The 71862-nt window shown below is 46.0% G+C and overlaps 1 protein-coding gene across 2 annotated transcripts; it reads left to right on the plus strand.

Moving 5' to 3' along the window:
• Positions 1-1226: 1226 nt before the first annotated feature.
• Positions 1227-15103, plus strand: LOC308631533 (testis-expressed protein 36-like). Of its 2 annotated transcripts, XM_081262843.1 has the most exons (5): positions 1371-1498; positions 2537-2601; positions 7548-7679; positions 8354-8434; positions 14299-15103. In XM_081262843.1, the coding sequence occupies exons 1-5, from the start codon at positions 1411-1413 to the stop codon at positions 14509-14511; spliced, it is 579 nt and encodes a 192-aa protein (XP_081118969.1). In that variant the 5' UTR covers positions 1371-1410; the 3' UTR covers positions 14512-15103. The 2 variants fall into 2 exon arrangements, 1 of the variants encoding a protein (XP_081118969.1); XR_014018243.1 differs by lacking the exons at positions 2537-2601; positions 7548-7679; positions 14299-15103 and adding an exon at positions 13910-14282 and having other exon boundaries at positions 1227-1503; positions 8358-8434.
• The last annotated feature ends 56759 nt before the right edge of the window (positions 15104-71862 follow it).

Below are 71862 nucleotides of genomic sequence, written 5' to 3' on the forward strand. Positions count from 1 at the left end.
GCTTCAGGAGAGAGCCCTGGAGTAGCACATAATGTCAATCAATTGGCCCTTGGTCTAGAAGAGCTCACCTTGGAGGGCAGTATGGCTGAGTGTGGGTATTTCAAAGGGCCTGTTTCAGAAAGATTAGGAAAGGGAATTAAAGGCATCCTCTGTAAAGTAACTGCCCAATAATCTAACAGGGTCAAGGAACTCTAGTGGAACAAACCTTGTTTGGTGCTGGTATTGACCTTGTCTTCAGTACACCTGGGTTCTAGTTCCAATTCACACTGGTCCTTCCTTCTGGATAAATCCAACCAAAGGGTCAAGGAATAGGTGATACAGTCTTTGTAGCTGGGCTTGGGGGTGCAGAACAGAGTGGGGATGGACAGTGAATGGGAGTGGGTGGTACATGCAAAAGAAAAGTAACCAGCTTATATCTTGGGGAAGTTATTTAAAATGGACAGTGAAGAACTTAGTAGACATTGAAGGGATTTCCACATGCACTCTTCTTGCTTTTGCAAAGTTTAAAATTGACCAACTATTTTCTGGGTGCCATGTTGCCATGGTGCTGAGAGTGGACGGCAGGCTTCCTCCTCTTCTGCTGTGCTGGCAAACTTTGCTGTGAGGAATGAAGTTAGGCTTACCTCTAGGATATAAGGAAATTCAAATTCAAGGTTAGGGAGCACCCTTTGGGCAGGGCCACTGGTTGTCATCTGACATGCATTCTCTGTCTCTCCTGTGGTGGTGACGGAACTCCTAGCCGGACAGAGACCCCACCAGAACAAAGCCTATTCCACATGAACCCTAGGGGCAGGAATGGCTGAATCCTGGTCCCCACCACTGGAGGCGATTGAAGGTGTGGTCCTGTGGCTTAGGCTGCATCACATGACAAGAAGTGTTGTGTGCAGCTGCCAGGGACTTTGGTAAACTCATGACAAGTGTGTGTCCTGGCCCAGGGGTCGGGATCGGTCTAACATGATATATTGGGACTTCCCTTCCTCCGCTGTGCTGCCTGGAATCCAGATGTCACATTTGGGGCCACAAGGTAACAGCTGCTCTCCGGGGATGGCAGAGTGGTGACAAGTAGGAGGGAGCCCCATCTCTGAGGATCATGTGGCAGATCTGCCGCACAGAGAGAATAAACATGGATTGTGTTTAAGCCCTGTTATTTTGGGCTTCCTGTCCCGGCTGAACTTGATCCTAATCCATACACCAAATCTTGGCCAGGCTGGGGATCAACAGGACTCTGGTGGTGCTGCTGGGAGGGAGGAGTTCAACTGGGGCACTGGGGAGCAGGCAGGCAGCAGCACCGCTGAAGGTGAAGAGTCCCAGGAAGGGGTCGTGACCCCCAGGTCAGCATGGCTTGCCTGGGGCGGGCGCAGCGGCTGGAGCACAGCAGAGCTGCTCTGTCCCCTCCTACCCTCTCCCAACATGCGGCTCTCAGCGTCCCAGCTGCAGCAAGCCCGCTGCACCTATGCCTTCAGAGCCAGGAGCCCACCTCTCCAACTGACTGGCAGAGGATGAGTTCCCTTCTCACTTCCACGGCAATTCCTGTTAGAACCCAGGGAGATGATTTGGGAGGGGAGCTTTGAGGACATAATTTCTTAGCAAGAGACAGAGCTGGATAGGGGCTCCCGCGGGTGTCACTCTATCCTCCCATGGAGCAACCGAGAGTCTGTCAGACAGCAAAGGAGAAAGGCAGCCGAGCATGGTAAGGAGCAGAAGCAAGGTGGTGCCTGTGTGTCCAGGCCCAGGGAGGAGGGCCAGGGTTCGGGAGCAGCCTTTGCAGCCTCGGGGAGGCCAGGTGGTCCTTGGAAAGGCTCCTGGGCTCTGGAACTGACCCATCACCTTGGTTTGACCTCCAGTGCCCCATCCATTGGCTGGGTGGCCCTCATTTCCCCATTTATAAAGGTTGAAATTTGTCATGGAAAACAAATAAAAACACAGGGAAGTGTCCCCTTTAGTGTAGCACGAGGCATATAATAATTATTCATGAATGCTACTTCCTTGGGCCTCCATGCTGTGCAGGCAGGAGAGAGCACCTGTGAGTGTGTCGGGACACAGAGAGCCATGGAAGGAGACAGTGGCAGGTGTGGAACCTGGTATAGAAGAGCTCCTGATATGGGCAAGGTCGCCCTCTGCCCAGGGCTGGTAACTAAGAGGCTGGACAAAGAGTTATCATGGGGACGTCAACTCAAATAATATTAGTTCCAGGATTTGGAGTTGCAAAGTGTTCGCCATTATCCCAGGATTACCTTACCTTGTCCTCCCCTGTTTGACCCATCCCTGGGACTTCCTCCCCTGGGACCTGGGACCTCTCTGCTTCCTACTTTGGGGAGCCTCACCTGCAAGGAACCACAGACAGGAATCCTCAGGGGCTTTAGAAGACTTGTGCACCCATTGTGATGGTGAGCCCCTCTCCATGGCAACCATGCCCCCTGCCCCTGCAGAGCTGAGGGGAGAGACCAGGAAGGGAGAGGAGGCCTGGCCCTTCGAGTGAATAGAGCTTCTGGGGCCATGGAGCAGTGAGGGTGCCAACCTCAGCCCCCCTCCCCCAGCTTCCTGGAGAGAATGCCCAAAGGGAGACGCTTCAACCCTCCTCCAGACAAAGACGGAAGATGGGTAAGAGAGACGGTGCCCTCCGGACACCTCCTCACACCATGTGGGTGTGGTCCAGGGCACAGAAGTGAGTGCAAATCCCCTTCTGCCTAAAGCAGCATGACCTTTGACAAGCCCCTTCCACTGCCTCAATTCCTTCTTCTGTGAAACGGGAACCTCTACATTTGTAGGAGAATTAAATGAAATAATGCGGGTAAAATTCTCTGCTCGCTGGACCATGTAGATGCCCGCTAGGCAGCCTGTTCTAGTCCTTCTTTTTTTCTCAACATCTATCTCCTGACAGACTCTACCCACCTTGATATGTGACGGACATTAGTCATCTCTGCTTCCTGGAACAGAAGCTTCATGGGGGCTGGGCTTTGGTCTTTTTTGCTCGCTGATATTTCCCCAAAGCTTAGAATTTGATCTAATGCACAAGACACACTTGATAAATACCTGTTGAAGGAGTTAATACTATACTAGAAACCTAAACAGATTCCCGACGGTTTGTGTCTGATTCCCTTAGCCCACCCCATGAAACTGGCAGAGTCTAGGAATGCACATCACCCCTCCCTGTCCCTGGGAAACCTTCCCTTCCCGGCTTTGGGCACAACCCCAAGCCCCTCCCCACTTTGTAAATGTTGCCCAGGTTGTTCCCAAACCCTGGGCTCAAGGCAACCTGCCAGCAGGACCCCCCTGTGGCAGCCCTGACACAGTCCAGTGGGCGGCCACTCTTCTGGCACCTCCAGGACACCTCCTGTGTGCGGCCCAGCCCTGCAGACCCTGGCTCCTCTTGTTGGCTCTTTGCTGTGAGCATTCTAAGTGTTTCCAATCGCTACAGCTCACTCACAAAAGGAAGTCCTCCAGGTGCCCTCCACAACACCCGTGGGAGAGGCAAAGCCTGAGGAAAAGCTGGCTGACTTTTTTCAGAGCAGCAATATGCAGGAAACAGTTACAATTTTTGTTTATTTATTTAAAGCAAAAAAAAATAGAAAGGCCTTGGCAAATTTAGATCTTTAAAAAACTGATTGTTGCTAGTCAGATGTAACCTTGGACTAAGACAAATTAGTCTGATCTCAGTTTCTTTACCTGTAAAATGGGAGCATAGTATACCAAGGTGGGATTAATGAGATAATTCATTCAGAAGTGCTCAGTGTAAGGCTGGGGATGGAGCTCTTGCCTAGCTTGTACGAGGCCCTAGCTTTCATCCCCAGCAGCACACACACGTGCACACACACACAAAATGCACACCCTGCTTCATTTCACTGATGTTGGAAGTAATATATGGAAAATATGCACAATAAAATAAGCAGAATTAAAATAAAAATCAATCATCAGTTTAAATGTATGTTAGAATAAGAGACTGAGATTAGGAAGAATTTGACTCTAAGTTCCAAAGTAAAATGGGAAGTAGTGTCCACTATATAACACTAATTTCCTATAAAGAGAAAAATACAAATTTTTCGAACTAAGTAGCGTCTACTTTTCTATCACTTAGCAATCATTTAGGATCATGTTTAACTGAATATTATAAAAAGCCAACTGTAGCATTTTACCAGTTAGGGTTTCGATTTCTCAAGTAACAGTAGAATCCAGAAGCAGGGCTGCAGGGTGCAGGGCTGGGACAGGGCTCCCGCGTCCTCTGAGGCCCAGGTCCTTTTGGCCTTCTGTTCTGCCATCCTTAGTGCAGGGCTATTCCAACTCCAGGCAGTGAGTCCACAGCCCAGGAAAGAAAATAGGGGAAGTTCAAAGGACAAAAAAGACAAGACGCCAGTGGGCTAAGGCTGCCCCTTTCTTATCCAGAGCTTTCCTAGGAGCTGGGCCTGCAGGCTCATGCCTCTGGCTCACTGGGTCACGTGGCCACTTTAGCTGCAAGAGTCTAGAGACAACCACATTGTCATTTCAAACAGTCCAGAGAAAGCAAGAGTCCGCATTTCAAGGGTAGAAAGTTCAATCCATGCTCCAATAAAGAGCCTGGGAATGCAGCCTGGTGCCCGAGTTTGGGGGAAGGCCACTGTCCCCCAGTGTTTGACTTGGATCTTTGGCATGGGTCCTCTCTGCTGTCAGCACCTAGGAGTATAAAAAGAATATTGCTGATCAGGAAGTTTCCCAAAGTAACTCGTAGACGAGTTGAGAAAATTAAAGAAATTGTTGGCTTGGAGTCAGCAGCAGCCCATTTGGGAGGACAGTAATTGCCACATTAGAGGTGACAGTCATTTTGCAGTTGACCTTGCTGGTTGTAATCTGGCTGTCGCTGCGTAGCAAAGGCTTTTTCCCACATACTTTCACTTTCCTATTTAATATTTCAGTCATTGAGTGATTGAATGCAGCAAAAATTTCACCGCCAACTAGTTAAAAAGCTATATTTCACGGTTACAATATCTAACAGAAGGGTTTATTTCATAGCTACCATGTTATAGCCATTAAATATATATGTTAAAAGAGGGAAATTAAAATGCTAGTGCCATTTTTTTTAAAACAGCGATTTAGTCCACAGACTGGCAGAATACAAATGAACTCAAGCCCAACGTCATTTATCGGGTGAGAGCAATCATTCCTGATGTCAGAACAGGTGTCCCCAACTGAGTGGGGCTCAGCCAGGCCCAAGGAGAGGCACAGGGAAGGTGGTGAGCCTGCAGCCCCTTGGTGTTAGTTGTATCTAGCTTCAAAAACATTTAAAATATAGGGCACAGAATGAACTAGAAACATACCTGTGTGAGTTGACTGAAAACCTCTAGGGTGTATGTTAAATGACAAAAGCAAGGTAAGGCAGCAGGTCCGATGCCATGTGGTGTTTGTAAAGTAGTGTAAAGCTCCATGTGTATACGGGTTGGTGGTCACACGAGGGCTCAGTACTGTCCTCTGGGGTGCAGTGGAGGTGACAGAGAGGACACAGAAGGCAACCTGAAGTACCAATACATAAAAAGGTATCCATAGCTTTTGGAAGTCATACAGATAAAGTAATCATCCATGATGTCATATCATATCATGTATGTATCATACCATATCATGTCAAGTGATCTGGGCCTATAGATGCACATTTGCATAGGATCATGAAGGGGTGGTTTCCAAAGGGTTAAGGGGAAAGGGCCATAGGATCTTGGGGGTGTTTTACTTCCTACGTTTTTCTTTATTATCTGAGTTTTAAAAACCAGGAATATATATGACATTTCTCAACAGAAACAAATACATTTATTTTTTGTTGAAAAAAGACCATGTAATAACACAAGTTAGTTAAGAAACACTTAAGTGCACAGTGGTAGTCAGTGGAGAGAAAGTCACCCCTTCCCTGGGACCCTTCCTCAGAGGGCCTGGTGGCCAGTTCCCTGTGTGTCCTCTGGGGAGTTTGTGCACACAGAGGCACGTAGGAGTATATTGCCCTTGACCCCCATTTCCCGTCCCCTCACCCACAGGCAGCTTTAAATGTGTTCAGGGGGAGTTCTTCTCTTTCTGTGTGTCCTTGTCAACCACACATAGGTTTGTGTGCCTGGATAGTTTACTCACATCCATGGTGATGGCTGACACGTCTCATTCTGTTTCTTTCTTCCTTCCACTCTGATCCACCCATTACTGTGTGTCCTTTGCTTCCTATGGCCTCCACACCCTCCTCTCACATAGACGACATTTATAACATGACCCCCCGGCCTTTTTACACAAATGTAACATACTGAACACACCTTTGGGCAGACATTCATCAAACCCTCCTGAATACACAATGGTATTGTGACTTGAGAGGGTGGACAGCAACGTCATACTCCCAAAGGGAAGAAGGGGGGACTGGCCCAAGGCAATGGCCTTAGGTTTGAGGACAAAGAAGAGGACAGCTATGAGCAACTATAGAACCTGCCAACCATGATGGAGCACTACCTGGTACATGCATTTTCTCTTTTAATCGAATCTACCCTGTTGAGTAGGCATTATTATCCACTCTACAGATAACAAAGCTGAGGCTTGAAAAGTTGTCACCTAGCAGGAGAGAGAGGGCTGGGCTGCACTCAGGCCCTCTGCTCCTATAGCCTGGTCCCAGCCACCATGCGATGATTCTTCTTCCCTAGGTGGATAATTTCCACCTGGAGTCGGGTCTTGACTTTTGCTGGCTTTATCTTCCATTTGTTTTCTTGTCCCAGAGAGCCCTACTTCAAAGCTCATTTTGTTGGGGCGGTTTTAAGAAGTGCCATTCACATAAACTAGGGTGGGCTTCTGGGGGCATCCAGTGCCAGTCATGCTTGCCTCAGGGATGAAGGACCATTGCTCTGGGATCCATGGCCAAAGAGCACACAAAGGCCAGAGCCCCTCACCCCAATTCAGGGCAACTTTGAAGGACCACACTGTGCCCACAACTTGCCACAGCATCTGCTGAGGGACAACCCCCCTCTGCCCAGCCCTGTTTCCTTTCTTCCCTTTGTAGGGAGATGCTGAGGACAACCCCCAATAACCTTCCTTATCCTGTCTTTCCTTCATTTTCTCTTCCCCCTTTCCCTCCTTGACTTCTCTTATCCTCTGCCTCACATCACAGTGGGGAGTCAGCATCCTCACCCCTCACCTTCCCCTTGTCTCAGACCCCCTTCGTGCCTACCTGGAGGGAGGTTGGTCCATCCCTATGATGGGATCCTAGCAGGGAGCTCCTGGAATAGTGGGGATCGCAGAGAGCCTGTTGGTGTCTTCTCCCAGTGCGCAGGTGCACACTCCAGGCCCTCACCCTCCTCACCAGGCTGTGGAAACAATTCCAGGCTCCCCCACACACAGCAGGATGGCCCTGCGACCTGAGACAACCGCAGGGATGGATCTGGACTATTACAATTTTATTTTTTTTGTCTTGGACAAAATACTTGAAAATTACCAAATTATACCATTTCCACTGCATGCCAGAAGCACCCAAAGTGCACTTTAGTCACCTTACAGAGGAGACACTAAGCCTTGGTTATAGTCGGGGGGTTCCAACTCTAATCAGGGCGTGTGCTGATTTCCAGTTCCCTCACATTGGACTAACCCAGATGACACCAGGGTCCCTCACTAGTGCTACTTTGAAAGAGCCTCATTATCCACACTCATCTGGACGAGTGGAGGGGAAGCTGCCACCCATATACAAAGTCCGGGAGAAGGTAAGTCGGCTTGCAGCTGCAAGTTCTGTGGCTCTCAAGGGCAGCCCCGTGGCCTTCTGGCCGGCAGTTCTTCCTAGCAAGGCTCTTGCACAGTGACCACTTCCTGCCGGGTCCTTGTGCCAGGCTGGATATTCTGTAAGAGCGGCTGCCTCCTAGTCCACAGTGAGCCGAGCTCCCTATAGTCGTCTCAGGTGGTGCTCTTGGGTCATTAGCATCCCTGTCCACCTCCCTGGCCAGCTCATGAGCAACTCAGGGCACTGTGGCGGCATGGAGAAGAGCTGGCGTGGGCCTAGACCTGCCAAGACCAGGGTTCTGGTCTCCTGGGATCCTTACTGGTTAGAGAAGCTGGTCCACGTGACCTCAAAATTCCTTTTCAGCTTTTATTTTGTGAACCTGAATGCTTTCCCTATCCCTGCCTCCAGAGAAGGTGTTTAGAAAGAGGAATTTTCTGATTTTCAGAAAATTGGCAGTAAGGCTGAGTTTCAGATCCCCGACACATACACGAACACCACATCCCCATGTTCCTGCTGTTGCTGGGGCGGGTTGAGTTGTCTCACTGAGCGATCGCTCTGCCCCATCGGGCCTCCTTCCTGCCACATACTGGTCTGACAGTGCCCCGGAGTTCTGGGGAGTTCTGATGTGTGCCTTCCCATCTCCTCCTTCACTCTTTCCAGCAAGCAGCGAAGGACAACTTCCCCTTCTCTGTGCATGACAATCGTCACAGTCTTGAGAACTCTGGATACTACTTTGACTCTGTGAGTATTTCTTTCCAAATGACTAATAAATCGGGGGAGTAGCTCAGGGCTCTTGATTTTCAGAGGCCTGCAGGAGACAGAGGACTGATCTCGGAAACTAAACAAGGTCCAAACAGAGTGGGGTCTTCAAGAAGACTCAGACAGGTTACAAGAAACGCCTCCTGGAGTTCACAAAATGGCCAGCAGTTTTCAAGTCTGCACCAACCTTCTGTCCTGTTAATGTGCCTCTCAAGCTTCTCCAAAGTGCCCTTCCCATACATGGTCTCTTGTGAGCTTTCTTGTGAAGATCTGTCCTAGGAAGGAGGGACATGCATGTCTCTGGATGGCAGAGCCGGACCCTCAAGGAGGGATCCAGGAGGAAAAAGCTAACATAATAGAAGGAAGGACTTCCGAGTACCTAGTTACCTTTTCTCTACAGGTGGTGAGTTCCCTGTCATTGTTGAACTTGAAGTCTGATAGCACTTGTTAGTGGTGGTTAACAGCACTGTGATAGGAATATAGAGCAAGCTGTGTATGTGATTTTAAGTTTTCTTGGAGCTTTAGTAAGTAAAAAGAAACAAGTGAAGTTAATAATGTTTTTTCTACTTATGAAGGTTTGATTTTTTTAAACTTAATGGTGGTTCAAAAGTAATAGGCTTTCAGGAGAAACCATACATAAATTTTGAACTTTGCTCTTTTCCCAGGTATCAATATATGGTACCACACTCTCTTGGGATGACTGACAGTAGCAGGCGGCCGCAGCCCCCAGGCAGGTCTGGTTGGGAAGCCTCACCATGGAAACTGCCAGGCCACAACAGTACCCTGTACTGCTGAGCTAGGTTGGCCAGGAGGTTTTACATAACATTAGAGGCTTTTTCTTCTTCTTCTTCTTCTTCTTCTTCTTCTTCTTCTTCTTCTTCTTCTTCTTCTTCTTCTTCTTCTTCTTTTTTTTTTTTTTTTTGGTACTGGGGACTGAACCCAGGAGTGCTTTACTACTGAGCCACATTCCAGCCCTTTTTATTTTGAGACCGGGTCTTGATAAGTTGCTGAGGCTGGCCTTGAATTTGTAATCCTCCTGCTTCAGCCTCCCAAATTGCTGGGATTATAGGCATGCATACATTCTGCACAGCTTATATGCATTTGTGACTTAGGATATTTTCAACGACCAACAGGTTTATCAGAATATGTCAAGGAGGAGCTGGGATTGTGGCTCAGTGGTAGAGTGCTTGCCTAGCATGTGTGAGGCACTGGGTTCCATCCTCAGCTCTACGTAAAAAATAAATAAATAAAATAAAGGTATTGTGTCCATCTACAACTAAAACAGAAATTCTTTAAAAAAAAGAAGATATGTCAAGAGAATTTGTATTTAAAAAAATTTTTTTAAGTTGTAGTTGGACACAATATGTTTATTTAATTTTATGTGGGAGTGCTGAGGATTGAGCCCAGTGCCTCACACGTGGGAGGTAGGCACTCTACCACTGAGCTACAGCCGCAGCCCTAGAATTTGTATATTTTATTCAACACAATATTTCCTCCAAATTATCAATTCAACATGTAATCTACACATGCAAGTTATTAATGATATATTAATTAGTTAATCCAAGCTGTCTTTAAACTCCAGTTTGTATTTTACACACCCCTATTTTGAGGACTCACATTCCTAGTGCCCAGTAGCACTGCGGTATGCCTATGTCCTTCCAGGTCCCTAACTGCACATTCAAGGCTGCGGGGCCTTAGGTAGAAGGTGGTCAGGGGAGCTCTGGGAATCCTCACCAAACCTGAAAGTCCAGGATGGTGGGGAGGATGCTGTTAGTCATAGCCATCATTTACTTAAATTGCCAGAGGCCAGCGTCTCATATTGTGTCATTGAATCCCCAAGGCAACTCTATGGGCTAATTACTCTTATCAATTTAGAGATGAGGAAACTGAGAACTAGTAAAGTCAAACAACTTGCCAAAGTTACCCTTTCCTCCAGTCTACAGTGTCCTAACTAAATCTAAGTGGCTCTAACCTAAAACAGCACCAACCACCCAATCTCTGGTTTTCCTCTGGCAGTGTTGAGTATACAACCCACACATGCACCCGCCTGCCTTTTCTAATGAAGAGATTAATGTTGTTACCTAAATCACCAAAGTAGCATGCCTTTAAAAGAGAACTCAAAAACCATGGAATTATAAAAAACTAGAAATGAAATTCACTCCCTTGTTTTCCTTTCTGACCATCTCACCTTGATGACTCACTGCTAGTGATGGTTTTCAGATGGAAGGGGAGCTTTGCCTGCAGTACACACACACACACACACACACACACACACACACACACACGTGAATATGTACCTTGTTAGTGTCTCAGATAGGATCCTGCCACAGGCACTTATCAGGGGCACCAGAGTCTTGCAGAAGGCATTGCCAGCTTTTCAGCCTTCTCTGTGTTCTGGAATAGTTTACATAACATTGAGACTTTAAGTTTAAAGAAGGTTGGACAGAATTTGTCCATGAAATTACTTGGGTTCAATACCTTTTTGAGTAAGTTTTTTTAAATTACTTTTTCCTTTTCTGCTTTGAGAATTAATATATTCAAACATTCTACCTCCTTTTGGGTAGATTTTGATGTTGTATTTGCCTAAAATATATATAACTCATTTTAAATTTAGTGGTATAATCTCTCTTAAAATACTATTATTTGAGGGCCAGGGTTGTGGCTCAGTGGTAGAGCACTTGACTAGTATATGTGAGGCATTGGGTTCAATCCCTGGCACTACATAAAAATAAACAAATAAAATAAAGGTATTGTGTCTATCTACAACTAAAAAAGTATTTAAAAATACTATTATTTTGCTATTCTTTTGGAAATGTTTTCAGTTGTAATTTTGGTTAATCTATGAAAACCATGAATATTCTTCAGATTATTGTTTTGGATACATTGCAAAGGTTTTCCTAATTAAGTTATCATCATTATTTGCTTCTAAATAGTCTATGATCTAATTTTTAATTTCCTTTTTAACTAAAAATAATTTATAGAGTATTTTGAATTTTCTAGATGGTTAGAATTTGGTTAGGCCATCTAACAAAGTTGATAGATGTTGCTACTATGTGGTTTTATGGGCTATGGTAAGTTTATAGTGTATGATCTGTGATTTTGAATTTTTGAATTATAGAAATTATCTTTGTAATTTTGAAGTGTTTTATCAGGGTTTAAAAAGAGCATAATTTCCCCTTTGAGTTACAAAGTTTTTTTAATTAATGCCCAACTTGTTATTGCAACCTTTCTTATTCTTATTTTTCTACTTGATGTTCCAGTTTCTGCTTCTAAGATTATTCTTGATTTTCTAAGCATTCTTGGTTTTGCCTTACCTTGTCTTTCAGCACAATAACCCCAACTGTTTTACCTCCAGGCAGCCTTTGCCCCGCCCACCAGCATGGAGTGCCCCTGAGGGGCCTCAGTGCTTTCAGCCTGGGCTCTACCTGTCCGCCAGGACACTACACCCCCTTTTTGCTAATGTCTGTTATTTAGGTTATGCTGCATTCCTTTGTCTTCATCATTTTCAGTGATACTGCTTTGGGTTTGTCTTCCATTATAAATAGTAAACAGCATTGTGTTTTTAAAACATCCAGGAATCTTCGTTTCTTTATGAAAGAATTTAACCCATTCATATTATTATGACAGCTTGTATTTTGGTTTTATTTCTGTCCTCTCTCATGCTTCTTGTTTATTGTGTGCATGTCAAAGGTGTGTATATATATATATATATATATATATATATATATAGAGAGAGAGAGAGAGAGAGAGAGAGAGAGAGAGAGAGAGAAAGGAGAGAGAGAGAGAGGTATATGTGATAAAATCAAGTGTGTGTGTGAATATACTAATATATATATTAGTTGTAAACAGACACGATATCATTTTGAATATATATGTATGTATATCCGTGGTGTTGAGGATCGAACCCAGTGCCTCACACATGTGAGGCAAGCTCTCTACCACTGAGCTACAGCCCCAGCCCTCATGTGCAGGTCATGATTCTTTATCCCCCCTCTCCTTATTTTGCTAGATTGGCTGAATTTATTTGCTCCCTTTGATTTCTGTTGCTTTTCTGCTAGTAGTTACCTTCAAGTATAAATGTTCAATACATATATGACATCATGTTATTCTGATTATATAAATGGATATCTCTAGCTCTTCCCCAAGGAGAAGGCAAGTCTTTCAAAGTGCTTATCTCTTCATGCCCCTTCCTGGGGCTGTTGGTGGCTCTAGCTAGGCTCGCTCTTTCCCAGAGGTGCCACTCCAGGGCTTCCGCCTAGACATCGGAGCTGCAGACCTGGCTTCCCCAGGTAGGGCAAATCCTGCAATTTCAGATGTAGATTCATCCCCCTCCCCCTTCTCTCTCTCTCATTCCTTCTTGCTCCCTCCCTTTCTTCCTTTCTGTGAATTCTTTTTCTTTTTTTAACACTTTTAAGTAGTTAATAGACCTTTATTTTATTCACTTACTTATATGTGGTGCTGAGAACAGAACCCAGTGCCTCACATGTGCTAGGCAAATGCTCTACCCCTGAGCCCCCGCCCCAGCCCCCCTTTCTGTGAATTCTTACTCAACATCCCAGCACATTTCTTCGTCACAAAATCACCAGTTATTTGGACATAATTGCAGTTTCACCTGATGCTCTCCTTCCTGCTCTTCCCCCTTCTCTTTGTTGTTCCTGTTGTGTCTTCTTTCTTCTTCTGTGTATCCAGCATCTTGTTTGTCTCTCCAGAGCCACTTGCCGCCTACCCCCACAGGCTGGTCTGTGTGGACTACCTTAGAGCCATTGCACAGCCCCTGCAGGTCCCCCTCATGCACAACTCGTCCCTCAATATACACAAGAACTGGGTTCTGAGACCTCCAGACATCAGCCTGCTCAAGACCTTGTATAAATGGTGTAGGATTTGCATGTAACCTATGCAATGCTCCCGTGTATTGCAAATCATCTCTACATTAATTATAATACTTCAAAAAATGTAAATGCAGGGTCAGTAATTGTTATATTGTATTGTTCAGGGTATAATGTCACACAAAAAAATCTGTATACGTCTAAAAGGTTCAATTTAAAAAAATATATTTTCCACCCACAGTCAGCTGAATTGGAGGTTGGCTGCCTGCATCCTTGGTTGTAGGACTGGAGAACACAGGGGGCCACCTGCAGTCCCTTCATAAACTCTGCTCCGATGGTCTGAGTTTAGGTGTGCTGTTCTTCTCCCTCTGCAAACCTGACTGCTGCTGGCCCTTGTGAACAGAGCCCTCACTGACTGATGCGAAGTCTGGGTGACCTAGTGGCCACCTCCTCTCGGTCCTTGTGTTAGCATAGTGTTTTCTTTCTTCGTTTTCAAAGTGTGTATCTCTGCACTTTGATAAAATCAAGTGTACAACTTTGAGTACATGGTAATGCTCGGGTTCCCGTGTCTGGTGCCACAAATTAACATGTTGAGCCCGTGGGCAGAGACAGAGGTTCTGTTTCCTTCCAGGGAACCTGGGGTTGGGAAGGAATTCAGCCTCCATCTTCTTAGAGAAAGATGCATCTGTCCTGCTGCGTTATGAGGAGGCAACCAGGGATGCAGAGAACTGCTGGGGGCCTGGGATCTGAGGCCGGTTCGCAGGCACTGATGGCTGGGTTCACTGTGTTTTGCCTTCCATGTCTCTGAAAGTCCAGCCCCCTGGTAGCACGGGAAAGCGTGAGACACTACCAGGCTGCAGTGTAGGTTTGTGGAATCCAGCAGGCTGGCCAAGGGGACCTTTTGTGATGGGTGGCGCAGGGTACATTTAAACATAACACGTCGTGTAGCTGGTTTTATTGCAAATCTCAAAACTATGTGATCTTGAATATTTCCCCTCTGATCTTGTCATGCTTCCCCAGGGCTTCGGATGTAAGAAGATTCCCCCAGATAAAAGTCAACATGTTTCTAGAAATTTCAATCTCTGGGCAAGTGACTATGTTCCATCTTGTCTCAATGGCTTTTCAAATAACCAAATATCCTATGTCTACAAGGAGGCCATGATGGTCCCAAACTTCAGATGCTTTCCAAGACGATACAACGAGCTGTGGAGCTGTTTCACGTTCGTTCCCTAGAGAAGCTACACAGAGTTTTTGAAAAAGAAGCCAAAGGAAAGTTCTCTTTTGACAAAAGTGCAGCCCTTCCACGGGAACCCCAATCTTCCCAGAAGACTCACGAGGAGTTTTGTGATGTTACCATTTAACCAGTCATTCTAAAAGCATATGCCTTCTGATCCAGTGCTACCCTTTGGTCTTTGAAATAGTTTCATGGTTTTTAATAAGGTTGGAAAATATTCAGATCCTTATAAAATAGAATGTGCAGTTATATAAATAAACTTTTAAAATTGTCCCATTTACTTTTGGGGGAACTTGAGAAATTAACAGTTTCTACATGGTTATGTTTTCATTTTGCAATTTCAAACAATGCAGAGGAAGCACAAGGTCCCTTAATTCCATCACATCTCCAGTCCTTATCCCCCAAGTTACTCAGACGTTGTTTTTATTCCATGCCTTTATGCACGTGCATGTATGTGTGACATTGCAATGTGAACTTTGTCTCACAATATCCACCGTTCTATAACTTTCTTTTGATATTTAATCATGTATCTTGGCATTCTTGTTGTGTCACTATAAATAGACTGATTATTTATTTGCCATGTGGGATTGAACACGGTCGCTCTTACCTCTAAGACAGGATCTGACTGAGTTGTCCTGGCTGGCCTCAAACTTGTGATCCTCTTGCCTCAGCCTCCTGAGTATAGTTGGAATGAAGCGTGTGGCCATCACATCCAGCTTATTTTTTAAAATTAATTTTTATTAATGGGAATTTGAATTGTGATTAACCTTTTGGGTCAGGCATGATGTCAGAAGAGCATGTTAGATTATACTTTTGGGGTGCACCCATCTTAGAAGCAGACATTGAACCTGTATCTGACTAGTGCTGAGAGAACAGGACACAGTTGGAGTTTACTGCCAAACTGCCCTTGAGAGTGGCCCATTAACTTCGAGCTTATGATTCTCTCCCCTTACAGGGTCTTTTGGATATTTAAGGACAAAAACGTCAATATTTTCTTATTTTGCATTTCTCCAATTACTGGTGAAGTTTGATATCTTTTTCCCATACAACTGCCATTTTTATTTCCCTTTCTTGACCGAGCAGTATCACTGTTATTCTATACCAAAATTTTCTTGTTAATTCTTGATATTTTTTTCCTATACATAAATTTAATAATAAGCTTGTCAAGTTAAAAAAAATCCACTGCCAGGTTGCTAGGAATTTTTTCAAATTTAGACACCAATTTATGGGAAAGCTGACAACTTTATATCATGGTATATCTCCCTATTAATGTTATTTTATATTCTTCAGTGAAGTTCATAATTTTCCCGACATAGTCCTGACATGTTTTTTCCTATCCTTATTCCTGCATACTTTGAAAATTTGTGGCTGTTTTGAATGTTGTTTTCCAATTGCCCTTTTAGATTGGTTTTGGTGAAGGTGTGAGAAAGTCATTGATTTCTGTATATGAATCTTGTATTTGTTCACTTTCTAACCTTCTAATAGTTAATAAAAATTTAAGTTCTAATAATGTTGCAGTTGACTTTTTTCTGGATTTTCCATCTAAACAATCAAATCATTTGCAAAGGTGATACTTTAGTGTAGTTTCTAACATTTATGTTACCCCCATCTTATTGCATTGAAGCGGGCCTGGGTACGGTGCTAACATCATGGATAGTGGATATCTTTATTTTCTATCTGAATTTAATGGGGGCTGCTTCTAATACATATCACTAAAACACTTGGCTTTTATTTTTCAGATAGGTAACTTTTACTTAATCATCTAGTTAAGCATGTTTGATGATGGTCTTAGGTTTTTTAGGTTTCGGTTTTTGTTTTGGCCTTAATTTTAAGGTCTATGTACATGGGAAAAGTTTGAAGAAAATAAAAATAAATAGTAAAAACAAGGGCTGGGGTTGTAGCTCAGTGGTTGAGTGCTTGCCTCGAATGTGGAAGGCACAGGGTTCAAGCCTCCACACCACATAAAAATAAAATAAAGGTATTGTGTCCCTCTACAACTAAAAAAATATTTAAAAATAGTAAAAATCCCCCCTCATATCTCTGCATCCTTCCCTGGTCAGTCCATGCATAGATTCTCTCTCTCTTACATACCCCCCCCTTAAGGAACACTAGGGTGGACCCTTTTCACTCCTGATGCCTGCCCCTCTCCCACCCCTTGCTTCTGAATGAGTCCTCCAAGATTTCCCTGTTAACACTGACAAATCCACTTTCTGAAGAAAACATGATCTTTGTGCCCAGGGATGTGCCATTGTTCCTGTAATCTGATGGCCATTTAGGCAAGTCCCAGTCTTTCCTTACTATAAACAATCTCGGACAAACATTTTAGGTAAGCATTTGTGTCCATCTATGAACATTTTACAGGTAAACCCATAAAAATAAACTTGTTAATTAAAGAGTATGTGGGTTTTCAATTTTGTTCATATTGTTAAATTTTCTAGAAGTTGTATTCCAGCTTCCAGTTTAACTAAGGAGACGTGAGATAAGAGAGCACCTATCTTCCTACACCCTTGCATGATCAAACTCTATGTTTGCCAATTCGTTAGCCTAAAAACGGTACTGAATTTTAATCCACATCTCCTTCATTATGTGTAGCTGTAGAAAAGCTATTCGTATTTCTTTTGCTGTGAACTGTTCACTAGTTTTCTTTTAGTGTATATTATTCTTCAATCCCTTGGATGATTTATATATATATATATATATATATATATATATATATATATATATATATATTCTTGTATTAAGTTTTAAAAATCAAACATATTCCAAATAATTTATGTAGTTTGTTGGTTTTTGTTCCTGTGTTTTACCCACAGACACACAGACACACACACACACATTTTAAATTAAGAGACTATATTTTTTAGTCTTAAGTCTAAAGAAAAAATTGAATGGGAAGTATAGAATTCCCACCAGGCTTCTTGCTGAGGGCCATTGCCAAGTAGGAATGACGCATCAAAATTTCCTTGCTAGCGTACCCCATGTTAAATGGATTTCGCTGTTGACATTGCATGTAAGGTGACCTTGCTCAAGGACCAAGGCGGATCCGGGTTTAGAGCTGATCAGGTTTGAGGAAGTATCCCGGTCCTTGGGTTTAAGGCGTTCCCGGTCTAAAACAATAGGGGTTTTAGGGAAGTTGGAGGTTGAGGATTATTGCTGCTGGGATTAGGGTGTTCCTGCTGCCTGAGCTCCCGTTGAGTTCTCGTGAGATTCAGAAAGGATATTGGAAAAAAAGCCTCGTGGAGTAGGTAAATTGGGCGGAGGAGAACTGGGATTGACCCAGAACATGTGTGGAGGCCGGTGTGAGTTCGGGAATAAAGAATTGCTGTTTGAATCTACAAAGCTGTGAGTGGCTCGTGATTTTGTGGCCAGCCAAGGCATTGGCAGCTTCTTGTTATTCTCCCCTTGTAGTTTCTCCCCTATTAGCATTTTGAATTGGAACAGTATATACCTGTATCTTGGAGCCCTGCACACTGTTTGATGTAGTCAAAAGAATGACTCTTTTACTTATTTCTGGATTTTTTTTGTGTGCCTTGCTTAGAATTTCTTTTGATATTATTAAATCAGTCTAAATTTGGGTTATAGTTTGTATTGTGTATGTATGTGGTGACATAGCAATTAATTTCTAGCATTTATGGAAAGGATCATATACATTTTGCACATTAATCTGTTAAGGAAGAAGCGTAGTGAGGGACTTCCTACTCCTCAGCCATTCTGCTGTACTTGACTATGATGACTAATTATTTTGATACATTCAGGATTTGCTGTGAATATTCCACCTGTAGCCTTCTGCTTAACTTCTGCACTCATAGTTTTAGCTTCGAGTTGCAGAGAGCTTTGGCTCCTTTCTGGAAAATGCGGGATTTGCCAGAGAGCTCCTGGAGCTGGTGCTGCTGTCAGTACAGATCTTTGAAGTCTGTTCACTTTATTTCATGAAGCTTGGTCTGTATGGTGCTATTTCTTTTCTAATTTTGATCATTTTTATTTTTGGTGGAAATTATTTGCTCTATGAGGATTTAACCATTTTCAGTGTTTTAATTTCTTCTCTTTAGGTTTGTGAAGTCATGTCCCACTCTTTGACATTTTGAGTGATGTTCACACGTCTCTGCTGTTTACAGTTTGTTGCTGTTCTTTGCTTTTGGTTTCAGTTTATGCTTTGGTGTTCACTAATTTCCTTGCTTGGGTTTATTTTGATTTTCCTTTTATAGTTTCTCAAGGTAAAAACATAACCCAATTATTTTTAGTCTTTTCTATATTCTTACAAATGTAACTAAGGCTATTTCTTTCAAATACATATATCATCACCATCATCACCATCAACATCGTCATCACTACCACCACCATCATCACCACCACCACCATCATTACCATCACCACTGTCATCACCATTACCATCATCATCATCACCATCACCATTGTCACCACCACCATCATCACCACCACCATCATCATCATCATGGTGCTCTCAATTTGTTCATTTGTATCGTTCTAAAACACCTTGTAATTGCTTTTTTTAAAATCCAAGAACTATTAAACAGTATATTTTAAAGTGAGTTCTTTTGTCAATGTCTTATTAATTGATTGGTGATTAATTTCTACATTGTTAGTGATTGAGGTTTGTATGATTTCTGTTTACTGAAAGTTCTAAAATGTTTTTGTGATTCAATACACAGCCAATTTCTGTGAGTGTTCTATATATATATATATATATATTTATTTAATGGATGTGAAATCTCCTTTTTAAATAACTTTTTTTTTGAGGGGAGAATAACTATAGGGTTTTAGGGAAATAATTTCTAAGCTTCATCTTCCAGTTCAATAAAGAGCCCTTCACGTATCCATTCTGCTCTTTGGCCAATTTACTGAAGTTTTCCTACAACTAAGCATTTTAATCTCCAAGGATTCTCTCTGGACTCTCTCCAAGGACTATCTCTTGGTGATGCCCTGTTGAATTCTGCCTGATTCTAATTGTCCTCATTACAGTACCTTGTTGCTTTCCTCCACTCCCTTTGCCTCCTCAAGAGCTGCTGTTTTTCTTGCATGGTGCAGACATTTTGTGTTTGTGTTTGAGGATCTGTGAAAGCTCATCCAGTGTTTATGTTCTCACACTGTCAGCATGAGGCTGGGACAGATGCCTGTGGGTGTGGCTACTGACTCCTCTTGGGGAGTCTTCCTGGATTGTTGCTTGACATCTTCCTGGGACACTGCTTTGATCCCCTGGCCCAAGTACTGACTTTGGACTCACTCACGAGGCACTGGCACGAACCCTGTCCATGGTACAGAGAACCTGATGGGAACCTGCCCAGGTGGAGAATCCCATTGCCCTGGACCCTATCTGTTCCTTAATTCACTGCCTCCATGCCAGCACCTGGGGAGCAAAAGTTAACACTTTTGTACAGAAATGATGGGTGCACAATTGTATCCTGTCAGTCTTCCATCGCTTAGAAAACCAGGATAATTTGTCATAGATAGAGGGTAATCCCAAAGCAAATACAGAGGGAAACAAACAAACAAGCCAATGTGATTGAATTCCAGCTGGGTGTCAAGGCCTGCCCTTGGTTTGTTGAAACAGGAGATTAGTAAGTATTAGAGAGATGATAAACATATTATCACCAAACCCAAGGTTTTCTGCTTGACCTCAACAGAAGATTTGAAATAGAATAGAAAAAGAAATTCTTAATGTGTAGGTCAATATTATTTGATGCTGCATCTGGCAACCACCTAAAAACTGCTTCCCATACCTTAAGAAATACAGACTAAGGGCCTTAATGCTTAGAAAAACTAAATTTTAAAAACAGACATACAGAATATCAAATGACACCTTAGGCACCCAAGTTAGTAATCATGGTAATTTCTGCTTTCTGAGGGAAGCCTTGGTAACACTCCCCACCTGTCCCTAGATTCAGAAAAGCATTCAGTTTTTCTGGTGCTCCTTTTAGTAGAAGGCCTGGAAACAGGCAGCTTTTGTGACAATGGAGCTTCCTCTGATGGCCATTCCTGCCCTTGGGTCTCACCTCTGCAGACCCAGTCATTGGATGCATTTTGGGATTGCAGCATGTATAAATTCTCAAGTTCATGTCCGATGCATGGGGCCGTACACCTTAAGCTCTGCACATTGCCCATGAAGCACTTTGCTGCCCCACTGATGTGCAGGAGTGTTGTTCTCAATAAGTTCATTTTCCTCTGCTTTCTTCTCCCAAAAGTCCTCAGAAAAAAATCCTCACACAGCTTTCCACTTCTTCTTACACTGCCCAAACACCAACAGTCTCAAACAAGTGACTTGTAATTCAATTTCCTGAGGATCAAAATTTTAAAAAATTACCAAAAAGGTACACAGAACCAAATCTTCAATCAGGTGAAGGAGGAATGTGGGGTTAATGAATTGGAGTTATATTTATCATCTTTTTTTCACTCAAATGTTTTCTCTGTAAAAGAATAAAATCATCCAAATATCTCATGATTCTCAAGTTGGTGGACCACAAACAAAAGGAATCAGTGCTTTAATGGAGGGTAGATCTGGGGCCCCCAAATACAATAACTCACTTTGGGCAAATCAAAGTCTTCGATAGCCTAGCATAGTGCCAAGGACTTGCTATTGCTGGCTCCTCATTTTGGTGGGTTGTTTAGAACAGAGAAATAAACAAGCAGCCGGTTAAGAAAACCCCAACTTACTAATCAATTACATGCAGGTGTTTATAGATTTCCTGTTTTAATGAATTAGACTTGGACCTGTGCCATCTAGAAGTGGACGACTTAGACACCTAAAGGAACAACTGATGGCTTCGCAATCGCGTTTTGGAGAGATGCTGCCTAATTTCTGTTCCAGAACCATCCCAGGAAGTCCTGGTCACTCCAGGACATGGGAGGCACACGTCTAACTGCCGAATCTCTATATTCACAAAAGTCCAATCTAAGGGTCCTTAGACACCACGGTTGAAGGAGCAGAGTGACAATTTCCTCTATGAAGCCAACTCTTCAGTGCCACCTATATTTAGACAGAGAAGCACATTTTCAGCGGGTCTGTTTGATGTCGATGTGGATGATTAAAGATTGCCTTGTGACTTCTTTCTGTTTAGAGCAACTTGGGACTGGCTTTGGCCAAAGTCATTCTGCTCTGGTGGCCATGCTCCTGAGTCAGACATAGTGACAGTTCTCCTGGGGCAGACAAGAACAATCTGGCCATTCCAGGAACTTCTCCACCTCACAGTTCAGTGATCATGAGGGGACTCCAAAGTTCAGGCTTATCATTGCTAGCCCTTGGGTCAGGAGGAAAGGACATCTCACCCACTTCAACTTTTTTATTTCCATCCACAGAAGAACTGGTCCCATATTGCCGATTCCTAGGGGAGAAGTAGCTGTGGGGAGGAGGGCTTGAAGTGGTTAGCTAAGTATAGCCTTCCCATATGTTCCGTGGAGTGCGCGAGGAATCTGTGCTGTTATGGTAACACCCTAAGAACCATAAAACAAGCAAGAATAATCGATTTTCTTCTCCAGGCTCTTGACGCTGCCCACCTCTTTGGTCCTGGTGTGGTCGGGGAGCCAGGCACTCGGGAAGACCTGTTCAGCTCTGCTTTGGGCCTTGAGGCTGGGCCATCCTGCAGGAGCCCTGTCTTTCTCTGGGTGGAGCAGGGTGGCACCTCCCAGACACACAGAGTCCTGGCACCAGGAGTGCTGTTGAGGCTAGAGGGTGCTGAGCATGAATGCCGCATGCTGCCCTCGCAGGAGCCCATCAAAACAAGAGCATCGAGTCACACGCACAGTATTGAAGCAAACATCTGACCAATCCACCAACATACCCCAAATATAACAAATCAAGCTCCTGTCAGAGCCCGACTCACTGAATAAAGGGAATGAATAAAATCATAACGTGCGCGCCTGCCTACAGCTGTGCGGAGCTGTTGAGTTTGTGAGGTGTAGCGTGTGATTTCTACAGAGTAACCGAAATCACCTCACTGCCGTATTCTCTCTCCTAATCAAAATGAAACAGACCCTGGTTTCCAAATTGGCCAATCCAAGCTCAAGGATGCAAGTTGTGTTGACTTCCCTTCAGCTGCTCCTATCGCCCCAATGGGAGCTGGCCTCTTAAGGTTGGGGTCCAAGGACTGTCACTTCCACGACACTGGGCGCTGCTCTGCCCAAGCTGTTGTGGAGGACAATGTAAGTTTCTGAGGGAAGGCACAAGGCTGCTCATTCTCCATGTTGCGAGCTACTGGCTGGGTTATAAGTGGCCAGGGCGGAGAGCAGCCTTCTTTTCTGGAGAATATGCAGTTATTCTCCAGCCAGAAAAAGAAACACTGAACCATCTGAAACATCTGGTGCCGTCTATAGCCTCTGTCTAAAATGCCAGGCTGGCATCAACCTTGAGCCATGTACCCTACAATTGCCATTGTGGTTCCAAAGGGGACTGAGTTGTCTCAATGTAATCCCTCAGGGGAAGTCTTCTTGTTCCTCAAAAGAATATTTTGCAATATCTGTGACATTCTAAGTCTTTCAAGGAAGGATTTGGCTTTGCTGACACCCAGCAGTCTGAGAGTTTGGTCTCTCAGTCAATTAAGATAGCTTGTGTCAAAGCAGACACAGTTTGCCAACTGTACCACAACTCATCCCAAACAGGGCCCTGCCTCTCACCTCCCACCCCCCATCTGCTCCCCCTCCAAGTTGCTCCCTTCCTTTTGGGATGGGTGTGCAGCTACAGTCTGTGTGTCCCAACATGCGTGCTGAAAGCCGTGCCAAAGGCTCACATTCTTACTCATCACTCACAGACTATTTGTTGAGCCCTGGCTCTGTGGTCAGCACTCTGCTGGTCCCTGGGGTCCAAGGGCAGGCAGACAGCAGGAGATCCATTCCTTGCTCACAGTGCATCCAGACCACACTGTCAGACAGCAGAGTGCAGCCCCCCCCCCCCACTTATAACAGCCCAGGCTAAGCTAAGGATGTCAAGGAAGTGTGGATCAGGCGATGATACTTTGAAAGGTCATAATTATAATTGTAGTAAGCTGTGATCAGGGAGAGAAGATAAATGTCATAGCAACGTGTTTAATATTGGATACATATTATATTATGGAACAATTATGAATTTGTTTCTTATATACATTAAAATTTGGATACATGTAAAGGCAAAAGCTGAGCTTAATTTTTGTCTGTTGGTTAAGGAATTGATTTTAATTCTTTCTCTGCTAATTAGAGGAAAATTAGAAAAACAAACTACTTACTAAAGCACTAAATACATTTTGATTACTTATGGATATAAACAGTTATTTTGGCTTCATTTATTTATTTACTGAAAACCTAATGATAGGTAAAATGAAGAATTAATAGTGTAACAGGGAGGGATAATGGGTTTATTCAGCAGATGGATCGAGGTCTGCTGTTTTCCCACCTTACGGCTGGGAACTCAAAGTTACAGGGTTTGCTCTTGGGTGATGCCAGGCAGCGTGTAGCTCCTGCTCAGACTGAGTGGTCTGCAGGGACAGCGGAGGGCCAGGCTGGGGGACCATGAGACCTGTGGCAGACAGGCTCAGTTCAAGGTGTGGGAGGAGGCAGAGGGAGGTCTCCAGCACACGGCCGGCCGAGCGTGGTGGTCCAGCTCTGGAGTAGCTCAGGAGGAGGATGAGACACGGACAGAGACGCGAGGACGCTTGATGGGGGAACAGTCAGCAGAAGGATTTTCTTAAAACAACACAAATTTATTATGGTTTTCCAGGGCGGTCAGAAGTCCACAACAGGTCTCACCCTGGGCAAAAATCCCAGCATCGGCAGGGCTGCGTTTCTCTCTGGTGGCTCCAGGGGAAGGCCAGTAGCTCAACTTTTGTAGGTATCCTGAGTGTGTGGCCCCTTCCGTCACCTGCAGGGCCAGCCACGCACAGCCAAGTCCCTCGCACACTGGGTCTCTGGTTCTGTTTTCTAAGAGCCTCCCCTTATTCTCTGTGTTTTACGATTCCCTCCCTCCCTCCTTCCCTCCCTCCCTCCTTCCTAACATGGGAAAGGGCGATGCTTCCAGACCAAGGCAAAGAAGGCAATAGAAATCGACAGTGCCCTCCTGAGGAGAGGAAGAGCGGTGAGAGGGCTGTCAAGGGTTGGGCAAGGTGGGCACCTGGTCAGGAGACCCACCTCTGGACGGGGTCACATGGTGCATGGGTGGCTGAGAAGAGATGAGAGGAACTTCAAAGGGGAGAGGGAGGCAGCTGAGCAGGGAGCAGCTGCTTCCTGTAGGGAGGTGGAGGTGGGGCTTTGGCTGAGAAGGAGGTGCCTGAGACGGGAAGCGGGCAGGTGTGGGGTCACCCTTCAGGGAAGGCCTCACCAGATGAAGCTAGAGGAGGCCCAGAAGCAGAGAGATGGTCTGGAGTCATAGATGGTTCATGGTCCTGCTTCAGGATTTCCCCAGCTGGGCTCAGCAGGTCCAGAGTGGGCAAGAGGAAATGATAAAAGGGAATGAATGCCCCCGTGGGGAAGTTAGGAAGCGTGTGCAAGAGGAGGCTGGGGTGAGGCTCCCGAGGCTGGCTGTCCTGCAACTCTCTTGGGGAGTCCAACTAGAGCCTGCTAGTTCTTGGGTCCCACAGGACCCGCCAAGGTAGGACCAGCTTCAGCAGTTTAAAAAAGCTCCCTAGGTGATTCTAGGGTCAGCCGAGGCTGGGCACTGCTCGTGGAATGCAAAGAGAAGTGTATTCAAAGGCCTGAAACCAGGGGCTCAAAGAGGCACGTCTATTCCACTGCAGCGTGACACACTATGGTCCCCATATGGAAGCCTGTAAATGTTCCCCAGTGGTTGGGCAGATAAAGACCACGGATGCACATGCTGCAGGATACTAGTCAGCCTTGAAAAGGAAGAAACTTCTGTGATAGGCAACAACATGGGTGGACTTTGAGGGCAGATGTTAAGCAGAATAAGCAGACACGGAAGCACAAATTCTGCCCAATTCTGCTTATGTAAGGTCTTTAAAGTAGTCAAATTCATAAAATCAAAGACTACAATAATGGTTCTGAGGGACTGAGGCACAAGCAAGAAGCTTCATTTAAATAAGATGAATAAGCTCCCGAGCTGTGTCACACTGCTCCATGCCTAGAGCCAACGACAGAGTATTGTACACTTAGAATTTAAGAGGCTAGATCTCATGGTAAGTGTTCTTACAGTCACAAGAAAATACACCAGGGCTCTTGAAGATGCTAGGAGGGGAGTGAGGGTGAGAGGGGCACTTCTGGAGAAGGCTAGACCAACCTGGATGGGAGGAGGCGGGGGCAGAGCGATATGTGGAGCAGGTTTACAGAAACAGGATTTTAAAAAGTCATGCTTGTGAGGTCGTTTGGAACTTACACATAGGTATCCAAGTCGAGTCTCATTTGGCCATTCATTCATTTAATGAATCGCCTATGTAGCTGGGTTCAGCAAACACAATGTGTAAATATTAGGAAAGTCTCAGAAATTCAGGCTGTGAGTGGAATCCCAGAATCTCACTCACGTCCTGACTTGGGCGCCGGCCAGTGTGCACAGAGAATGGGAGGAGCTGAGCGAGCAGGTAGGCCCCAGGAAAAGGGTGACACCAGGACAGTGCCAGGCTCCTAGGCTCAACACGGGGCAGTATCTGGGGACAACAGAAAGACTTCCCCCTTCTGTTCCACCTCCAACCCCAGCATGTAGCACCCTGCCCAGCACATAGGGCCTTATTGTAGGGGATGGCCAAAGGAGCATTCCAGAATGTCTTTGCAAAGGGTGGATGTGGAGGCTGGTCTCGGCTCATTGGCTGGGAGCAAAGCTTTGGTACCCAGCCCAGTTACTGTCTATCTTTATGACCTTGGGCAAGTTGCTTCCAAATTACCTGGAAGATTCTAACAGCCAGTCAGTGAGGCCTTAGGGTGACCTTTCCGTGTCCCTTCCAGATGGATGGTGTGATGGGATGGTGCACACTTCCTGTCAAGACTCTACCATTAAATTGTCATGAAATCAGGTGCCTAGTTACAGTGCGTTTGCATCCAAGTAGAGTCTGCTGGTTCCTGGAGAACAGAGAGATGTTAGATTGGCAGTGGGCCTGATGTGACCTCGCCCCTTCTTCCTTTACTAAGATAAGGTCTGGTCGTTTTCTCCCAGCCCCAGCTGCAACTCACATTACCCCTGCTCTGAACCCCTCCCAGCCCTGGCATGCCTGTTGGCTGCTGAGGACCTGCACAAGCTTCATTCTCCTCCTGGGCTGCAAGAGCCTGGGTTCACTGTCCATTCAAGCCACACATATTTAGCCACAGAGATCAGCATGCTCCCCACCCCTCTCTCTTTCTCTGGTTTCTCTTTCACAGACCCCCAGTAATGATTTGGTGCACTGAAGGAGTTAGTGCACTAATGAATGAGTGTTTTCAAAACAGCCAACCACTAAACCAGTGTTTGCAGATCTGGGCATTTTTAACCATCTGGTTTTTAACAAAGTGGACGTTAATTTTCTAGCAAGCAGCAACTAGCCACTTGTTCTGCAAAGTTGCAGCAGTAAGTAAAAATGTGCCTGCAAAGATGACAACATTTTACTAAGGTTGTATTTGTGGGAAAGAACTCTCCAGTGGGTCTTCTCTGAAGATGGATTCCTTTCAGTTATTTATTTAATAGCTGTGATCACAGGTAGGGAAGATGGCAATTTTGCTCTAGACGAAGCATATTGAGAGATGAATTTCACAAGGGAAAGTGCCTGCAGTGCACACTGCCTTTCCCAGGACTTGGTAGAGGTTACCAAGTCCAGTGGGCTTGCCAAGGAGCCTGCTGTCACAACACACCCTCTCAGTATGTCACAGAGTGCACAGAGGGAAACAAGGTCAGAGCATCTCTTCTTCTTGGTGCCAAAGAGGGGGGACACGGACAACTTGGGACTGGTTCTGCAGAACAAATGCCACTCCCTCCTTTTCAAGTCCCAAACACTCAAGTGCTACAAAAAGATGAATCAGATTCAGAGAGCAGTTTTTTTTTTCTTTTTAGACCACAAACTTCCTTTCTTCTTTCCCTTAAATGACTGTGAAAAGATAAGTTTGTTGTTTTCAAACATTAAGACAAAGCAAAAATCATGTAAAGTCATTTAAAAAAAAAAAAACAGAGAAACGAAAGGAATCAGATGGCAGAGGAGCAGACTTGAACCTCAGCAGCAGGGTGGGTACTAATGGCCCATAAAGCACCGCCCCACCTCCCACCCAGTGCCTAATGACTGGTCGGCATGCCTTTGTGGGCCCTGCCCGGGTCTGCTTTAACAAAGCAGTCAAACAAGGTAGAACTGTGTCCATTTATGGGAAAGTCAAAGACCAATAAATAAAAAGTTTAATTTCCTGATTCCCCGAAGTTGATGGGGCTTAGAAAGTGCTCACCAAGCTTCCAACAATGGTCTTTCAAAACATCGTGAGAGCAGCACCTCGTATCACATTTCATTGCTCATAAAAAAGAATCAGATAATGTTAAGTGAAAAAAAGCAGGCCAAAGGCCCCACTTGCCTGTAGCTGCAGAGCCGGCCGCCTGGGGCGCGGGTTTGCAGGCCTGCGGCCCTCTCAGCACAGCTGTGCTGGGGCTGGGGTGGGAGGTCACTCACTGTTTTCTAAGCTTTCTGCTGCTATATTAGCTTCTTGACAAAACTTAAAAATAAAATAAAATAAAACAATTATTTGATTTCTTAATAGACATTATTAGTCAGAGTGATAGCACCCTCAAGGCTGGCAATGTTAGGCAAATCAGCTCAATCTGGGAAATTCAAGTAAATGTCATAAGAGACTTTGTTAGCTTTCAGGGTGGTGGACTCCTGAGATGTCCAAAGGTGCTGCCATTCATTAAAAAAATAAGCCCTCATCGGGTTTCTCCAGCTGTTGGATTCTCTTGGGTCATCAAAAGCATTTAAGACACATTTCCGTGTCTTCTTTAAGAAGAGATGATGTGGGAGGAGAGGCCATCGACTGTGCACAGGATTCCCACCTTTAGTAAAAAATGGCTTGGGTGAATAGGAATGTTTCCAGGACAGTTCATCCTGCTTGCATGTGGACAGAACCAGTTCTGACCAGCCCAGCCATGCTGTCAGGTTGAGCAGGGACCAGAGCTGAGGGACAATACACCCACTGGCCAGCTCTCTTGCTCCCTCCCTTCTGTTCTGTCCATCACCCTCTCGGGCTTCTCTTTTTCCAGTGCTTCTCTAACCCTGGTCTCAGAGTCACAGTCTCCCTTCCCCTGCCCTCTGCTTCCTCTCCTCTCCCTTGCACTTCTGTGGGCAGCCATTCATGCGGCAGAGTTGTAGAGCTCCTTCAAGGAGCCAGGCAAGACCAACAAGACAGAGTGTCTTTCCCCGGGGAACATGGAATGCATGCTCTCTGGAGGCTGGGAGACACATGAAGGAGCCACACTGATTTTATAAGCCAGGGTCCCGAGGCAGGGCCAAGGTTGCTTCCTCCTGGACTTAGTCTCTGGATGTCTATGAGCTCAAGCTCTCCCCAGACTCCCTATTCCTCCTTTTGGGAGCCCACATTTTGGTTAAAGACACCACCATCTATGTAATCATAGAAGCCAGCAGCAGCCTGAGAGCCCTGCCACACGCCTTCCTGCAAGTCTTCTGTACTGCCTGAGAAATGTCCCTAGGCCATTTCCTTCTTCCCCTGTGCATGGCTGGTACCCCAGTTATCCCTCTTTCAGCCTCCCTCTGTTGTCTTCAGGCATAACCTCTCGCTGCCCCATGAACCACCTTGCACAGAGTGGTTCTCCTAAACACTCACTGACGCCATGGAGCCTTGCTCAGTAGATCACTGAAGGCTCCTGGTGAGGGGATCCAGTCCAGCCTCCTTGCAGTGGTTCTGGCCAACCTCCACTTGTAGGCTGGCTTGCTTTCACCTACTTCCTGTGTCACCAACCAGGGCCCCCGCGTGCAATCCATTTCTGAAGTACAAGGCCCTCTTCAACACCCGCTGGGCTGTGGCACACACTGTTCCCTTTACCTAGAATGCTTCCCAAGAAAGGAGGTAGCACCCCCTGTTCACCTGTCATTCAAGGCTCTAGGGCAAATCATCTTCTCCATATCCTCACACCTCCAAACCCCACCCAAGGTCATCTTTCTACCCCAAACCCAGGCAGGATGAGTGGCAGTCTCCTGGGGCTCCTCTGGGTTGGCCATTCCTGCCTCTGGGAGTATATTTGCAGACTATACTCATCTCTCATTCTGACAACAGAACATTCGAGATCAGCAGTGAGACCTCCTCCGTCTTACTGGTTTGGCTATATCTAGAGCGCACCTGCTTCCCGGCTGTCTCCCGAGATAACTTGTGAATAGTGATCACTGTACCAGCATCTGATCTTTCTAAACATCAGGCTATACATTTAAGAATTAAGACACTCATCTTTTAAAAAATAAATCTGGATCATTATCTGAGACTGCATAAGTAATTATGGACAGCCTTTTATTTGGGGATTAAATGTACTTGCATTGGAGATGGCCTCTGACCACACCTTTCCTGCCTAAAAATCCCTCTCAGGGTGTCTGATTGTGGCTTCAGTGTCTGTTTCCAGGGTTACTGGTGAGATTGAGTTTTTTTAATGTGTTTATTAATCCTTCATATTTCTCTGAGAAGTCGATGATGGAATTCTCTTAAAATGCAGGCGGAGGACAGTAGGGAAAGGGGGTCTCGGAAGTAGACCTCGTCTTAGAAGGGGAGGACAGAAAGAAGTCCCTGTGCCACCCTCCCCGGGAGCCTATCATGCCTCATCGTCTACATGAGGGTCCCTCCTCTCCCTCCCATTTCTTTCTTCCAGAACCAAATCCTGGAAGCTTTGGCCTCTTCCCTGGGACCAATTCCTCTTTCAGGACTTCTCCCTCGGTCATTTTCCTGGAGATGTTAAGGGGAAAGGACAGGGATCCTCTCCTGCCGGTCTGCACTGGATGGAGGTGTTAGACGGGTGCCCCCCCACCACAGGACTGCTCTGATGGCAGCAGGTGGGAGTCCTCAGGAGGCCCAGGCCTCCCTGCGTCCTGGCTCTTGGTGTTCCCTTCCCACCCTGAACAGGGCTGGGCCCTTGGGACCAGTACTATACTGTGGGAAGCATCCTCTCTGCCTTTCTTCCTCTTGGTTAGACCCATCAGGTTTTTTTTTTTTTCATTAGGAATTTGAATGAGAAAATGTGGGGAGAACCCACCCGTGAGTGGAGAAATAACAAGAAAGCTACAAAGAAAGTGTGTAGGCCAAGAGGTGGGCGGAGAGACAGGTAAAGCAGAGCAGAGGAACAGATCCTTGTTAGAACAAGGACTTGGAAAAAAGCTACCAAGGATTCCAAATGCCCCTGAGACGTCTGCTTCCTGTCTCTGTACCACAGACCCCCGTTCCTTGAGGCAGCTTGTGTGAGCTCTGGTCACTGTGATCAGGAGTCAGAATGACACACATGGCAGGTACAGCCTCGCCTCAGTACCCACAGGGACGGCTGAGGACATCATCTTCTGTGGAGGCCCAGGTGTAACATTCGCATAGAATCTATACACATCCTCCTGTATATATTTTGATTCTCCCTTTTAATAAACATGCAACAGAGGTATATATTTACAGGGTAAAGTGTGGCATTTCAATACATTATACAATGTGTACGGCATTTCTAACTTCTGAGACTAAGTCAGAAAATGGACAGTGCTTCTGCCTGGCTGTCTCTCTTCTCAGCCTTAGAACACAGCCACTCTGATACGAAGAAAGTCCAACCAGCACATGGAACTATGTCTACAGCCAGCCTCAACCATCTGACCTGAGTCAACAGACCTTCAGATAGAACCAGTCCCCACCCTTGAGTCTTCCACCTGAGGCCCCACACAAGCCACCTCCTGTCTGAATTCCTGACTCACAGAAGGGTTGTTTGCACCATTAAGTGTTGGGGTGATATGTGGCATAGCCTTAGTGTCTGAAAGAAACTAAATAATGAAAAGGAGAATTTTGCTCCAAAATGCCATCACCAGCTCTAGGCACCTAGTGTTGGGGTGGGGTGGGGGGATTAAGGCCCAGCAGAGGCTGCATCTAGGAAATGGTGGTTGAAAGAAATCTGGACTATTTGGAGACAAGGCTCTGTGGCCGGCTGTGTGGACAGCCACCTCAAGTATTGATTGGGCTACCCTATTTCTTAGTCTTAAAAATGCTCCGTGATGGTACAGATGCGTGCCACAAGAGGGCAGGTGTTCATACTGGAATAGGGTTTCCTCCACTTCACCCCTGTCTCTCTGACGGACTTTTTTCTTTCTTTCTTTTTTTTTAATTTCACCAATGACTTTGTTTCCTATTGATCACTGCCCACAGACAAGCTTTGGTTCTGAAGAAGTGAATCTGAAAGCCTTCAGTGGGTTCCCTAACAGTTAATTTAACAATGCCAGATTTGTGTTTATTATAAAATATATTTTTATAATGAAAACACCTACAATTTCATTACTAAGAAAAATTGAGCTGCTATTTTTAAATGTCAGTGGGATAAACATTTCCTGACTCCGTGTCACCGCATGAATGCAGATGTGCTATTTACTCAATCTCATTTACTTCATAATGGGATTAAATAATGCTTCATTATTTCATAATGAACAAAGTAATATGCGATTTTGAAAAAAGAAGCAATTACACTTATTTTTCTTTCACCTCAGAACCCCCATGCATTCTGACATTAAAATGAACTAATTTGTTGGGTAATTTGAAGTCGCCTTCATTTCTCTAAGAAAGATGAAGTAACAGGCTTCTCAGAACCTGTGCTTTTTCTGATTACAAATTGTCTTCTCAAAATGTTATGTGGAGGCTTCGCGGAGCCTAGCTCGGAGCATGCTCCTGACCCAGCCACCTTCAGCACTTGTTTCCTGACAGACGGCTGTCACGGTGGAGGCAGCACTGACAGAGCAAGGACTGACCGGGCCACCCTCTTGCCATTTGCCCTGCGCCAATCCAGAGCTGCTCATGGAGGCTTGGGAGCTAAGAGCCTGGGTGAGAGTTTGTGCCACTGGGCACCTCAGTAGCTCCTCCTAACCTCAGTTTCCCATCTGTAAAGTGGGATTCACAGTTCTATTTTCCCCAAGATAATCCTGGGGGAATTGGATAACAGAGATAAAGCCCCAAGCTCTGTGCCTGGCCTATGTTTAGCACTCAGTGACTGCTTCACCCCACCCACAGCTCTCCCTGAGGTCACACGTCACCTGCGGAATGCCCACAGGCCTGGGGTGCAGCAGACACTTGCTGGACTGTTAACTATTGTTAATTTTTACTGCTCCACTTTCTGTTCTATAAAGGCCTTAAAGGGTTGAAGACAAAGATATTAGATAAATGCTGTGCCTCCTTTAGCCACTGTATACACATGCACAACTTCTCCAAGGTCTTTTAGAAGATTCCTCCAAAATGGATGCCCCGTTCATGCTTCCTTTGCACCTAAAGACCTATTATCTCTGGGGAAAACATCAAGAAGAATGACGCCTTCTCAGGCTGTTTTCCTGATTGGTGTCACCAGGGACCTACGCGCTGATCTATTCCAAAAGGAAGCAACTTCCAAAATGGCTCATTTTCAGTTCCCCTCTCTGAGGGTCGCTGCAGTATGACGACAGGAAGGTTTTGCACAACTGCCACCAGACCCCACCAGAGGCCACAGTAACGAATAAGACGTAGTGGGGTGTTAACCGTGCTTTCATGTTCCAGGTGCTGGGCGGGAAATCATTCTCGATCTCCCGGGGACTGGTCTGGTCTACAGCCTGTCTGCATTATGCAGGCCTGGCTTATGCTGTGGCTCCAAATGAAGCTCTTGAAAGCTTCGCTCCTCCGGAACAAGCACACAAAGCAGATGTTTTTATAGGGAAGAATTTTACACTTGCATTTTTGTTCTCTTTCACATGCCAAATGTTTCTTATCATTGTATGATGTCAAATATAGAATATTAGGTTTTTTTAAAGGCACCTATAATTTACATCACATTTAGCCCATGAGTATAAGCATACTAAATCTGGACAGGCAATAAATCATGACTCCAGGATTAAAGTCACTTGGGTGAACATGGACAATTCTCTTAGTCTTTCATTTGGATCATCTTCAAAGAGTCTTGCAGGTTTTACATGCTAGGAGTCACCACCCGGCCCCTTCTCAAATCCCATGAAGAGGTCACTGCTTCCTTCTGGGATCTGCAGGGCCCTGAGCTTATGTCCAAAGCTCCCAAGTGAATATCTTTTATCCCTTGGTATTCCAAGAGCCTCACACAGACCTGACCCATTTCTTGGGATCACAACATCAATGGCATCCCCTAGAGTTGTACAATGAGGTGGCACATAGATAGTCCCTCAAATATTTGTTGAATAGAAGACAATAAATTATGACATTTCTGATTCAAAATATTTGTTTTAATCCTTTTTTAATAAAATTAAGATCATGGTTGTTTTAGAATAATATAAAATGCAATGCTTAAATAGAAAATGACATTTTAAATTAAAGACATGCTTTCAAAGAACTTAAGTTAATAGATTTTTTTTTCCTGAATGACTTTAAGCATGACTTAAATATTCTAACAGGCCAATGGTTTATTGATCAGAAAAACTTGGGCATTAAATTACCAGCTGAATATTGCCCTAGGAATCCCATTTGTCTTTACATTATAGGGTGATTAAGTTGATAAATAGCCAAGATATTTTCTCATCTTTGCAACATCTAAAAGCACAAACTGATGTTCATTGTTCTTTTCTCCAGATATGCTCTAAAGAAGAGTGCCTGACCCCACAATTAGCATTTAGTTTTTTTTCAAGTGTAATATGCCCCAAATTCAGATCAGTGAAAACATCTCACCTCCCAGTGTCTTTTCATCTGGTTTTTTTTCCAAGGTTCTTCCCCTATTGGAGATACAAAATTAAGAAAATCCTGTTGACCCTGGAAAGTCACAAAGGAGGATTTAAGTTAATCCAGTGCTTGAAGTGGGACGTGGGCAGCCTGCCAAGATCAAGTTACTCTTTTTTCAGATCCCATTGCCCACCACCCGGAAACTCCCTCTTTCCCGGGACCCCGGCAGCAGTGGGAGGGGGTGCAGGGAGGTCTCACTGGAGGAGAGCAGAGCTCACTGGGTCTCTTCCACTTCCTGTGGCTGTGCGTGCAGGAGAGCTTGCTGTGGGGGCCTCTGGCTCTGGGCCCTGTCCATCCCATTGCTCCTGTGGCTGGTTGCATGGTCAGCAGCAGCCTCACCTCCACAGAAAGTCCTCCCCGATGGCCATCCTTCTGGCCCTTCCTGTGCTGGCCTTCAGTGCCTGGGAGAATTCTCTGGCTGAACGTCAGCCTGCTGCCCTGGATGTGAGCCCTCTGAGAGGGCAAAGTTCTCTTTCTTCCTTTTATCTCACTCCTGTGAGAAGCAGGTGGTTGGCAATGTCCCTTGAGTAAAAAAGTGAATGAATGATGAGATGAAGAAGCAAACCAGACGGTGTGAGGACGGCACTGTCCACAACACAGCACTACCTGGAGAACCTAAGGCCATGCCTGCTCCCTGTGGTTGCTAGCACCTGGTGCCCCACCTGTACCTCACCTGGCATGGAGAGGGCACTCAGAGCCCTCTAGGGGAATCCAAGGCAGGAGAGCTGAGCGAGGTTCACCACTGGAGGTCTTGGCCCCAAGAACAGAGTATGAAGTGAGTTCAGGGTACAGGATGTTTGTAGTAGAGAGTCCAGGGGACCCGACCTGGGAGAGGATGGAGAGGAAGAGGGTGAGGCAGGGCCGAGGGGGAAGCCGGCAGCCCAGCTGGGAGGCTGGCATCTCAGTGATGGCCTCGGTTGGCCCATGGAGCCCCCAGCTCAAGTGGCTCTGGAGTTGCCCTGAGTTGGCTCAACCTTCGTACCCTGCACTGACGGTAACTGGATGTGGGTCTCCCCAGGAAGGGATGAGACTTTGAAGCGGCTCTTCACAGCTGTGGTCCCTGAAGCTAAGGCCTCCCTCTACGAAGGGAGTCTGGGCAGCACACACCAGTGCCCACCACACTGATTCTCGCAGGGAACACTCTTGGAGCTGAGGGAGGTGGGTTCCACACACCCTTCACCCTCAGTGCAGTGGCTTCCATTGGAAAAGCACCCTGGGTGGACAGGAGGGTCTTTGTGGCCACAGGACTACTGCCTGGGACAGGTGCTGGGACCGTTGGGAGCTCAGGCCCTCTGGGCTTCTGGCAAGGTTGTGTCTGGCTCTGGGTGTGGGGCTACATTGAGTGGCACACTTATGACATATTTACTTTCTACTTATACATTATAAAAATTACACCTCAATAAAGCTGTTAAAATTGCTTTGTAACAACTGCATTTGTTTAACCTTCCATTCAGCCTATCACTCCTTTTAAAAGGGAAAATATCACAGGCAGACACAGTTCTGCCAACCACCAAATGTCTAAAATAGACATTCTAGAGCTAAGTTGTGAACTGAGCCAGGACATCAAAATAACCTTTGGATAGAACCTGAATTTTACTTTAAATTTGAACAACTCTCCATTATCTACTTAAGCTCTTCAATAACTTCCATCTCACTCAATTAAAGACTAAAAAATAAGGCAAGACCCTTGGGCAGGATTTCAACTATTTTCAGTTCCTTTTGCTCCAAGTTTAATTGAGCATCTCCTTAGTGCTGTGCACCGTTGCTGGCTCTGGGCCTAGAAACAGACTGAATGAGGCACAGTCCCTGCCTGTGAGAGACTCCTGGGTGGTGGGAGCTTCAGGTGCGTATCATGAGAAGAGCTAAGTAGTGGCTGAGCCACCAGAGGACAAGGGAGGGCCAGGGTCAGCATGGGTTTTCTGGAAGAGGTGCCAGACGTGGCGAGATTGCTATCTAGACTATCTGGAAACTGCTTTTTGCTCGTGTTTATTCTCCCAATGCCAAGGTCACCCTGGCCCTCTCTGCAGTCGGGCTCCTTGGTTTGCCGTTCTTGCCTTTGTGCCCTGTCCTTATCTTTCTGTGCACAAAGGCGGCTTGCTCTCAGATCTCTGTGCTTGCCTTTGGAGGGACAGTCACTTTTCCTGGAATCCTCGGCCTCTGAGCCTCCTCTGAGCCTCCTCTCGCAAAGCCCTCTGTGCATCCATTTCCTCACGTTCCCTGGACAAGTTCATGTGGTTTGTATGGTTTCAGCTGTTGCGTTTATGCCTTTTTTTTAACTGCAGAACTGTATTTGGTCATCTCGAGGAAAAGCTCACAAGAATAATCTGGAAGGGGGTCTGGCAGACCTTGGGAGCCCAGATGATCTCCTCTGACTGGCTACCAGCCAGCTGGGCAAGCAGTGACCTGTCCGTCTCCTCCTCTAACCCTACTGATCTCTTCTGCAGAACTCAGGGCAGAATCAAGTCCTTTGACCCCAAATAGCTTGGTAACAAGCTCATGCAGGGCCGAGTCACACCTGCTCCCACTCAGGGGAAGGAGAATCCTGCCAAAATTCACGTAGGCATCTGCGGGTCCTTTGCTATCATTGGGAGGTTCTTGGTCTATTTGATAGTGGACTGCAGGGAGGTCTTGGGAGGAGATCAAAAGATCCAACAGCCAGAATGTGCTTTGCTTTCACGAATGCTGAGGTGAAGTGGCTTCTCTGAGCCTGTAACAATACACAGCTGGGAGAAGGGAACTGGACCGCAACGTTTGCCCAGCTGAGGATCAAAAACTACTACTGCAGACAATTCTGACAGCAGAGACTTAGGAATTGATGATGCCTGGCTGGGGGGGAATCAATGTCTTAGAAAACCTTCTGGTGGTCCACACGTGTTAATCCTGCTGATTCCCTCACGTGTCCACTCCAAGGTGGGGATAAGATGATTGCTGTCCTGTGTCCCCACGCCTCCAGAGTCAAAGCAAAGAGGCAACTCCGTATTTGTAGATTCAAACGGCATAGACAGTCATTCAAAATAATTTACCTCCAATCCTTTCTTTAATGTGTTATTAAATCCCTGGGTACATATTTGCTGATACAACATTCACGGTGAGGCTGGGAGGAAGGCAAAGTGCTTTTCTCTCACACACAGAGCTGCTTCAGCCCTACCTATCAGACCTGCAGAGCCTCCCACCTCACTGTCTCCGGGGCTGACACAAGCTGTTTCTTCCATTGGCAATTGACCCATCTCAGGACGGTTTCAAGCCAGCTTCATATTATAGGTATTCCTAAAGTTGGGAACTAATGCAGAAGGACAAATTCCCCCAGCATCACTAGGCTACACCAACACGGGGCAGTGCCACAGATTATGTGTTGTGAAGACAGACAAACGACCAAGCAGCTCACGAGTGGATGCTCCACATCACCAACCATCAGAGAAATGCAAATTAAAACCACACAAGGTACCACCTCAAACACATCAGGATGACTACTAAGAGGAGGAGGAGGAGGAGGAAGAGAAGGAGGTAGAGATGGAGGAGGAGGTGAAGAGGGCAGAGAAGGGGAGGGGAAGGAGGAGGAGGGGAAGAAAATGCCCAAAATGTCAATGTTGATTTGCACATGGAGAAACCAGAGCCCTTGGGCACTATTGGCGGGAATGTAAAATCAGCATGGCGGTTCCTCAAAAGGTTAAAATCAGCATCATTGTATGATTCAGCAATTCCACTTTTTCCAACATATTTCAGATATATACCCAGAAGTTATTTGAAGATATCGGTACAGCCACTTCCAGAGCGGCACTAGCTACAATAGCCAAAAGGTAGAAGAAACCCAAGGTCCACCGACAGACAAATGAGTCTATATGTAGAATGGAAGACCATTGTTCTCAAAAGGGAAGGAAAGTTTGATGCCTGTGATAGTGTGGATGAACTTCAAGGACTTTCTGCTAAATGAAACAAGCTGCCACAGAAAGACCATCTCTGGATGGTTCCACTTATGCCAGGTTCCTAAAGTCAGCATGTGCATAGACACAGAGAAGGAATGGTGGCTTCCAGATGGGTGGAGGGAGAGAGGGAGAACTGTGATCTGATGGGGTCAGAGTTTTAGTTTTGCAAGATGAAAAAGTTCTAGAGACTGATTGCACAAGAATATGAATATGCTTAACAGCACGGAAGTGAACATTTTAAATGGTTAGGATGTAGCTCAGTGGCAGAGCGATCCTGGCACACACAAGGCCATGAGTTCTACCCCAGCACTGAAAAGTTAAGATGGCAAGTTTTATTACAATTCAAAAATTATTCATGGCTACCCTCTCAAAGTAATTGTCATCAGCTGCCAGGCAGCGTTTTGGCCCCGGGTGTCAACACAGTGTTGACAACAACTATGTCTCCCGGATTCGTGTCTACTGGGGTCTGGTCAGGGTCCAACAAATAGATGTTCAGCCCATTTCTACTGGATGTTAAAGGAGAATCAGGAGAGAGAGGGAGGAAGGGAGGAAGGAATGAATAGAGAATCCACAAAAGATAAATTACAAATGGACAGTCACCAAATGAGAAAATGTTCAGCTTCACTAATAATCAAAGAAAAGCCCATTAAAGCAATAATGAGTTTCCATTTCTCACTATGAAATGAGTAAAGATTTTTATTATTATAATTTAAATACCTAATTCTGGCAAGGATTTGTTAGTGGATAACTTGAGAATTGGCACATTTCTGTAAGGAAGTGTGATAGCCCACATCAATAGCCCTATAAGAGTCCATGTCATTTGACCCAATAAGGATCAATCTGAAGGATCAACAAAATACTTAGACAAAGATTTGGGAGCAAAGATGCATATTTCAGAGTTACTTATACAGCTCAAGACCAGGACTAAATATCTGGCAAAACAGAAGGCTTAGGAACAAGATGAAAAATTTGATTGAAGTGTCATTGTTTAGTTAGCTTTTTCATCACTGTGACTACCAGAACAATTATAGGGGAGGAAAAGTTTATTTGGGGGCTCACAGTTTCAGAGGTGGTCTCAATCCATAGGCCGCATGCTCCATTCCTTGGGGCTCGGGGTGAGGCAGAACGTCATGGCAGAAGTGTGCAGCTCAAATGATGATCAGAAAGCAGAGAGCAAGGTCTCTTCTTGCCAGACACAGAATATATACCCCATAGCCACACACTCCTGTGAACCACTTCCTCCAGCCAAACCCCACCTGCCTGCAGTCACCACTCAGTTAATCCCATCATGGATCAATTCACAGATTAGGTTAAGGCTATGTCCAATCATTTCTCCAAATCTTGCATTGTCTCACATGTTAGATTTGGGGGGACACCTTCCATCCAAGCCATAGCAATCATATTTTAGAAGGATATTTAATGATGTGAGAAATGTTTACAATGACATGAGCATGTAGGTTATTAGTATGGTAGGATTAGATTTGTAAAAAAACAAAACGAAACAAAATGAACAAAAAAATTATAGAAAGCAGAGAAGAAATATAATGCACCAAAATGTGAGCTGTGATTTCTGGATTCTGGATTCTGGAGGTGGCAATGATGAATTTTCTGCTGATTTTCTGTAGCTTCTAAATTCTCAAAAGCCAGCATTTGATATTTTCATAATTAGAAAAACATGATTTGAAAAAAGTGAAAAATACATCATCATCTGAGCATCTGAAGATCTCAGAGAAGACAGAAAGGAGGGGTCCCTGACCTCGCAGAGCGTCGGCGCTGCCTGGGGCCTGGGATGGCACCAGGAGGGACGCCTGGAGGGTGGTGCCATTGCTGGTCTCTGCCTCTGCTGGCCTTGGTGGTGGTGCCCGTTGCTGCTGTTCTTCCTGGCCTCACTGTCTCGAGTGCTCTGCTCCTGGGTGGGGCTTACAGGGTTTTAGGGCTTATTCTCCATGTGACCTGTGCAGGTTCACCCCAGCCAGTGGAGCAGAGACGCCAAGGTGAGTCCCTTTAACACCCTCATCCCCACAGGGTGCCAGTGAGCGTTGGCCTAAGTCCTCACTTGGCTTGCGCCCCCTTCAGCAAACCTGGCCTTTCTCAGAGGAGACTGAGGATGAGAGGTGGCAGGACCTGCACTGCCTGGAGGGCCGCTGCAGCAGAAGCTGGGAGCCCTGCAATGTAGTGGGGTGCAAGGTGGTTGGCAGTCCTCCCACTTTCCAGTGGGGAGGGGATCTGCAGAGGGACAGTGACTTTTTAAGACAGGGTGCCAGCTCAGGGGCAGCTCCTGACAGCCTGGGGGTGCACCAGCACACAGCACCCACAGCTGCCCGACTCAAGCTCTTGGTGGGGGTGGAGGGGAACACGACCCTGCTTCCAGCTGGGGCACTGGACTCACTGTGCTGGTGCAAATGAGACCAGAGTCAGCTTGGGGAGGGGGAAGGCGGGGAGTGCTGGGGCTGCTTTTTACTAAATGAAGAGTACCTTTGGGTGCACATCCAGAGATCTTCCAGATAGCTTTTAAAAATCAAACTTAAAAAAATTACAACCTAAATGAAAACCACCTCTTCTTTTGGTTATATGTACTTTGTTTTCTGATTATAAAAGAACTATGTGTACAGAAAGTTTTAGCCAATGCAATAAACAAAAAAGTGAGTTATAACTGTAGAAGATGACCTCAGTTACTTTCAGATATTATATCTGCCTGCTTCTAAAACCCAAAGAATCATGGAGAAAGCTACTGTAGGTAAGAAGGGGACAACATAGCATTGAGCCTCACCTGGCCCCTCCCTGACTGCACACTCATTATGAAAGACCTGACAGGACATCACTGTACAGCCATGAAACTGTGTGTGTGTGTGTGTGTGTGTGTGTGTGTGTGTGTGTGTGTGTCTAGATGCACTGACAGAGATAACTAGATTCAGGCGGGGGCTGGTAGAGAGAAACAGAAACCCTCAGTCACCCTGAGTGGTCACACCTGAGCAGATGCAGGTACCTGGCACTTCCATGCATGTTGGGGACACAAGATTGGGAACGAGAAAGAGCACTACCCTCGTGGGGCCTGTGTGCTACTGTAGGACACAACACCCATCCCAGAAAACACTGCCCTGTGCCAAGCGCTATGCAGGAGAGGGCCTGGTGCCTGAGCATTGCTGGAGACTCTGCCTGGCCCAGGAAGTTAGGAAAGACACAAGTCGCCACTTGAGGGCTGAATGTAGCTGAAAAGTGGATTAAACAGAAAAATGTGAAAAACAAGTCTGAAAGAAAACGTAGGGGAATAATTGAAGGATAGGACTTATTTAGCTATTAGCACCATACCAAAAAACCCCAACCAACCAAACAAAACAAACCACTGCTAGATTTGACCCTGTCTACATTTGAAGTGTCTGCATTGAAAAATCACTACCAGCAAAAGTCAAAGGCAACGTACAAACCAGAAAAAACCATTCACATTCAACTCAAGCAAGAGTTGTAATTTTCAAATACAAAGAGCTGTATCTATCAATAAAAGACATACCTACCCAAACAAATGGACTTAGGATAGCTCACACGCACATTAAAATAAGTCAATGTAAAAGGCCAAGAAACAGAAAAACGTTTGCCTTCAGTCGAAATCAAAGGCAAATGAATTCTAACAATAGTATGCCGTTATTATTTATTTATTTTGAAATTGACAGGGATTTAAGTGCTGAGGTATTAAAGTGTTGAAGGAGAGTGGCAGGAAACAGGTAGGAATATAAATTGGTATAAATTTTTCTGGAAGGTAATTTGGCAGTATCCATCAAATGCTTTAAAAATATGCCTACTTGGTAATTTCACCCAAAGAATTTGTCTTAAGGAAATCAATGCACTTGTGTGCAGAGACGGAGAAAAGGATATTAACCTCAGCATTATTTACAAAAGAGGAAAACCGAAAACAACATAACTGTCTAACAAAATAAACAGTGACAGAATACCAGGCAGCTATTAAAACTGACATCGTGGAAGAACACCTGACGATGTGGGACACGTTCACAGCATGTGACTAAATGGGGAACAAAGCAAATAGAGAGACCAAAGACATGAACCACACCCCCGTGCCTGGAAGCCTGATTTGCCGCCTATGACTAGGGCCACTTTACAGAGCATCAGAGAAGGAATGGATAGTTCAGGACATGACACTGGGCTAGTTGATTATCCATATGGAAATAAACATTTCAGCACATCACAGACGAACGTAAGTTCCAGAGGAATGACAACCTGTGAAGGGACAGCTAAAACTCTTAGCAGACAAGGTGGCACAAATCTGGATGACCTCGGAAAGAAGACTTCTTTTTTTTTTTTAATTAATGCTTTTATGTAATTGAAGGTTCAACAATATAATTCATAAACAGTTATTTGTTAAGAGACAAAGAGAACCGACAAACCATAAAGCAAAATATTGGTAAATACTACAATGCTCAAACGTGTTTAAAAATCTGTACATTAGAATTCAGAGCCAAAAAATGCAAAGGCAGCTGCAGACCCGCAGAAATGAATTTAGTGCACATTAAAAAAAGTAGGGGGAATGATCTCTGAACATTTGAAGCAGTGCACCTTAAAATTAAATGTATACAGGAATCACCAGGAGGTTTTTGAAACGCAGGTTTTGATTCAGCAGGTCTGGGTGGGGCCCAAGATTCTGCATTTTTTAACAAGGTCTCAGGTGCAATTGATCTGTTGGTCCACAGACGACACTTTGAACAGAAAGGATATAAAGGATTCCTACAGATGAGTAAATATAAAGAATAAAAATCTCAGAGTAACTGCGGCAGAGGCTCTTGAGCAGGCAATTCTCAGAAGGAGAGAAACCAAAAGACCAATAAACATGTATTAGGATGGGGGAGCTGCTGCAATTCATAGACCCTGTCACAGAAATGTATTTCTTGCTTATATAAACAGGGAACATGTTCTAGGCTGGTGAGAGGAGGCAAAGCTCTGCTGCACCTGGCTTCACATGGTACCTGCACTTCCCTTCGAGACGCCCATTCACTGGAACTCCATTTAGGGCCCCAGCTAACTTCAGGGGAGGCTGGGAGATGTAGTCAAACGGTGTCCCAGAAAAAGGCACCATGCTGGCTGACCAGCTAACAGTCTCCGCCACATTTCTGAAGAGTTACTCAGCTCACTAGTAACCAAGGAAATGTGATTAAAACCATTTTTCACTGTCAGATTGGCAAAACAACACATCAGGGCCACCAGCTGCTCAGCTCTAGGAAATGGCATTCGCAGGGACTCTTCCCTCCCCACCCTCCCCACTCTCCTTTCTTTTCTTCAATTTTTTTATTCCACATTTGTGTTCCCTCTAACATTCCATTTCTTGACTACTGATAATATTTGTTTCTCGTCTGTCTTCCCTTTGGAACATCCACAGGGTGGGATATTGTCCATTATGTTAATGTGTCCCTAGTGTCCACAACAGTGCCCGGTGCTAGTAGGATCTGCGGAATGGAGAGGCTGACGTGGAGGCGTTCGGGTGACATTCTCGCCTTCCAGTCACGGGACTCCAGCACCCAAGCAGCCAAGCAGGGCCTGGAGGGACTCCAGCCCTTAGCCACGTCCAGCCTGTGGAGCTTCCCAGCAGAGGTCCCAGCTTCAGGAAAGGGAGACCAACTTCTCCACCATGTCCACCCCAGATTCCCAGTTGGGATACCTTCTGTGCTTGCTGTGTTCTGGTTGTTTAGTCTATAAAATCAGTTTTTAAGAAATTATTCATATTTAGTAAAATTTAGTACAGTTGATGACTTTGGACAAATGCACAGACCTGGTGAAGTGACCACAGCACAGAAACACAGACCTTTTTAACCACCCACAGGGTCCCTCCTAAGGCACTAACTAGCCTTTGGGGTGTTTGGTTTCACAGCCAACAGAAGCCACACTCTTTTTATTGTGAAGGGTGTACTCAGCTCTTGTCTCTTTTCCTGCTCTGGAATCTCCTTTTTGTGAGCTCTTGCTAAACGTGTTTCCGGTGAAGACTCTGAGTTGACAGGGTCCCAGCTGTGTGATTTGTTCAACATGGCTGTTCCTAGCACCTAGTAGGTGCTCTTTAAATCATTGCTGCATGAACTGAGGAGTGTGGACAGCACCTGATGGGTCTGGAGATTGGATTTCTCATTCTGGCTTCAACCTTATATAGGAAAGTCATGTGACTTCTCAGCCTCAGGCAGGTCAAATATAAGGTGAATTATAGAGAAAAGACAGGGAGCTGGTTTAGATACCTCCCTCATTTACTAACTAGTAAATATTCATGCAGCACCTCTGTGCAGGGGAAATGAAGGAAGACACGCTCATGGGGCTTCCCATGAGTTTGGGAGCCAGGTAAATTCAAAGACCGCACAGAATATTATGTGTGTTGCTAGATCATGGTGAATGCAGTGTAAACCTGACCCTGAGCTCAGGTTCTATAATGTTCTTTGCCACATGAAAAATCCCCATGTTTTCCTGAAGTCACTGCTCAGGAGAGAGGACCGTTCTTGTTTGCTGTCAAGGATAAAGATGTTCTGAGACTCACCACATTTATGATGGTAGCTGGCACAGGGAAGGCAGAAATAAGCAAAGCCACCAGGCTGCTCCCTTTATGACATCAGACTTTAAAACGACAAAATAAACCTTTCAGATAAACCAATCAGCCGCCCAAATATGGTCCAGAATTCAACCTGAGGATGCTCGCTTGAGAACGATGGAAATTAGAAATGCTTCAGACTTACCCTTCAGTGACTTTATGATTTGGAAGGAAGCGCACTGCTTTATAAATATTTCCTATTATGGAACTTTTGGTAAGCTCCTAAAGTAATTTCAGATCTCAGCTAGGTTTGTTCTCCCTGCTGCCCAATACAATATCTTCCAGGGCTGCGGCACTGAGTGATCCAGAGAAAAGGGAAATTAAGACAATTTCCCAGCATTCTGTAAGCATTTGCATGTGAATGCAGGCTGTCCTGCTGTTTGATAAATCTGATATGTAAGAAAACCACAAGAATCAAAGTTCACATCCAGTTGGGCGTTTTATATGTATGTTGTGAAGGTTGCTACAAAAAATGTGATAATATCCTTGCAAGTATATGACTAATGAGAATACGTATAGCACATCTGAGACAGCTCAAATGTGTAATTATTGTGAGGATTTCACAGACACATAAATATAATGATCTTCAGCTAAGTAAATTGCTAGCTACCAATGAAATAAATAGGGTCCCTTCAGAATTTGAAATAATTTGGAATGGTAGGTGGTGGGAAATGATTCACCTTAGCTGTTATCTCTGGAACAGTAATATAGGAATATATCTGCCAACTCTGGTGCATTTACATTGTTCTTCATATCCTGTAGAGTTTGTCAGAAGAGCTCTGGTCCCTGCTGGCTCCCAACCCCTTATTTTGATAAGCCGCAGCACAGCATGGCTCAACCGTGGGCAGGCGCAGCTAATATTGTTTACCGCAGTAGGCATCCAGCCATAATACTTTTCCAAGAAACACTGATGTGTTTAAAGGTCAGGTTGATACTGATTTGACGGAATAACACAAATTCATCTTTCTAGGAGTAAAATGGTGTACATGACTTGGTTTAAAGGTTAAACTGTTTTTGGTGCACTGGATAGGTCAAAGATATAAGGCTTTAATACACAAAGCATAATTACCTGTTTGGACAGGCAGGAAGATGTGGTCTAGGGTTTGGATTTTTGCAGACATGTTTGAAAACTTAAGACTCTATTGACATCTCGTCTTTCTTGAATATATTTCACTGAAGGAAAAAAATAATCCCACCAAGGTGTTCAGTTAGAAGGACTTTCCCTTTCCTTTTACTAACATGACTGTCAGTACTTTAGGAATTGATTTTTAGAACGTTGATACAATCTAAGAACATTCCCACAGGGCTAGTAAATCCCCAATACAAAAAGTACATAGTAGGTACTAAATAAAAGCTTTGTAGATGAATAAATTGAATGCATTTTGAAAATTCAAACAGCTGTTTTTTTGTTTTGTTCATGGTGCTGGAGATTGAATCTGGCACCTTATGCATGCAAGGCAAGCACTCTATCAGCTGAGCTATATCCCCAGCCCAAAAGCTGTTTTTGATAAATAAGCAGAACTGTGGAGAGATTCTCTGCCATTGGAATCTAAAAGTAGACAAGTTTTGGACTCTGGGTTTCCTTCATTCCTTCCATCATTTATTTATACGTTGTTTTTTTTTTTCATTCAACAAAAAATGTATTAAGCACTTACCATGTGACTGCACCATGCTGGATATTGAGATTAACTGGGAAGATGTGGTCCTAACCTTATAGACTTCACAGTCTGGCAAGACAAATAAAGTGAGGGAGGACATAAGAGGGGTGGGAGATGGGGGACTTGGGCACCACTGCCCTATCCCAGCAGGAGCAAGCACCTGGCCAGCCCTCTAGCATCCTCCTCTTTCCTCCCATACCGAGTTCTTTCTCCCTGCTTTTGCCAATTTGGAGTGGTGGTGGTGGTGGGAGACACAATATCTTTATTTTATTTGTTTACTTTAAATATATATATATATATATATATATATATATATATATATATATATATATGCCGGGGATGGTACCCAGTGCCTCCCGCAGGCTACGCTAAGCAAGCTCTGCCAGAGCCACGACCCCCGCCCATGAGCCACAACCCCCGCCGGCTTGTGACAAATTTTATCACACTCTGTTTTATACGAAACATCTTTTTCGTGAGGCGTGCTTCCCACTTACCTACACTCGCACACCGATCCTCCTCCAACGCTTCTCACCAGGTCTTTTCAGAGGATCCCTGGTGCAGGTCCCCTGGAGAGGCCTGGACTGAACTAGAGACTAAGGCTCAAATTTTCATCCTGCAGCGGCAGAGTCAAATGCCCTGTAACTGACCGGCGCTCTGTGCCCACCCAGGCCTCCCTTTTACCTGGACTGTGGCGCTTCGTCAGAGGGTCCTCTTGGGGGTCCTGCTCTCAGTCGTTGTGAGAGCAGCACAGGCTTGTGGGGTCGGGGGTGTTGGGCTGTGGAGAACCATGGAGACTGTTCCTACCGAGGTCCAAGGCAGCGGAGTCCAGGTGCCCGACCCACTCCCCACTGCAGTGTGGCTGTGTGGCCCTCCCAAACTTCGGGGTCAGTCGCGTGCACGTCATGATGTCAGAACGACAGTGGTGCACACTGCAGTTTGTTAATCAGCAAATTTTGGGGCCTCGTTACAGAAGAATATTGGGTGGCCAGGCGGGGAGCGGCGACAGGGCCGAGGGTGCAGCCGAGGGCGACAGCCAGGGGCGCAGAGAGGGGCGCGGAGCGCGAGGGCAGCCCAGGGCTTCCTCCTGACCCTTCTCCCCTTCTCTGGCGCAGGGAAGGGCGCTTCTTCCCAGAGGGGTCCATGGGAGTCCCAGGGTCCTAGGGGAACCATCTCCTGGGCTAGTTTCTAGCGGGGCGGGGGGAGGGGTGGACATTTTATTCAAGTAGTTGTGGTCGTAGCAGCGCGACTCTTGGGACGGTGGCCTGCCCCAGGGGTAATCGCTCCCCGCCCCTCCAGGTGGGCCTGTGGGCGGCACCGCAGGTGGCGCCTTCCGGGCGGGGACCTGCGGCCAGCAGCGCGCGCCCCCGCGGGATGCTCCGCGCTGGCGCGCTCCCGGGACTAGCCTCTCGGGGATTAGCCCGTATTCGGTGGCAAGGACAAGGTGTAATTCTTTCCAAATGGAGCGAAATTTACAGAGTATGGGAATATAATCAAGAATTTAAAAATACACAAAAAACCTGCCAGGAGAGTTTGGGGGTGTTTCTTCTTCTGTTTCCCTGCTGCTGACTTCTGGGGCGCTCAGGGCCGGGTTGTTGAATGAATGATCCAAACGCGAGGCCGAGAACCCTGGGGCTCTGCTGGGAAGCACCCTGAGGGTTTCAGGGTTTCTGCGTGAGGAAGGGTGGGGAGCTTCCTGCGAGCGGAGGGAGTGATGGACAGCCTCCCTGGGGCTGGTGCAGGGGCACGCACCTGGCACCTGCTGTACCAGCTGCTGGGGTGCTGAGGCAGGAGGACCACTTGAGCCTGTGATGTGAGATTGGCCTGGGCAAAACAAAACGAAACCATCCCTCTCTGGCTTGAGCACAGGAGCGGTGAGGGATATGTTAGAAGCTGGGAGTTTATTTAATAGATGAAGAGGGTTTCCCCTCCTGTATTTTAAGCAAAGAATGACAAATTTCACGGCAAAAGAGCACCCTGTTTATTTCTAGGTGGACCTGCTAGGACACAGGCACTGGAATAACCCACATCCCAAGAGGAAATGGGAGGTGTCTCTGCCCCTGTTACAGCTGAGCTCTCTCTGTCCACCCCAGGACAGCCCTGCTTTTTCTTTTTTGTTAGATCAGGAAGCTGAGGCTCAGACAGGGGCAGCGACTTGCCCAGCGGGGAGGCGGAACACTTGGGTAGGCCTCCCTAGTGGGTCTTGATAGGAGTCTGGTTACCTCCCTGCTGGGGGCAAGGGCATGGTGCTTGTCTCCTGTAGAGCAATGAGAGCAGGGACCCAGATGCTTCTAGAGTTTAGCTGCTGCCTCTGGGCCCTGTTCAGGGAGGAGACCCCAAGGAAGCTTTCCAACCAATATGGCTGAGCTCAGTGCTGCCCTTCCATGTTTTAGCAGTTGAGTGTTCTCAGAGGGCATCTGCAGAGTCCATGGGCTGTGATACATCAACATATTTAAAAATGTCCCAGGGTCTTAACTCACCTCCAGAGGTAGGACTGAGGCCAGAGATGGCCAGCTAACAATATAGGGCAGATGGGACCGTGGCTCTGTGGTTGAGCCATCGGGAGTAGGAGCAACTGGAAGCAGTGAGCACCATCTTTCCCCAGTATTTTCTAAACTAAGCTGGCAAGCTAGGGAGTACCATTGTGCATAGGTGATAACTCAGCCGGAAACAAGTGTCGTGATTCACATTACAGCTAATGCCAGCTAATATCCCCCAGCAGGGATGAGCAATTACAAATTCCTGAATTATCTTCTGTATCTGTACTTCAAACAAATGGGCAATCATCTGTTTCCTTAGCTACCCCTCTTTGGGAGGAAAAGACTAAAAGGCTGGAAGAGGGTAGACCTCCAAGGTAGGTACCTGGTGCTGCCACTTCCTGGCTGTGCATCTTCAGCAAGTTACAGGAAGTTCCCCGTGTAGTCATTATCACAGTTTCTACAATAATATGCTTGTCTCATAGGGTTACTGTAAAGATTAAATGTGAGTATTAATTAAAAGTTCCTTGTACATAGTAAACATACAATAAATGTTAGCTGTTGTTATTAACTGAAAGGTAGATCAAAAATATTAGGATATAGGCATTAATAGAGACACAAATATGCTTAGATGTCACAAATATGTTTAGTTTCCCAGTTTCCTATTTCAACCAGAGAGCCAAATTGAATCAACATGTACACATGCCCAATTCCTCTGGCCAAACAAGTAAACGAAGATAAAATTCTTTGTGACTCTGAAAATATATGGTATTCTTTAGCAATTGGTCTTGCTTGCTAAGGCATTAGCTAGGCTCTTGAATTAATGCAGTTCCAGGTAAGACCCACATGGCCATCAGCTGTGGTAGTCAGCATCTCACATTTGTGAAACCAAATCTTTATACAGTCTCATAGATAGGACTTCAAGTATTCTATGCCCAGAGATTTTCAGCTCATACCATGGGGTTATGTTTAGAAATGGAATGACTTGTGTAGTTTAAACCTGGGAGGGCTGCCCCCTTGTGCTTATGACTCAACAGGCTATGATGGAATCCTGGGGTATCACTGGGTGGTCTGGGCAAGGACTTGCCTGCTAGTGATGCTCGGTTTCCACAAATGTAGACCCGAGCCCTTCCCTTTTTCTTATTTTTAAATAATTCAAGTCGAAACAGAACCCATTCATAGTAGCTCAAGTAGAGGAAGGAGATACTAGAAGTATGCAGATGATAGAGTGGATTTCACTGAATAAGGGGGATGTGGGACAGCTGGGTGATTGTCCTTTGAACCTCTCTCCATCTCCCTGTGACTCTGCCCCCAGGTCTGGCTCTTCCTGCCCCAGGTCCCACTTTCTACTCCCTCATCAGCCTGCATGAGACCCCTCAGGACCTCCTGGCCCTCCACACAGATTCTCTTGCATCTCCTGTCTCGACAGCTGGCTGTCCCAATGCCCTGGATTTCCTTGCAGTAAGTGAAACTGGTCATGAGTCACTGACCAGCCTGTGGACAGGCTCCCCCTGCATCGATTGCCTGCTCCTTGGGTGTGGCCTGGAGTAGAGAGGGGAGTTGTCTTGCACTTCTCAGCAAGTCAGGGACAGTGACGTGTCCTCCAAGGAGCAAGCAGCCTGAGATAGCCCAGAAAATACCCCAAGATGCATTCAGCATTTTCTTTCCTTTTGTCCTGCTTCCCACCTTCTTCCCACGTCTGGAGGATGTTGATCCAGGGCCACCTTTGAGCCCTTCTCTCTTTCTGGGCCAGGTTTCTCAGAGGCTTCTCTGCACAGGCCCTTCTTTGCATTTTCTGTGTCTGTTCTGCCCTCATCTGACTGAGCAAAGCATGTGGGCCGTGGAATGAGAATCAGCCGATGCATCTGCAGACCTGACTTCCTGTCTCGGCAACTTTCCTTGCGAGCCAAGTCCCCTGTCTCCCTGACCCTCGGCTTCCTTATGGATGACCAGATGTATTGAGATCTTGCACCTTCCAGGGACTGGGCCTCCTGCCTTCCTACCTCTTTCCCTGCCTCCTCCACCTTCCCTCTTTTCCCCTTTTCTTTTTTCCTTCCTTTCACAAATATTTACCTAGAAACTACCATGTGCTGGCCACTGTATCAGCTGGTGAAGATGCCCTGGTCTTTCTACCCCTCTCAAAGCTTTCACAAGAGCCAGGAGGACCAAAGGCATGGGATGAGAACACAGCAGGCAGGGGTTCTCAAAGGCAAGGGCGTCTCAGTGGAGTACTAGTTAAGGAAGGATGGCTGGGTCTCGCTCCAGTCTCTGGTTCAGGAGGTCTGGGGTGGGACTGGATTTGCATTTCTAACGCATTTCCAGGTGCTACTGCTGCTGCTGATCCAGGGACCACTCTTTGAGAGCCACCACAGTGGTGCATAGTACTACTATGCACTGGGGGCAGCAGTGGGGCAGACTGTCAGGGCAGGCTGGTGACCAGGACTGATTCCAGAGGGTGGGAGGGAGCTGGGGGAAGACAGATAGGAAGGGCAGCATGTGTGAAGGTCCTGAGGTACGAGGAACTGCAGGAGGAAGTGAAAACAGGCCAGTGTGGCAGGCACTTATCACCACGTAAGTGCACAGCCAGGCAAAGGTGATGCCAGAGAACCCCACCGTGGTTAGGCAGCGACCCCTGAATGATTTGAAGCAGGGAGGTGCCAGATAGATTTATACTTTAGGACAATCACATTGGCTAGAGGGTAGAGAATATGAAGGCACAAAGTTCATTGTAATAATCCAGGCAAGAAATAAAGGTGGCCATTTGTATTTGCTGCCTGAATAAATGGAACCTAAGTCCAGATTCCTGAACTGGACTAGGGACATTAGGATTGGATCAAGTGGGACATCCTGGAGTGAGGGGCTGAAGCTCATGGGCCTGCAGTCTAGGACAGGGCTGAGCCAGGGGCAGAGGGTCTTTCAGTTACAGCTTCCTTTGAAGAGGGCTAGGGTGGCCAGGGAGCTGGGGAAGGCCCACCTGAGGGGCCCAGAGAGACCCCTCATATTTACTGGTAGGGAAACAGAGACATTTTGTGGGAGCCTCTGACCAGTGCCTATCCCCAAATATTGGGTTACAAAGTAGTTTTTGCACAAACATAATACAAAGTGCTATTGCACTTCGGGGAGATATTGTTAAAGAATTTTCTAGCAAGTTGTTGGAAGCAGCAGAAATGCTACTAATTCAGTGGGATGTGTGGTGCTGGGGGAGGGTGAACCTTGGAGCTTGGGTGGCCATCTCTCCACAGCAGATGGACAAGTCCCATCTTCCATTTCCCCATGTCCTGCTCGGGCGGGGCTCATGCATGTGTATAATGAGAGCCTCCTCTTTCAGTGACCTTGCCTGCAAGGAAATGTAGGAAAATAAAGCTGAAAATACGAAATGAGTAGGAATGTGCCCCCACCAGGGAACCGAGAGGGGCCTTTGTTCTTAGTTGATGGACAATCTAGGACGCTGCCCCAGCATGGGCGGGTGTGGTGGCCTGTCCCCCATGTCATCTGGTCCTCAGTCCATCCCAAGGCCAGGGACACAAGTCTCCATGGTTACACACTGAACTGGATTTCAGTTTTAATATCTTCAAGAGGCACAACGTGGACACGTGCCATGAGCTGTTTGTGTTTTCAGGGATGATGGGGGGGTATTTTTCCCTCTCCATGTGCCAAATTTTTAATGTGGTTGTATTTTATAACAAAAGGATGTCACCCCTATTTTGTTGAGGAAAGAAATTCCAGACGAGTCCCCTTTTAATCTTCTGCGGTTCTTCAGGAAGGTGAGGGAGAGGGCATGGGGCAGGGAGACACAGCTGCAGCTGAGAAAAAGTGACACTTCGCAGGGAGCTTCCCATTGTGGAGGAATGTGGGGCATGTGGTCAACTCCATCTTTACCTGACCCGCTCCAGTCCGACAGGACTGGAGAGGGACTTCTGGACCGGGGGCTCCGACCACGGGACGGAATTTTCAAGGCAACTCAATGTTTGCATTTCCACCACAGCAAAGCTGCAGCTGAACTCAGGAAGAGTGAGTGGTTGTGGAGGCAGCTCTGAGCCTGGCTAGTGATCAAGCATGGCCTGGCCATTTTCTGAGTGGATTTGATTTCCTATAATGAATCTGCTGGGTCTCTAAAAACCTCCAAGAAAAAAATCAGTAAAACCTACTGATTAGCAAAAGATGGAGTTAAAAAGAGATGTTGAGAATGGTAAAAATGCACTTTCTGAATTTATTTTCTCAGCACAAAAATTTGGCCACTTTGGCAATGGACAGTCAGCGATGGGCCCTGTTGGTCTGGGGAGCTGGCCTTGTCATGGTCCGGGAGGACACACTTTCCCAAGGATCCACTCCCTAGGGATCTGTGGGCCCTGGCTCCTGAACAGCGTGCAGACCCAGACCAGGCCCAGGGTGAAGACAGAAGGGGCAGTGGCCTCGGTGTCACCCGGATGGGGTGACTGGCTCTGTCTTTGTGATCCTGGGGCCTCCACTGTTGCTACCCTATGGGGTAGTTGTGACCTTATAAACAACAGGTGCACAGGTCCCAGCCTAAATGAAGACCTTCATTGTTCCATTACTGTTGGCATCCCGTCCCCAAATGTAAGCTGGAGAATGCAGCAAATGCCCACAAGTGGGAGAGTGAGGAGGCCAGTGTGTCCTGCTGTCCCTGGCATCAAGCTAGAATCAGACATGGAGATGGCCCCAACCTGAGGAAGTGGCTGGGCTCTGGAGGGAGGGACCAAGTGGGACAGTGGGCTGACAGCCTGGTGGAGAGGTGTAGGTTAGATGTGGAGGACAGGCCTCGGGTTCAAACGCCCCCTGCAGTGGAGGGAGAAGACAGGTGGAACATGAAGCCAGAAGGTGTGAGTGCTTTGTAGTTCTGGTGACAGTGACACCAGCGGTTCGAAATGGTCACCACCCTGAAGCTGGATAGGCTCACCTGCGGGGCCCAGCCAGCACTCTTCCTGGGCAGGCGGCTGGTAGGAGCTAATTCTAGCAGTGTTGCTGGGCCACGTCATGCCATAGTGGGGACCATGGGTTTCTGAAGTAGGTTTTATTCTTCAATCTGTCTTCCAGGTGAGGAAAGTAGCAGGAGAACCTACAAATTAACACAGCTGTGCTGAGTCCAGAATCCCAGCCAGGAAGTCCTGAATCCAGTCCCAGGTGACGGGTTCTCAGCTGCACTTGCAACAGTGTTCTGTAGAGAATGGTGCTGGGCCTTTCATGCTGGAGACCCAAGACTTAGAACCAAGCTGTCAGCTGTCCTTCTGGAAGCTTGGGGGAGGGTCTGTCTTCTTGTCTTCTCCTGCTTCTTGGGCCTCTGGCTTTCATTCCTTTGCTCATGGCCCCTTTCTCCATCTTCAAAGTGAACAGTTTAGCATCTTCAAATGTCAGTCTCTCTCTCTCCTCCGTCTCCATTTCCCTCTCCCTTACCTCTCGGTTTTTGCTCTCATATCCCGCTCTCTGACACTGACCCCTGCTCTCTCAGAAGGATCTTGGTGATGACTTTTGGTCCACCTGAATCATCTAGGATGATAGCCCAGTGTCAACGTCCTTAACCCCATCTGCAAAAGTCCTTTTATCATATAAGGTCACATACCCACAGGTTCCAGGTGTTTAGAGTGTGGCTATGAGTGGGGACCATTGTTCAGCCACCACAGTTCCTTTAGCACATTTTCTCATGTTGAACCATCCTTGCCTTCCTGAGATAAACACTAACCTACTCAGGATGCATTTATGATTAGTACTTTTAAGCAATTTCTGTATTCAGATTGTTAATTTAAAAAAAATTTAGTTGTAGATGGACACAATAGCTTTATTTTACTTATTTATATGTGGTGGGATTGAACCCCGTGCTTCACACATGCTAAGCAAGTGCTCTGCCACTGAGCTACAACACCAGCCCACTCAGATTGCTAATTTTAATGAGGATCTCGACATCTAACTTTATAAATGAGATTTCTTTCTTTAACAAATATTCCAGAGTGCTAATAATATATCAGAGGCTGTTCCAGGACGATAGGATTCATCAAGAGATAAGATAGACAAGTTTATTTCTTGTGGCATTTATACTATATAGGCAAAGATTATAATAAGTGCACATAAATGTTTACTGTTTGAAGACTTGTTATATTCTATGCATGCTATATTAATATGTAAATATGTTATATTATTTTTAATTAGGGGAAGGAAGTAGAGAGTGACTGGCACCTTAGATTGTGGGTTCAGGCAGGTTATTCTGAGAAGGGGGCATTTAAGCACAGGGTGGAGAAAGAAGGGAAGTGGGTCATGTGAATATCAGGGGAATGACCAGTGCAAAGGGCCTGAGGTGGGCGCACTCCTGGTGTGTTGGGGCAGCAAATGGATTGTACAGTCAGCAGCAAAGGACAGGAAGACATGCAGGACTTACTGAGCAGAAGGGGACTCTGAGCAGGGCACTGACATAACCTACTTTTCTTTAAGTGGATCACCACGGGCTGCAACAAAGATAAACCCTAAGGGGACAAGAACAGTGCTGGGAGAATAGTCCGGTGGCTGAAGACTATGCAGAAAACATCCTCTGAACGCTCCTGACCGTTTTTGATATCAGTGTGACGTTAGCGTCATAGAATGCATTGCAGAATGTGGACGTTTCCTGTACGTGTTTATTTTGGAGGGAGGGTGGTTTATACAAGAAGGAACAATCCATTCACTATTCAAAGGTCTGGTAAAACTCAACCGTCAAGATGGCTGGGTCAGAGCCCTTTGGTGTGAGAGAATGTTTGACTCAGATTCCACTTATTTAATAGGTACATTCTCATTTTCTAAATCCACTACTTGTAATATCTGTATCTATAGGAAATTATCTATTTCACTTGTTTTTAAACATTGTGGTACAAAGAACATTACCTACTGCAAAGCATTCCTTTGAGTTTTGAAACCTTATCTATTGCTGTAGTTAAATCCCTTTTCTAGGTCTAATACACTTTACTGTGACCCCTCTTTTTTTACTCTCTTCTTCAACCATGCCAGATGTTCATCTAAGTTAAATAAAGCCTGTGTGGGCTTCGTGGTCTCCCCCGCTCTTCCACCCATTTCTTTCTTTCTTTTTTAATTGTAGATGGACACAATTTCCTTATTTTATTTGTCTATGTTTATGCGGTGCCAGGGATTGAACCCCGTGCCTCCCGCATGCTGGGCTGGCGCTCTGCCCCCAGCCCAGCCCTGGCCCTCGTCCCCTGTGTTTCTTGCTAGTCTCATCATGTCCTCTCTCTGCTTTCCTTGCTTCTCTTCATATTCGAGGTTAAGCCAAACTTATCAACATGTAAAATCTTTTATTTTTTCAAATATATATAATTCTGATTTTCTCCCTAAATAAAACACACAGATTTTGATATTTTACACTTTCTTGGACATGTACATCTTAATATTTTAAAAAAATGTCGACATGCTTTCTTCTTTGAATATGCCTTCTACGGAATTGTGCTTTTAAGTTTCCAGATACATGGGTTTGGGGGCTCTTTGGGTGGAAACTGCTTTATATGCTGGATCAATTTCTGAGAGACATGTTAACCCACAACTGTGGGCTTATCAATCCCTTCTGATCTCACAGATTTGAAGCCGCGTTGCTGAGTATAGGAGAGATCAAGCTTAAACTTTCCATCAATATTAAATATCCCTGTTGTCTCCTTTAATGATTTTCACCATGAAGATCCTGTCGGGTATCACTTTTACACATCCGCTTTCTTTTTGTCTTTCTTAGTGGGGACATGTATTCGTACACACCCACCTTGCCTTATTCAGGAATGATCTAGTAAATGGACTATCACTGTCCTTGTCGGAGAAGACAATTGGCTACTATTCTAAAAACCAGAAGTTTAAATTGTAAGTTTCTGTGGGCTAAGGCATGGCACACCCCTCCTCCAGTGTGGCCCAGGTGGCAGCTGGGCTCCCACCCCTGGGGAATCTGAGTGTTGGAGACTCCACTCAGGGGGCCCCTCTGCCCCAGGAAGGACAGCACACTCACCCCTCCTCTGGACTCCTCCAACATCCCTGACCTGGCTCTGCTAGGAAAACCCATGTCCTTGTTTTTCTTTTTCAAACAAGATTTGGATGGAATTCACATGACATAAAACTAACCTCTTGACGGTGGTTCTGTGTGATTGGACACACTCACGCTCTCCTCCCACTATCATCCATCCATCTCCAGGGCTGCCCCTCGTCCTGCAAGGAGACTTCCACCATTCAGCACTCCCCGCTCCTCCTCCCAGATGACCACCGTTCTAAGAATGTGCCTATTCAAGGGGCCGAATCCCAGGGGAATCACAGTTGTCCTTTTGTGCATCTGTTCACTTTACGAATTTTACTTTACAATTCCTCATCAAAGCATCCTTAAGAGTTAACACACCACTTTAAATAGAACACCTTTTATCTTGTGTGGTGCTTTGCACCCTCTAAGGATTTTCTAATGCATCTGCCTGTTTGAGTCCTCTAACAATCCCTGAGGGCAACCTCACCAGGGACGACCACCCTAAATGGACTGAGGTCCAGAGAAGTTGCTGTGCTGTCTGAAGTCACACAGCAAAGGCAGAGGCAGCACAGAAGCCTGCATCTTCAGATTCTGTTATTCTTCCTAGAATGTGGCAACTTCTCAGAAGTTGAGGTTTCTTTCTTTCTTCTTAAAACTGCTGATGTGATATAATAAGAAATAGAGCTGGCCCGATAGCACACACCTATAATCCCAATGACTCAGGAGGCTGAGGTAGAAGAATTGCAAGTTCAAGGCCAGCCTTGGCAATTTAGTGAGATCCTGTCTCAAAATAAAAAATAAAAAGGGCTGGGGTGTGACTCCGTGGTAGAGAGCACCCTGGGATCAATTCCCAGCATTATAAAACAGAAAAAAGAAAGAAGGGAATCATATTCGGTCTCTGCCCATGTTCCTGGCACACAACTCCATTAAAATCTGCAGTTTTCAGTGTCTTTTGTATGCTGTGAATGACTGGAGCCGGAGGCCCTTGGATAGATCCCCTCAGGTGGGGCAGGGGAGCCAACTGCGGGATTGGAGGGTGGGAATTTCCAGCCCCATTTCAAGCCTGGAAGTGGGTGGGGTTGAAGGTCGGGATCACCAGAGGCCCAGCCTGGGACCATCGGGAGAGCTCTGTGATAAAGCTCCAAGAGGCTGCAGAAGTGGGGCGGTCCTGGAGGATGGCCCGCCTACAAGGCCCCTTCCCACTGCCCTTGCCCTGTGGCTCTCTAACATCTGGCTGCTCCTCTGTATCCTTTGTGATATCTGTTATCAAATCTAGAACCTCCTGTAGCAAACTAATACAACCTGAAAGAGGGGGTCATAGGCTCCCCTCTATAGCCCTAAGTTCAGAAGCACAGGGTACCACCTGGGGGTTTCAATTGCCATTGAAAGTTGGGGGGAGCCAGGGGAACTGAAACTCGACCTCTGGAATCCAACGCTACCTCCAGGTAGAAATTATCAGAGTGAATTGAATTACAGGACGGGCAGTTGGGGTGTGTGTGTGTGTGTGTGTGTGTGTGTGTGTGTAAACCCTGTGCATCTGGTGTCAGAAACGTTGAGTTGAATGACTTTGTAAGAGAATAAGAAAAACATTGTGCTTTGTTTTCTTTGTGTTTCTCCTACAGAAATTGAAACACAAAATTCCAGTAACTGCATTTTGCCTGAGTGAAGAAAGATTCCTGTTGAATTTGTGAACCTGCAGCTAGAGGCAGAGGGAAGCAGCTCACATGATGATCAGGAAGCAGAGAAAGACTCCCCTTGGGAGATACAAAATATATACCCCAAAGCTCCACCTCCTTCAGCCACACCTCTGCCTTCAGGGACCACTCAGTTGATCCCATCAGGGGACTAATCCACCGATTGAGTTAAGGCCCTCATAACTCAATCATCCCCTCTCTGGACCCACTTGCATTGTCTCATATGTGAGCCTTTGGGGACACCTCAATCCAAACCATAACAGATGTGCATTACAGGTGCACCATCAAGGGGAGGCTGTGGTCTGCTCTGATACAGGAGCTGCAATTTCCTGTTGACTCAAGTAAACCCGAGTGTAGGGAGAACCATGCAGACACAGCGGCATCTCTCAGGGAGGTCCCCAGTGTGGGCACACAGAGAGTGAAGCCCCCACACTCTTGATGGCCCTCTGTGGGAGAGATCTGCAGGACGAGTCCGTGCAGCCTGGGGCTCCTCAACTTGGGCCTGGCTGGCTCCCAGTTACTAAGGTCAGAACTAAATGGCGAGGGGTTGATTTTCAAGAGTGCAGCACAGTAATGAAAATAACACGAATGACACCCGCCCCCCTCACCCAGCGCTTCCCAGAAGCCGGGCATGATTTTAAACATTTTGCCATTAGTGATTCTCATTTTGATTCTTACAGTTCCAGATGAGGTGGATTTCTGTCAATATCATTCCAAGATGCAGGGAAGACAGTCATTTGTGCGCATCTCACGGTAGGCAGAGAGGAAGGAAAAAGCAAAGATCCCAGTTGTCACCCATGGGCTCCCAATCCCTGCCCCCACCACCAGCCTGTGCCGTCTCTCAGGTGTGGGGCAACTCAGGCCAGCTCCTCCGGAAGACCACTTCCCTCCAGCCAGGTGTGGGCAAAATATGTATTCCTTTAAATCACTCCTGTAACAACCGCAGGGGAACATTTAAACTGTTCGACAGAGCGACTTTCTGAGTACTTTGGTAAAGCATCATTTACATATGCGTGCACGTCTGTATCTCTGGGTTGTGTCACGGTGTGTTCTTGTCCACCACGTCAGTTCCAAAGGCTTTGTGTTCCGGAGCAAGTCATGTTTCCCCATTAGAAATGTGGTTCTGACAACATCAGACCTCTGTGTACTGCTTTTGCTTCTAACGCAGTTTCACAAACATGGTCTCTAACTCGAGCCTTCACAAGACACACAGCGAGCAGGTGCAGCGAGGAAGAACATCTTAGCGTTTGCTCCCATCAGATGGGACTGGCCCAGCAACAACAGTCAGATCTGCCACATTTCTGAGCACCTACTCTGGAATATCATGCTATGGTTTTTATAAAATGTCTTCTGATCCTTGGAGAAACACAGCTACCATGAGACAGGACTATTATCACCTGCCTCCTCCCTTCTTAAATAATAGAGGAGAATCCACTAAAAGTGGATTCCCTGCCGACACCCTGCAGACAGGTGATCTGGTTGTGAAACTAAGCTATGACTCGACTAGGCAGAATTTAGAAAAGAAAATGACACTCAAAGATGGAGATTGCTCAAGAACAATCCAGTCGTGACATCCAGACTTCACAAACACGTCGGTCAAAAGATCAGCTTAGATGAATTGCATGTCTGCATCAGACAGTATTACTCTGATAATTTCCCAGGGTCATACAATGAGCTTCTTACAAAACAAACAAACAAACAAAAACCTTAAAAAGCATTATGTAGCTCTTCACGTGAATATACATAAGAGATGCAGAAATCCTGTCTAACATACTCGTAACTGAATTGTACACTATTATCAGAAGCTTAACACACTATTCCAAGAATGCAGGAATAGTTCAAGGTTAGAAATTTATCAGTACAATTTATCAAAAACGACAAAGGAGAAATGTGATTCTCTGACTATGTTCTGAAAAGATTTTACTAAGACTTCATGTCCAGTATTGATTAAAAAAACAGTCTGTCAGTAAATCAGAAATGGAAGGACACCTCTTCATACTGTTAAAGAGTACCTGCTCAACCTGTCAACCCTAATCACACGTGACCGTGCCTTGCTGGGACCCCCTGACTGTCAGTCATGAGACAAAGCTGGCCACTACCACCCACTACCTCCTGCATTCTGGAAACTGTACCTCGGTGTAGGAAGAGACCCCTGGGAGAGACAGAAATATTACATAGCACTGTTGGAAAGAAAAAGACAAAGTTGTCATCATTCGCAGGTGTTACAGCTGTTTACCTGAAAACCCCAAGAGGATCAACTGGCCTTAAAAGAGAATTCAGAGAGATTGCTATGCAAACTCAGCCAGGCCTGTTTGTTCCGACTCTTCCCCTAGGGATGGGGCAGGACACTTGTCACTTGAGGACTTTGGGGGAAAGACAGGGGGTCAGAGGACCGACCTGCAGGTTTTATCTCTGGGGGAAAGGAGTTCTGGTTTCTGCGAATCTCCTTGGGGGAGAAGGAGCAGGACAAGGTTAGAGAGACCTTGCTCCTGGGCCTCTGACTCAGGTCACAGTACTCAGCAAGCCAAGGCGCCGTGTTTTGGGGTCTTGAGTTCTGAGTGCCACACTTCCTAGGGGGGCAACCTTTTAAAAAAGTATTAGGTAGGTCTTAGGGTTGACTATGCTTTACCTAAATCAACTAGCTTTTTACCAGGGTCTAAGCATGTCTCCTAAAATTCTTACATTGAAACTTGACAGTCAATGGGCAGTATAAGGTGTGGGACCTTAAGGAGTAGATTTAAGTGGTGAGAGCTTTTTTGTTATGAATGGGATTAAGACCTTTACCCTTCTGTCCCTTCAACCTTGTGAGGACACAACATTTGTCCCCTTTGGAGGATGAGGCAACATGGTGCACAGTCCGTGCCATTACCAGGCACCAAACCTGTCACTGCCTTGATCTTGAGCTTTCATCCTCAAAAACCATGCGCAATAAATTTCTGTTGTTTTACCCATTCTCAGGCATTATGTGATAGTAGCAAAAGTGGACCAAGACACTCATCCTCTCACTGAGTGTGAATTATAAAATCTACAGGAAAGAAAACTTCAATTTAGGCATGGGCTCTATGTTTCTAAGCTTAAATTTGGTTGCTGGCTGCTGGACAGATTGCCACATTTGTACTAGTGATTAGAAGAATGAATTTCCTGGAATTCTGCAACTAAAGCTCTACCAGTTTCCCATTCCTGAGGATGAGGTGGGACAGGAACCATCTCCCAGTAGCCTATTATTAGATTAGCAAGAAGATGTCTAACATGACTCACTGTTGTTCTTGAGAAATAATTAGCTACCTAAGTGGAATAGACCTCCGTGGAATACAAGTATATCTTTTTTATAACATTTAAATTTGGAAGCTTAATTATCTAGAGAAAAATGGTCACTTTAGCACTTTAGTCCATTTGGCTATACATCGACATTATTAAAATGCTTTCCTGGTCTTTATGCAAATTGCTTAAAAAAATCCAATTTATCTCCTAGCAACCCAAAGTGAATAAGCATTGAAAAATGACATCTCAAGAAGTCTTTGGATTCCTAATCCCAGCAAATTCCTGAGGTTTATTTGCTGATTGTCTGTGTGAACAAATGGATTTGTGCCGACAGGTGTATACAGTTGAGTCACTCATAAAGTGAACTTTTAAGAGGCTAATTAAGTCATCAAGTTCACTCAAATTATCAGAAGAAAAATATAGTGCATTTGGGGCACCAGTTTGGGTCTGTGAGCAGCCAAACTTGAAGTTGTGTATGTGTATTTGAATGGCATGCCTGTCCTCTGGAATCTAGGGAAGTTACTTTCTCTTCTCATGGATAGAACTTGTTCTTGCAGAATTGGCAGCCACCCCACCCTCCAGAGCCAGAACCTTATCACCATCCTGGGTGAAATGTGCACAGAATTAGTGCTCTAGAATTCCAGGTTAAGAAGATGGATGTAGTCGGGTGCAGTGGTGCATGCCTGCAATCCCAGCAACTCAGGAGGCTGACGCAGGAGAATGGCAGGTTCAAAGCCAGACTTAGCAACTTGGCAATCTAGCAAGAACTGTCTCAAAATAAAAAAGGTCTGGGTTGTGGCTCAATGGTTAAGCGCCCCAGGTTCAATCCCTAATACAAAATATAATAATAAAAGAACAAACACTTTGAAGAAGTAGATGGACATAAATAACAGGAGCGAAAGTGCTTTATGGTTAGACGTCATCCAGATGAAAGGCACGGTTTTTCTGAGGAATGACACAGCCCTGAGGTGTGGGCTACAGGCCCAGCAGGGACTCCATGCCCTGGACTCAGTGGGCCACTCCCTGAGCAGTAAGCTCAGGCGGAAGGGCCAAGTAGGTCTGTGCTTCTTATTCAGTCGCTTCCCCGTGGCCTTCTCCAGTTGGCTGCTCCAAAAGTGCCATCACCCCAGGTCTGGGGGATGCCCTGCTTGCCCTGAGAAGCATGTGTCACTGTGGCCTTGTCTGAGTGGGGCTCCGTCTGCTCTCGGGGCTGCCTCCCTCTGTGGGAGCAGACGCATCACCTCCCTTCCCGTATTGGTTGAGGGTTGCCCTGGGAACCTAGGCGTCTCCATGAGGGCTGTGCTTGGGGTTGCATCCGAGCCAGGAACCTGGGGAGAGGCCTCTGGCAGAGAAGCGAGATGGGAAGCTGCCCTGGGTGGCGGCGGCTGCCAGGGGCCACGCAGTGGGCGCAGCACCTTCTGTCCTGGACACACGTGCCGCTCGGTCTCCTCCGTCCGTCCCTGCTGGGTTGTTTGGCTATCTCTGAAGCACGTGGCCTTTCTTCTAGAAACTCATCCGACGCCTCTGGAGGCTGAGTCTTTACACATTAAGAAGGATTCTTCTTTCCAGCTCCCACCAGGGAAATCCCAGGAAGGAATTCTGATGGGCCTGGTTGGGTCATGTGACTGTTCCCTGGGCCAATCACGGTGGTCAGGGTGATGGAGGGTTATGATTGGCCCAGGATGGATCATTTGAGCATCCCTAGTGACCGTGAGTAAGGCCAGGAGAAGCGAGTGGTCCTTCCTGGCCGTGGGACTTTGGCCAGCACCCGCCAATCTAGCCGGCCTCAGTAATGTGCACCATTGGTGAGGGGGTCGGCGGCCTTGATTCCTTCCCCCTCGGAGGGCTGCCGGGCCCTAAATTTAAGTCTGCCCCTTTCCTGCCCAGCAGTTTTGGAGTTCTGTAGATCCTGACTTTCCTCTTCCCCTTTCCACCCCTTAATTTCAGCCCTGCAGGTACTGGGGCAGTTGGGAAGGTGTTAGACTCCTAAGCTTTATCTAGCTGGCTGTGTTTTATGGTATACAGGGAAACTCTCTTTTTCCATTTATCAAACATGAATAAAATTTGGAGAAGAGGTTTTGACAAAAAATGCTATCACAAAAGAGCAAATGGAGAATTTTAAAATATTTTTCACACCTCAGGGCAATTGACATTTTAGTTAGATTCCTAGATTTTACTTTCCCTTACTAGAAATAAGACTTTCACGTTTCTAACCCTATTAATATTAGGGGGCCCTTTCATAGCTGAAAGATTAATCCAACATTCAGGAAGCTAGTAGAAAAACCCAAGGGGCACTTAGCAAGGCCCTAAACAACGTAGCGAGACCCTCTCAAAACAAAATAAAAAATAAAAAGGGCCAGGGACATGGCACAGTGGTTGAAAGCCACTAGGTTCAATCCCTGGTGCCAAAACAAAACCAAAACAAAGCAAAAAACAATAAAAATAACAACAACAACAACAACAACCAGGGGCTGTTGACTGGAGAGCAACCAACTCCAGAATACCGTCCTCCCTGTGGGATAATGCAGAACACAACTGCTCGGAATCCAATGTCCATTCATGCTTTTGTTGAACTCTTAAGAAGACAGCAGGTGCTTAATAAACTGTGCACTGAGATCAAGGGCATCTCTGCCTTCACAGAGCTGCTCACTTCGCCTTGGGGCAACAGAGTGCAGGCAGTGTGGAAAACCAGGACCTCTCGCTGGAGTGTGTTCCGGGGACTTCAGAGTCAAGGCCCAGATAATCAGGGGTTCTTCACGTGGTGAGTGGGAAGGCATGAGCAGGGGCCAGGGGCCTGAAGCAGGACGTGTTTGGGGTGCTCAAGAATACAGAGAAGGCATAAGTGACTGGGGCACCACATGTGGGCACATGAGGAAGGGACTCCAGTGGCAGGGCTGGGAGGGCCATGGCAAAGAATGGAGATGTTGGTCTTGGTGCTCCAGGGAGCCGTTGGAGGGCTGCCAGCAGGGGCGTGGCACGTGTGCCTTTGTTTTTTTTTTTTGCAAAGTCGCCCTTACTCTGTGGGACTAACGCTGAGGACTGCTGTAGTCCAGGTGAGAGGCGGGTACCGCGTGGTGGCGGATGGTAGCTGAAAGAGCCACAGAGGTAGGACTGGTGGGACCAGGTGAGGAGGCAGAGGAGGATGGGACGAGGCCCCCACCTTCCCAAGGCTCCCTTCTTGAGGGGGAGCCAGCCGGGTGCTCTGGAAGCCCAGAGCCAAACTGAGAATACCTGGGTCCTGTCCTTGTTATCTTCAGAAACCGAGCAAATTCATGTCAGAGAATGACAGGAAATGTAGTTCTGTTAACTGAGGACAATTTAATTACAGTTGAAGTGTCACATTTGTGTCAGCACATGGGCTCCGTCAGTCATCCCTGTATCCTGTCATCCCCAGGAGTCAAGCCTAGCTCAGCCAGGATTCGGTTTTGATGCGACTGCCAAGCAGGCGGTGTCAGGCCCTGTGTTTGGATCCACAGAGTTTCTCAGCGGAGCATCGTCTCCTCACCTGTCACTGGAAGAGCTTTTGGAAAGTCCTGCCTGGTTCTGCCAACAGCTCCACAGATTCTCTGGAAGACCACTCTGTTCCCTGCTGTGGCCTGTGTCAGGAGAGGACAGCTGTCCACCAGCACTCAAGACCATCTGATGCACTCAGTTATTTAAAAGTTGGGAGTGATGAAGAACTCTGGACTCTGATAGACCTAGCCAGCCCCAAGGCACTCACCTGACACACCATTTGGTCATCTCAGCAGCTCTGTAGGGTCACAGAGACCTGCCCTTTAATCCTTCTTTCTCTTCTTTTTGTTTTAATTCCCCCAACCCCAAAGCCAGTACTCCTTCAAGTTCCTTGTGCAGTCTGCAACATTTTCTGCGAGGGCTGAGTGGGCAGGGGTGGATTGTGCAGGGAACAGATAACACGAGAAAACTCTTCTGCTTTAATTTCAAGTAAAATGACCAGGACATGAAATTCTCTTACTGTCTGGTCAGACCATATTAAGCATGCATGTGCACCTGGGGAAATACTCCACAGTGTTGGTCACCTTGTCTCAAGATGACGGGGTTATGGGTAATGATTTCACTCCACATTTCAAGATTTTTCCGTGACTTAGACTATTGAAGACCTGTAGCCACTACCTGCTGAGCCCTGGAGACCCTTTGGAAGCCTTCGTCCTCTGCTTCTGCCTGGCCCTCTGCTGTGTGCCTGTCACTGTTCCTCTGGTTACATGTGTGGGCACATGTGTGATCCAGAAGGAGCCAGTAACGATGCCCCAGACTCTGGCCCCAGGGCAGCAATGGACAAGAACTCAGGACAGGTCACACTAAATCCTCCCTCTGGGTGGTGGTATTTAGCTTCCCACTCTGATGGTTGGACCACAAGGTCTCCAGTGGGAGGCTGTGCGTGATTTCTCCCCCTCCTCACAGGGAAGGGTAGCCTCAGTAGACCCACAGGGGAATCAGACAAGAATGCGGGGCCCCAGTGCCCTTCGAATACCCCATTGCTGCCTCCTTCAGGCCTGAGAACCGACAAATCCCCCTTATTTGAGCTCAAGCTTTTCAGGTCAGGTTTCTGTCATTTGCCCCAGAATCCTAACTAATAGGATAGTGTTATTTAGGGAAAAAACAATAACATCTAGTCTTGCCTGCCTGGTGAGCGCTCACCAGTATTTACAGCAGCCCTCTCTTATCCACGGGAGCAGAAGGTGTTCCAAGTCCCCCAGTGGGTACCTGAATCCACGGGTAGTACTGAACCTTATACATACCATGCTTTCTCATATACACATCTATAATAAAGTTTATAAATTAGGCACAGTAAGAGGTTAACTACAATTAATAAGAAAATAGAACAAGTATAAAAGCACGCTGGGCTGGGGATGTGGCTCAGGCGGTAGCGCGCTCGCCTGGCATGCGTGCGGCCCGGGTTCGATCCTCAGCACCACATACCGACAAACATGTTGTGTCCGCTAAGAACTAAAAAATAAATATTAAAAATTCTCTCTCTCTCTCTCCTCTCTCACTCTCTCTTTAAAAAAAAAAAAAAAAGCACGCTGTGATAAAAGTTACGTGAACATGAGCTTTCTCTTAAAATATCTTATTCTACTTTCACCTTTTCACTTCAAGGAAACACTTCGAGGCTTCTTTTTGGTATATCTGAATTGCTAGCATCACTATTCTGGGGATTTGGGGCCATTATTAGATAGAACAAGGACATTTGAACACAAGCATTGCAATGCCGGGACAGTCATCTGATCACCAAGATGGTTACTGAGAGAAGGTAGTATACACAGCGTGGATACCTGGACAATAAGATGAGTTATGTGTCAGGTTGGACAGAGCCAGACAGCACAGGAATCCAGCACGCTACTCAGGCAATTTAAAATATGATTTGACTATTTCTAGAATATCCCACTTTATTTTTAGACGGTGGGTAACTGAAATCTCAGAAAGCAAACAGTGGATAAGAAGGGACCACTGTATTCATAGCCTTCTTTGAGAAATAAATTGAAGCGAGGGTCACAGGATAGTCTCCCAGGCAGGAAAAATGCTCTAATGATCTGCTCTTTCTTCTTCTTTTCTTAAGGCAGTGAGATATGTTCTATTGTTTCACTCTCAGAGTAAATAGATAAACCTAGATGTCAGGTGGGACCATTTTGCCCTAATGAATCATCGTCAAAAGTTGTTTGATGCAATTTGATCAGAAATCCCAAAGGTTATAACTGTGCCTGATGGACATAAAGTTCACTCAGTGTCAATATCATGCAAACATAAAAGCCACATATAGACCTGAGAGTAGTTTACAGCATAAAACACAGCTCCTTGAAGGTATGGTCCCCAGTCTACAAACTAGGGCATTTCCTAAACTAGCATTGTTTTAATCTCCCTCCCAGGACCATCCAGGGGTTGGGGAAGCAGGAAGCACTACAGGGACTCAGGAATTGGAGACGCTGTCCTGGAGTGGGGGCAGTCCCAGGCTTCATGAAAGGTGGGTGTGCTTGGGATGGAGGTGTGGACAGAGGCTTCCAGGACCCAGGGACTGTCTCTTGGCTGTGGTTCTGAGAGACTCGTCCAGGCTGGGGCTGGAGTTATAGGGAGCAGGACTCCTGCTCAGATTGGAGGCTAGGATGCAGCGTGGGCTCTGACCCAGGAGGGGTTGATGGGTTAAGGCAGGAAAACTGAGACCAGTCTGCCTGTCCACCCGTCCTTCCGTCTGTCCATTCATCTGTCCACAAACATTCTGAGTATCAGCTACAAGCCAGGTACACATCAGGTACTGGCAAGTCAATACAGTAAGAAGAGTGGCCCCAGGCCTCAAGGAACCTCAGTCAAGTCAGGGACAAGGGAAAAAAGAGTTCCACAGCAGGTTGGAGGCAGCTGGGGGAAATGGCATCTAATTTGGCGTTGTTCTATGACACAATTTGGAAAAGTTTAAGATGGAGGTGGTGTCCTACCCAAGTCCTGAAGAAGGGTGCGGTAGGGGAGAGGGGCCAGGGAGGGGAGGGGAGGACGTGGCAGAAAGGCGTTCATGGCTGAGGAAACAGCACGTTCAAAGGCCCAGAGCCAAGACACAGAGGCTGTAGGAGGAGAAATGGGGGGGCGCTGGGGAGGGCCCCACGTCCAAGGGCCTGGAAGCTGGGTTGGAGGGTCTTCACCACAAGGGCTGTAGGGCAAGATGGAAGGTTTTCCAGCAGGGCGCCATGCTTGGGTCTGGGTGTGAGAACCGACCTGGGTGCCGCATGCTGCAGAGTGGGCGAGGCTGCAGGGCAGGGAGGCAGCTCGCTGTCCCCCCCTTCCCTCCTGTCCACCACGACCTTTGCCCTATCTGGTTCTGCATGCAAGGGAAACCCCTAGTGTCCCTTCCTGTTGTCCCCAGTCGGGCACTGTGCCTGGCATACGGCAGCCTGAGCCCCAGGTCTGTGGGGATGGCACTGCTGGTGCTCCCCCAGCCCCATTTCCACTTCCTGGAGCTGAGTTCAAGCCAAAGTGAGGGAAAGGGAGAGGCAGTTGGCAGCCCAGGAGGGACGCTGGAGGAGCCTGGGGCTACACGTCTGTCACTGGGCCCAAGTGGGCCTGCTCCTAACCTTTGTGGGGCCTGGGACAAGATGCAAGCAGAGGCCTTTCTACCATATAATCCCACTGTTAAAAATATCACCAAGCTAACAATTAAGTAAGTCCTTTCCAAAATAACTCAAGAGTTATAGCTCATAAGAACAATCCAGTAATGTTTAAGAATGTTAGAAATTTAGATGTATGTTAAATATCAACATTAAAAATAAATGTTAAGTATGTTAAAATGTTTGACTGTAATTTCTGATATGACAAAAAGTTGGCAAAATATCCAAGTTGACCAATTTTAGTTATTATTGTGTATGTCTGAGTATTTATGGATGGTTTGGTTATAAGTTGGTGAATAGAACAGATAGCTGGAACTGTGGCTCATACCTGTAATCCCAGTGGTTTGGGAGGCTGAGGCAGGAGGATCACAAATCCAAGTCCAGCCTCAGCAATTTAGCAAGGCACCAAGCAACTTATTGAGACCCTGTCTCAAAATAAAAAAAATAAAAAGGACTGGGAATATGGCTCAGTGGTTAAGTGCCCCTGGGTTCAATACCAGGTACAACCCCAAATAAATAAAATACAATAAATATACATAATTCAGAAGTTATATATTTCTTTCATAAAGTTTGTGTTTCTCATTTTTATTCCAGTAAAAATCACTAACTATATTTTTATAATTAATATTTCCATATCATTTGCATCTTTAATAGAATAATGCCAAATTAGACATTTCTTGAGTTAATATACTTCTTATTTTTTTATTAGCTTCAAGTTGAAGAAACTTCTCTGTGAAGTTCTGTAAGTAAGATTGCAAAGCAGACTGTGGATTTTCGATATCACATTCTCATAGCAATGGGATCGCTTGTGATGACTTATTGTAGACAACATTGCAATTAAAAAAAAATTTTTAGTTGTCAAAAGACCTTTATTTTATTTATTTTTATGTGGTGCTGAGAATCGAACCCAGTGCCTCACACATGCTAGGCAAGTGCTCTGCCACCAAGCCACAACCCCAGCCGCACAACATTGCAATTTTATGACATCACTTATTTGGCAGTTTCATCCATGTTTTAAAGGAGTATCTTAGATTGATTTAATATATGTACTTTATTAGATAGCAAGAGTGTTTTATTGGGCAAAACCTTTATATATTAATGTAGGATAGACTCATCAACACACACGGAGATGGGCACATTCCTGAGCACAGTCACACACACTGCATATTCAAAAAAACATCAGACAGGGACACCTCTGGGTAGAGAATTTAGTATTATGATGAGCAACGTTTACTGTCATCTAACAGAGTGAGACAGGGTGACCTGGTTGGTGACTTTGGCTGGTTCTTCCACAGTTTCTCTGGAGAGCTTACCTCAGTCCAAGGAGCTTGCAGAGAGGTATCCTCAACTCAGGACAAGTGGGGTCCTTGGTCTACACTATGGAAAAGAATTTCAGCAGTTGCCATTGGAGACGCGGACAGGCTGAGTTAGGAAGCAGAGACCGGCTCCAGGAGAATGTGGGCCGTCACGGGAGTGAGAAGCAGGGAGTCACTTTCAGGGAGTGCAGCCATCTCCAGAGCCACACTGCCCACTCTGATATCTCTTAATGTCCTCTCAGATTTCTCAATCCTGGGATAGTATAAAGAAAACTGAAAACATCAGTAAGTGGCTCAGATTTTTCCTATCCCTACTCAGCTCAGACTCTCCCTTGATCCATCGAGGACATAAAATATGTTCTCCAGAAACTAATTAGAGAATCATTCTCTTTTTTATTAGTAATTTGGTCATTATTCTTATGTTAACCTCCTTTGCAGTTATCCAATTCTTTTTGATGCCCTGTTGTAATTTCTTCACATTTTATTGTAATTCCACATATTTTACATGCATTTCCCTTTAAGAAAATTATTTCTTCAAAAATCTTAAAAAAGAATTCTGAATAATTAAAAAATGAAATACCCACACCTAGATTATTTTTTCTTTTGGGAGGTTGGAAAACTTGGACACTTCTTTGTAATGAGTCTGATAACATTATTAAGAGCAGGCAATATGTGTACTACATGTAACTCACACATCTAATTAGATCTTTTTAAGTGGCTCTTCCATTGCTCTGCTCACCTCCTCTGTATCCTAAGTTCAGTCTAAGTGCTTGAACACCATTGACAGGGCTTCCCATCCTGATGTAATGTCCTAAAATATATATATATATATATATTGGGTCTACTATTAGGCAGGAGTAGTGTGCTTTTCATAATACTAATAAGCACAATACTTACAGAAAGCAATAAACAATTCCTAGAGAGAGAGTCTAAGGTCAAATTTGGTGTATTTCATTAAGATGTTCCCTTTTGGAGTAGATCCAGACAATACCCTCTACTTGCTTTCTTGCTGAGGACGTCACAGTGGCTCAAGTGGAGACCTCTTGTTCTAACAGCAGATTCCAACGGTGAGCCATACCTGGGAGGCCTCTGAATTTTTGACCAACCTTCTGGCACGCACATCATTTCCTTTACCAACTTACCTGTGAGAAACAGGCTCACCTGTCCGAACCTGAAGAATGGACTGAGAGAATATGGTACAGAGAAAGTGAGGCTTTAGTGAGGGTCTTGTGAAGTCAGGTGTTTGGGGGAGCAGACACCCCCAGAGTGCTACCCAGCATCTCATCCCCTCCAGTGCAAAGTCCCTCCCCCAGTTCCTCACTGGCTGAGCACTCTGGGGTGCACAACCTTCCGAACGTCACCTGGGTTTCCCTGTCTCCTATGGGGTTATTTAAAGAATGCACCTTTAGTTGTCCCCACCTCCCTTGGTCTCCTGTGGCAGGAAAGTCTTCTAGGATTGAGTGCCTTTTGGGGGTCTGCAGTTGGCCAGGTCGGCCCCTTCCTCTTCATCTCCTGTTTGTCAAGAGGCTGTGAATCTGTCACACCCAAGTGTCA

The sequence above is a fragment of the Spermophilus citellus genome (genome assembly GCF_964194105.1).
Source record: "Spermophilus citellus genome assembly, chromosome: 12".
In the NCBI taxonomy this organism is placed as follows: domain Eukaryota; kingdom Metazoa; phylum Chordata; class Mammalia; order Rodentia; family Sciuridae; genus Spermophilus; species Spermophilus citellus.

Excerpts from the sequence above, each read along its gene's own strand:
- LOC308631533 (XM_081262843.1), top strand. The coding sequence starts at position 1,411 with ATGCGGCTCTCAGCGTCCCAGCTGCAGCAAGCCCGCTGCACCTATGCC. Across the intron at positions 2,602-7,547 it reads CAGACAAAGACGGAAGATGG|TTCCCTCACATTGGACTAAC; the intron begins GTAAGAGAGACG and ends GCTGATTTCCAG. Across the intron at positions 8,435-14,298 it reads CTGGATACTACTTTGACTCT|GGCTTCGGATGTAAGAAGAT; the intron begins GTGAGTATTTCT and ends ATGCTTCCCCAG.